Genomic DNA, 72,089 nt, shown 5'->3' with positions numbered 1-72,089 from the left:
ATTGCTTATTGTTCTCACCTGGGCTGCTCCCAATTTAAACACCTGCTCGGTGTGAGATCGGCTGCCTTTTCACACCATTCAAGCCCTGTTTCATGAGCCAAGTGTACTCCTGTTTATAGACCCTGCCTGTTTCTGATCATTGCCTTTGTCTACTCCTTACCATTGAGTGAGTTGAGCTTTTTCTGATCTTCTGTTGCTGAACCTTGCCTAACTGTGACCCTGTTTTAATCCCATCGGATTCTGGAAATTCTTCGCTTGAGAAGCCTGTGCATGACCCTGGACTGTCTATGGACCACAAAAAGTTGGATTGTGGATGTCATTACCTCTGCTTTCAGTGGACCTCTCTAAGACCTCAAGGCCACAATCTCAAAGCACCCTGCCCTGCTGGATCTTCGACCCTGTGAATCCCCAGAGTCTTGGTACTCCCCTTTCGTCTTTGTTTTCTGGCTTTTACCCCAGTCAGGACCCTCTTCTCTGTTTTTGTGTTCCAGAGTAACCTGAATTAAGCTGTATCACTTCGACGCCTACTCATTAGTCCTCAATTTTTTTTTTTAACTCCATCTTTGTCTTGGTTGCATGTTAGGTTACAGCTCCTTACTTAAAACATTACAAATTGTGCTTAACATTTCTTTAAAAGTTTTTTTGGAAATAAATTCAAGATTAAAATGAATAAATCCTCAAAATTACATGAAAGGAGAGCATCGTGCTCTGTTTGTCACTACTTTTGGAAATCAAAAGAAACTGCTTTAGAAAAAATCCTGATATTTTATCTTTTTTTTTTTGCAAATAAGCTATTCCATTTTTTGCTTTTAACTCATGTTTGTAGTTTTGACCAAGGGATCTGGTTACAGGCAGAATGGGAACTTGGTCAGCCATGTTGCACACACGTTACACGTTAATATTCTCACCTAAAACATGTTTGTGAAAGACTCAATATTACAAGGCAAGGCAAATTTATTTTTATAGCACAATTCAGCACAGAGACAATGCAAAGTGCTTTACATGATTAAAATATAGGAAAATAAAACAGAATAAAAGCAAGTAGGAATAAAATGTAGAAACAAAATAGAATATTAAAAACAGTTGGACTAAAAAAGTTGAACTAAAGATGTTTCAGTAAAACTGTTTAACTAGAGCAGTCGAAGGTAATCCTAAACAAATGTGTTTTTAATCTTGATTTAAAAGAAACTCAGGCTTTCCGCTCAGGCTTGTCGTCTCATTGCAGAGCCAGAAAACATAAAAATCGCACAAAGATAGGCAAGTTTATTTGTAAAACACATCTCGCTGACAAGACGATTCAAAATGCTGTACATGAACAGAAGATGAAAGAAAACACACAGAGAGCACATTACAATGGAATAATAGTGAGATGAAGACAAGCTGGACTGCAAAATTAATCTTTTCAGTGTTTTGGGAGTTTTTTTTTTCCAAGTGCATAAGAACTAAATGCAGCTTTCCCGTGTTTGGTTCTAGGTATACAAAATAGATTTGAGCCAGAAGACCTGACTAATAAACTAACAGTAGTATTGTAAAGTGTGTTCTCACCTTCAGTGAGGATGCGAGCAGCAGCGTTGTGGATCAGCTGCAGCTGTCTGATCAACGTTTTAGGCAGACCTGTGAAAACTAAAAAACTAAAAATAAACGCACAGCTTTTTTTTTTCCAGATCCTGCTGAGACATTAGTCCTTTAGTCCTGTAAATGTTCTTCAGGTGATAGAATGCCGACTTTTTAACTGTGTTTAGTGAAATGTTATGACCGTAGGCTATTTGTTTTGGTTGCACTGCTGCTTGTGTCTCGGCTGAATTATTGAGTCAAAAGCTTGATTCATTACATTTAGATACCTTTGAAGGTTTGGGTCTGACTCCATCACTACACCAACGTTTTGGGCCTGATTAACGGCGCACTAACTTTTTGATCACTCGTCTATTGTTCCCAAAATTGTTACTTCAGTTTTGTTTTTATTCAATTGAAGAAAATATTGGCACACCCTTGCATTGATTTCTTCTAAGCAGTTCTTGAATGGGTTCATAGTCACCTGGTGACATTATGATGTAGAGCTGTGTGTCGTCTGCATAGTTATGGTAACCTATGTGGTTGATAGGATCTGAGCTAATGTAGATAATGAATAGGAGGAGCCCCAAGATGGATCCCTGGGGAACCCCACATGTGATTTTTGTGTTCTCAGATGTAAAAAAGAAAAAAAAGAAAAAGAAAAAGAAAAAAGAAAAGAAAAAGAAGTCCCTGTCCTTCAAGAAGGATTTAAACCAGTCAAGTGCTGTACCAGAAAGGCCAACCCAGTTTTCCAGACGCTCTAACAGAATGGAGTGTTGAATGCTGTTTTATGTATAAAACATAAATAAATTACAACCTGCTTTCCCATTGTTTTTTAAAGGGGATAACTTCAAAAGGCAGAATGAGAATTATTCACTCACAAAGAACCTTCAGTGCGACGGCTCTCTGAAATGGAAAGCTGCTGACATCTATTGATGATGCAGCAGAGGGGGGAATGCCCGTAAATGTGAATGGAAACTGGACTGTTTTCTTAACAAACACAACATTTTTGTCCGGCAGCTTATTGGTGATCTAGAAAAAGATGGATTGAGCAGAAATCCCCAGAAATCCTCTACACAAGGAAAGTGAATAAGATTTTAAAATGATGGTAAATTCCTCCCCACTCACCAAAATGGTTCTTTCTAAATACTTTTTGCCCTGCCTGATTTTATGAAGCTTGACTTGTTAAGAGGGAAAAACTGTAGGTTGTGGTAAGGCCAGGGCAATGGTTACACCACGGAAAGCTGGACAAACTCTTGTGGAGTCAGCAGGATCGACGTGACTACAAATTTCATTTAAGAGCATTAACAATCATGGGTAAAAATAAAACATTTTACAATGGCTTTTACTTTTTATTTTCTGTCAGTAAAAAACTTCCACTGAATGCTAGATAAATCAATTACTGCTATTTCCAAGTTGTCCGAGTTGTTTTTACATTTGAGTCCTGCAGCCAGATTCTCAATAGTTTCAAACATTTGGATGGCAAGAGGCAGCCATCTGCAGAAATGTTTGTGCTAAAGAATTATTTCAGGTTCTCGCACCAGACTGGAATCTGCAAACAGATGTATACTGGATACAACAGATGGCATTCCAGCTAATTAACAGGTACAAAGTATTCACGTGTTTGCAGATGTTCAGAGCTCAACAGCCTTTTTTTTTTTTTACCAAAGTGGGCCGCAGTTTGTCCATTGTAGTAAGTAAAATTATTACTACAACATGATCACTGTGCATTATGCATTTGCAAATGGAATGCAATGATAAAACATGATAGATGTATGTTTTTGTGACTAAAATAGTATGATCAAAGAATCACTGGATAATGTAAGAAATGTAAGAAAGAAAAGGCTAAAAATATAAGACACTGGCCAAGGTTGGGGAAGGTTTACACGTAAGACCTTTGGCAACCTCGGTTGGTTAGTGGTGTCATGTTCTTCTGCTGATCTCAGTTTTACTTAGCACATGAAATCTGAATATGAGGTGAAGCACGGCTGAAATAGTAAATTTCCAATACTTTTGTCTTCCACTGAGTGCACAGGAACCATTAATTAAAATTATTTATAAATATGAATCATAGTTAGTGTTGCTTTCTTGCTAAAAAATGAAAAAAGTCTGTTGATTAAAAAAAACTTTCTCGTCTGACGTGTCCAAAAGAAGTTTGCCCGACACACACCAAGAAAGAATGTGCTTTCTCATTTCTATCTTACTTTCCTCATTTGGCTCCTTATCTTGAAATCAGAATTGTTTTTTCTTTACATTTCCTTTTTGTGCACATCTAGTCCCATGAGGCAGCTCGGTAAGCTTCCCCCTTCTCATTTCTAGCCCTGTCTGTCTGGAAGTGGGTCACAGACTACAGCTGTGTTAAAAGCTTTTCTAAATAAAACACTAAGATCAGCCGTCTTAAGCATTAGTCATCCTAATACATGGAGAAGTTCAAGAGAACTGTGTATATGGTTGCATGGGGCCTGTTTGTTTGTTTGTTTTTTTGTCATTTTTTTTTGCCTTGTATATGCTTCACATGGAGATTAAATCAGGACAATGTGCTGCCAGTTGAAACGGCTTCTGAAAAGGTCTCCTGGGCCAGCGCTGGTCATGGCTTTTTTTTTGCTGAGATGCAAATGTTGTTTTCTTGACATTCTTTGATTTTTTTAGAACAATGTTCTGTGATGTACTGAAGAACACTGAAAATACACGTTTTAAAGGCTTTTAATAACCGTTTTAAATTTACACAAAGAGAAAAAGGTTAAGATCTGGAGCGTTTCCAGGCCACAAATCTAAAAGCTAAATGATTCAGCCTATGAGGCACTCCATTGTTACTTTTGCACGGTGAAGTATTTAACTATTTATATTTATGTCTAATTTATGTAGACTTGGCATCTGAATACTCAAACAGCATCAGTGAATACTTTGTGGCTAATTAGTTTACTTTACCTCTGGCGCCATCTTGAGGTTGACATCAGAATATTTCTGACACTTGTAGCCCCACAAACGTTTCATCAAGTAGCAAGAGCTGCTTTAAAACTCTTCAACCTCAATTTTCAGCTAACCCGAGCTGCGTAGTTGTTTTGTATGAATAGATTACACATGGGGCAAAATGTCCAGTTGAGCTATTTTGCAAAGAAGAACCAGCAAAAATAAAATTGTCTAGATGTGCAAAGCTTGTGGAAGCAAATCCCAAAAGGCGTTCAGCTGTAATTACAACAAAAGGAGATTCTACAAGGTAGTCACGGGGCTAAATAAAAATCCATGGACACATTTTGACAATTATGCACTATGTTGGTCAAGCACATAAAATACCCCAAATAAATGATAAAGGTTGTGCAACAAATTGTAAAAAATGTTCGAGAAGTATGATTACGTTTGAACAAGCCAAAGTAATATGGATGACATCAAAGCAACAACAGCAAAGAAGAAAAGAAAAAACCGAGTGGCACCAGATGTGTGTTTTTCTTAAAGATTGAATTTTGTTTTTTGAATGTTATGTTGGCTCTACTCATAGTGAGGAAATGGTATGATCCGGAAAATCACCAGCCTCTCCTGTGCCACTGGGAGCGGATGGTGATTATCTCTAAAAAGAAATGTGAGGCCAGTTCTGACAGAAGGGGGAAAAAAGCAAATAGGTTCCTTAGAAACTGGTGATCTTACCTCAGAACACTCTGCTGCAGTCATCAATGATACTTCTGCACTACAAAACATTTGGTGGCATTAAAGACAACCAGCGAACTGGTTCAGGGATGCATACGTACTCCAGAGAGGTCGTGAATGGTGAGGAATACTCAGGCTGTCTTGGATAACATCAAGGCTCCTTCAATTACGGCCCCCCCTGGAAATGCCTCTTAGCACTTTACAAGCTTTGCCTGATGCAAATTCTATGCTACCTTATGGGAGATTCAGCGAAGCCTTCATCATGCCGTAATGAATATTAATCAAAACTGAAGCGGCGAGTTAAGTGCTGAATTGTCATTAAATCTTTAGACTGGATGAGGCCAAAAGAAATGCCAAGAGGCTCGCTCTGCAGTTTAATGAAGAATCTTCAAAGGTCACCAATACAGACGACAGCGTTTCTGAAACACTTGGCATCCGGTGCTTTCATCCAGATGGCGCAGACAGAAAATACCTCTTATCTCTTAAGTGATATCTAACGGAGACGCAATGGAACATAATTGTCCATAACGTTTGTTCTGAATCAAAGTTTTTCAATATAACATCATTTGCAAGGCTGCAATTTTGAACAAAGGTGAGTTTTTCAACAAGTTTGTATACGGAGCACAATTTGCAGACAGAAAGCGACTTTAACAATCTATGTCTGATCTGGGCTTAACAGAGACCTTGTCAATCCTATATGTAACATTTCTTCCATTTCCAGAACACTGCAAAAAGGGAACTATAAGTAATTAATGTTTTCTTAAATGAGTGTATTTGTCCTTGATTTGAGCAGGTAAATAAGATTAAGATTTTGACCCCTAAAGATAATTAGATATACTGCACTAGAAATAAGATGATGGAGATGAGTTGTTCCTATTTTAAGTGCATGAATCTTATTCTATTGGCACATCATTTAAACTTGCCTGCTCAAATCCAGGACAAGTAAACTCATTTCAAAAGTTATTTACTTACTTTTAGTTCCCCTTTTGCATTGAACAGTTTTGCAAAGCCTCAGATGTAAAATTGTATTTGAAATAACATCATTTTAAAAAAGTGAATAAAGCTCATATCTCTTAAACTAGTATAGATTTTAAATTCCATACACACAAATGCATTGTAGTCCATGGCAGAAACAGGGAGCAGATTTGATCAAATCTCTTTGATATTTGATATTTAGTTGACTGGCCGCTGTTTCTGTGATCTGCTCCACGTCTGCTTTGTACGACGATGGCCAAAGTTAAAAACCTCCTGCCTGCAGGATTTTAATGATTTCCACTTTGTATGACATGGCTGCTCATATTCAGTCTGTCTGACAGCAAATACCACCTATTGTGGGAGAAAAGTAACCTGAGAAAACTCCTGTCACATTTGCTGGAAACACGTTAAAACACAACAACCCCCTTTTGTTTTTCCAGATTGCAGGTTTTTGACTGCCACTCATGAACAGATATCCAGCCCAGGACGTTCCCCACTTCCCCTCCATTGCTTGTTTGTTTTTTGCCCTTAGAAACAGAATAAATAATCTTGCCTCTCAATATTTTTTGTCAGATTAAGGTCTAGTTTAAGGGATGGGTTGGTTGTTGTAGAACTTACCCAAAATGATCCTGCTCACTGGTGTGTTCAGTGTCATTGACTTGTTGAATCACTGATTTCAGGGCAGTTCTTCTGCATGTGTACTCTTTGTGTATTTTAATGTACTCAAACTGATGCCTTCTATGTGACAAACTGGCCCGAAACCATTTTATGAGAAACATCCCCATAGCATGATGCCTGAGGCACTGTGCTTCACAGGACACTGCAGCTTTAATTTAGTGCTTGGGGACGTCAGATGAAGTGTGTTCAGCTCCAAGAACCAAACTGGCTGTCGTTAATACACCAAATGTGCCCAATTTCTCAATGTGGTCTTTGGCAAACCGTGACCTCTTCAGTCCTATTCCTTAATAATTCTGAAGCTGATTGTTGGCTGACTCTTCGCCATTTTGGGGATCCTTCGATGACATTTAAATTGTAGTTTTTGGTTTCCTCCTTTGTCTTTCGGGTTTAGATTTCCGTTCTAACGCATTTGATATCAATTTAACCTAGCAGCCTATAATTTTCTGCACTTGATGCTAAGCTTTCCCCTCTACAATCACCTTCTTAATCAAAGTACGAGGTTTTAGTGATGAATGTCTGGAACAGCACATTCCAGTAAGGATTGCACTAAAACCAGCTACCTTCTGGTAAATGATATGCCATGCAGAAATATAATTTCTACCCAAAAAGTGATCCATTTTGAGGTGATATTGGACTGCAGTAACTCTGAACACAACAGTATAAAGACAAAAGTTAGAAATAATCTCTGTCATTTCATCTTGCTTCAGAGAAGCCAGTCTTTCTTGAAATCATCCATGGCGCTGCTAATTTTTTTCAGACTTTTTTAAAGTCTTTCATTGGTTTTTGGACTCTGGTTGCACGTTAATTGATTTTACAACCATAGTTTCTCAATCATTTTAAATGTTTTAAGAAGATGAGAAAACTAATCACATGCCAAAGAATGGTTAGGTCTGCAAGACTGTCTCTAGCAGATGACTAGCATCTGGCAGTCGTGTCTTTAACAAGCAGGTAAGACCGATTATACTCCAGGTTATCCATCATCCTTTAGCGGATCATCTACTGTAGGTCAGGCTTTCAACCAATGACTTTTTGTGAAACACCTTGTGCCAAAAGGTCCATATTATATATATTTTCTTTCTTTCTCTGGGATTTTATGTGTATACACTGCACTTTTTCATCTGTTCACTTTAGGGATCACTCTCAGAGTAAGGTGGAGTCACCAAAGAGAGAAACAAAATATTCCTGTGAAAAATGAACAGTATCTTGACCAGACATTCGTTTTAGAAAGCCTAAAAAAGTTTGAACACCTTTGAAAATGACAGAAATGTTTGGCGTCTTAAAGGCTAAATTAAATTAAGGATTTTGCACTTTTCTGCATATTGTTTTTAGGGGGAATTGTTTTTAGTCTTCATCTTTTATCAGCTGTTGAGCCATTCAAACATAGCTGTTACTCATTTGGTGATTGTTTATGTAGATATTTAAAGGTGGACCCACCGCTAGGATGTCATTCATTGGTTATGCCTGTGTGTTGGTGTTGGAAAAACAAGTGGAATCCAATTAGCACAATCATACGGGATCCTATAAAAGAAACCAGAACTGCCTGTAACAGCTTATTGGATTAGAACCCTTCCTGACCTCTTGTAACCTGGGTCATGCTGACGAGACGGTGGCTCTGAGGTGCCGATTATTATGTTACATCTGACCAAGAAAACTCAAGGTTTTAGTAGCACTAAACTTTATGGCTTATTTTTTATAGTCCAGAAGTAATTAAAGCTTTTTCTACATTATCAAAATCTAAGTGCCTAAGTCAAGCATTCACATTTTTTGTGTTGTCTGGCCAACACTCTTAAATACAAAGTTTAAGTTTTTACCTTTTTTCAAACAAGTTTTCCGAGCTTTACAAAAGCATACACAACCCTGGACCCTTTTTACATTTTGTCACATTACAACCCCCGACTTTAAGCTATAGTAATGGATTATTGTGTAATGGACTACACGTTGGAAGTAAACGGATTAAATATTTCCTACAAACAAAAATCTGAAAAGCATTGTGCACATTGGTCTTCAGCTGTTCAGTGAAGGTGTCACAAGTTTGTTAGATAACATTTACCATGCAAAAATGGAAAGGAGATGTGTGACCGGTTAACTTCTGCGTTGTGTGTGATGATTAGAAGATCCGGGAATTCATTGGGAGGTGCTCTCCATTTATTAGAATTGCCAATAAAAGTATGTTTACATAAGCATATTGCATGTGCCACAGCTCTCCAGCCCACAAAACAATATTTACAAGTTAACATATGTCACACATTGTGATTATAACAAAGTTAAGCAATTCGCACCATCCAATAACCAATAAGTCATTATTACACCGTAATAACGCCTCAAGTGCCAATCTCCAAAGGCTTATCATTCATTAACAGAAGGAAAATAAACATTTACAGTAAAAATAAAAGGTATGCAGAGAAATTTAAAACTCACCTCTTCCCAGAGGGACAAATAAAAAAAAGAGAAGGGGAAATGGAATATGGAGATTTAATAGTGGTTCTAGAGAACACTGGACAAAAGAAGAAAGCGTGACATGAGTGGACGACTAAATCCCCAATACAAGAGACAACCGGGAACACAGGAACAGTCAGGTATGAACAACCAACTGCAATTTGTGTAATTATACAAATATCAATAAAGAGACTAGTTACATGTGGAAATACTTCAAACCTACCAACAGCTGTCCACCTAGACCAGGGGTCATCAATTACATTTATCTGAGGGCCACAATTGTTCTCGGCAGACAATTTGAGGGCCAGATGCTTTCACAAAATAAAATAAATTAACAAAATGGGATATATTTCACTTCACTATGCTATTCCTGAATTCTTCTCTAACCCCCAGTTGGTCGAGGCAGATGACCGTTCATACTGAGCCTGGTTCTGCTGGAGGTTTTCCTTCCTGTTAAAGGGGAGTTTTTCTTTCCACTGTTGCTTCATGCTCAGTATGAGGGATTGCTGCAAAGCCATGGACAATGCAGACGACTCTCCCTGTGGCTCTACGCTTCTTTAGGAGTGAATGCTGCTTGTCAAGACTTGATGCAATCTGCTGGGTTTCCTTAGATATGAGATTTTTTAGACCAATCTGTATAATCTGACCCAATCTGTGTAATCTGATTGAATTTGACTTTGGAAAGTGCCTTGAGATGACATGTTTCATGAATTAGTGCTATATCAATAAAATTTAATTTAACTGAATTCAGAAATATTTTGGGGGCCGGTGGATGTGGCCCCCAGGCCACCAGTACGCGTTCACTGACCAACGAGCTGGGCAAAGAGGACATTGATCAGAGAAGCAGACATGATTATTTTTGCAGGCACTGCAAAGATCCACAGCCCACAGCCTTACAGGATGAGTGACAAAAAGAAATAAAATAAAGACACAAGAAGTCCTACTTCCAATTTGCCATGTTATGTAGAAGACGAAGAAAACTATGGGAGAAGGGGCTCTAGTTCCATGAGACCAAAACTAGATTTTTTTTTGTACCACATGCATAACATTAAGTGTGGAGGACAACTGTATACCTGAACACACCCTCCGCCCAGTGAGTCGTAGTGATGGTAGCTGTGCTGCGGAGATGTTTTCCTCCAGCAGGGACAGGGGAGGACAGATAGAGCTAGACAGAGGACAGTTCTAGAGTAAAACCTGTTAGAGGCTGAAAAAGACTCGAGACTGAGGCAGAGGTTCACCCTCCAGCAGAACGCCGACCCTAAACATGCAACAGTGAGGTCAACAGCTGGGTGTTTTTCGTGGTCTGTCAAATGTGAACAGGGAAAACATTTAAGCAGTATTAACAATAGATGAACTGACTTTTACACGTTCATTTCCCCGATAAACAACGAGCTCTGATAGCTGATCCCGTGGCCGGGAACCTGCGTGGCGTGTTCCCACGTAGATGTCTACGTCTTTAAATCAGTGTGGATTAAAGCAGACACGGTACTGGACGGTCACAAAGTCCTGGCTACTCGTTTAAAATGACTCACGCTGCATTAGTCACACCTGATAATACGCGGCAAACTAAAATGGCTGCAAATATTTCAAAATCCCATTTTGTCTGGACAACCACATGTGCACAGAGGAGAATCCTTCGCTATGATTTCTTTCACTGCTGTATTAATAGTAAAGACCACTTCAGCCAATGAAATGTATATATACCTGTAATAAATAGGCCTTTATTTTTTTTTTAAGGGCGTGAGGGTGTGAACCTCAGTCTCCTGGTATTATCCTGTCTTTGTTGAAAATAGCTTCTTTTGGATATTTGCAGTGCAAAGTCTGCAATGGCAGGATGATCTAACAGCATTACATTACTCACTCCTAAGCTGAGCATAGATAACCAGCTTAGCCCACTGTAGGCAACTGGGCTAACTACCTCTGATCCCATTGACGTAGCAGGAACCCGGACTTCTTAGAGGGATAAGAGGAACCTCCTCAGATAGTTATAAATGGATGTGCCACACAGGAACTGAGGGACGTACTGGATCATACCCATCCAAGCCACACCTGAAAGAGGTTGGTCAGTACAGGAAGAATCGGACACCTCCTGCTAAGGCTGCAGCCCGTCCCGAGCCTCTGATCTCAGCTTCGGCTTCAGTATTCTTCCACCCGGCCACCATCTCTCAACATGGATCCTACAGCCCAGGCGGTGGATGCCAGCGCTGCCTTCGACAGAGAAGCTCTGCTCAGGAGAACCATGCGAGCGGCCCCCAGAGGCGCCTCATCTCACTTTGTGGGGACTTCGATCGTGATCCTCTCTTCGTTTGCTGTCTCCACCTTAGCTATGAACTGTGGGAAGAGGATCCAGGAGTCCAGACAAAAGCCTCATGGGGACTAAAAGACTCGAACGGATGAATATGCCTTTGATAGCTACAACATGAGTTAGGTGCTCTAACAAGAACTTTGTTTGCGCTAAACAATGTAAATCGGGCTCTAGTCTGCTAGCTTGTGTTCTTGTAAGCATGATGTCGGGTTGCATGTTTAGTGTGAGACATGAAAAGTCTGGGGAACGAGCAGGAGAGACCTCTAGGGCAGTGGTTCCCAAACTTTTCAACCGGAGACCCCCAAAATAACAGTGCCAGAGGCTGGTGACCCAATTTTGGCAAGTTGGATTTTTATTAAATATTTCTTTGAAAATTATAAGAATAAAATTGTAAAATTACAAGAATAAAGTCATATTTTTGTAAGAACTCTTACAAGAAAGTGCAGCCTTCCTCTTGCGTTAAACTGAGAGATATGGAGCATCTTGTATTGTTATACTTTGATTCCAGTTTCACAAATAAGATAATGCTAAATCTTTTTGGCACATTCGCATCAAATCATCTCGCGACCCCCAACAGGTGTCTTTTGACCCCCTGGGCGGGTCCCGACCCCCACTTTGGGAACCCATGCTCTAGGGCATGAGAAAGGACCAAGAGACTTCTCTGATTTCCAGCCATCAAACAATATGCTTTGTTAATAATGCAGTAATATAGCAGCAAACCTCTTCTAAGTGTTACCTAATAATTGTTGTCATACCATCGAACAGAACGTGTAAAACTGCTGGAAAAGTTGACTTTATTCAGAATGTGTAGCAGCTGAGAACACAACTAAATACCCCATGGTGCGTTTGATATAGATTTGCCTGACACCAACCTCCTGAGGGGAAGTCTAACATTTATTGTTGCTGAGAAACCGTTATGTAGAATCACATGCAACACGATTCTGGCTTTGTATTTGGACTGTCTTGTCCCTAAGAAGAGGGAAAGTATTGGAACTGTGGCCTTTGAGAAGACTTATAAACTGCTGCCTCCAGGCAGATGAATGAATGTTAAAAGATTTTCCTCAAAGTTAATGTTTCACTTTATTATAACTGGACATGGCCTGATTTCTTGTTTCAAGGTTTCAAAATGGCAAATATTTTCTGTAACACCGCATATGGAGAGTCCCGGTGTGGAACTGGATCTTTTTTTTCAAAGATGACATATCATGCTAAATTCACTTTTTGAGCCCTTAAATACATTTTGTTGTGTACTTGGAGTCTTAGGAGTGCAGAAAACTAGAATTTATTCTCTCCAGGAGCTGCACAGGCATCGTTATATTCTGGTAAGGCCATTCAGTTTTCTCTGTTCCGCTTTCAGAACAATTACGTCACAGTATTTCCTGCTGAGCTGACAAACAAGGTCAAACAAGGCTGACCAAATTAGCAAATCCACTATTTTTATGTTTTTCGCTGTTATTTTGTAGCTCAAACTAAAGGATGCTGAAGTGGATACAGCTGGCTTCATTTGTACTCATTTATAAAGAGCAGAACAGATCTACATATCAGGAAACCGTTTCATTGCAATACTATTGCTCACAAATTATTGTTTTTACCTGTACAGTGTCCATGAGTGTTTTGAAAGGCGCTTGAAATAAAAAGTATTATTAAATGCTATTCTAAAAGTGATAATGATAAACCTATATTTTCCAGACACTATCACACAATGTCCCCACCACCATCTATGAGCTTTAGCGTCTCAGTCACATAAGATACATGTCCTGTGTGATCATTAAGGACAGTTCAGTCACCAACTGGCCAAATATACTATTAATATACCAAGTGTGGATGCCCCAGACTTAAATCCCCCCACCAAAAAAAAAAAAAAAAAAAAAAATTAAAAACAATAAATAAAAAATAAATCATGGTAAAATAGTAAATGGCTTGTACTTGTATAGCGCTTCACACTACACTACTAAATGATGGGTCCAATCAGTCCTTTGTGATTGCAGTATTGCAATTATTGAGACATTGTAGTTTTATTCTGTGGAACAAGCATTTGAAAACGACATTTAGCACTTTCTGCTCAGTGCATCATAAACCAAGTAAGAACTTCCTGTTTCATTGCAAGTGTAATAATCTCATCTAATTTTAATTCATCTACCAGACTTCAACTCGTCCTCTATACTTTGATGTGTCCCTGGTCCACCTGGCTCAAATGGCTGAATTACCTCAGTCTGTAGTCAAGCTCTCCAAAATCCTGCTAATGGCTTGATTATTTGATTCAGGTATTTTGAAGAAAATTGCAGGACAATGGCCCTAGAAGAACTAAGGTTGAGGACCCCGATCTACAGTGACGATGCACAATATGCAACTTGACTGTGCAGAAATAATCATATAAATCACATTTAATCCCAGTCATTAATTAGTGCAGTCAACCTCAGTTTATTGTACCAATCAGCAGTTTTCTAAGGAAAAGCAGCCGATTCTATCAAGTTACTGACCTATTTTAGCAGCAGCGGGGAGAATTGTTGCTTTTCTGTTTTAAATAAAACACAGTAGATCGTGTTACACATTACTTTTTTTGTAAAGACTCTGATAGTTACCATATAGTGGTCCATGTAACCTCATAACTCTGCCTCTGTCAAATCAAAGGAGAGGACTGGCTGAAATAAAGGCATGCAAGATAAGGAAAAGTGTGAAGCCTTAAAGACAATGTGAAAAAAAAAAACATTTTTAACATTTTATCGTGTCAATCATCAGAACACGTGTGTTCCTGACCCCTGCTGGTTTATCTACAGCTTTTCAGTTGTCTTACTGACACTAGGGGGCAGTATTGTAATTAAAAGCTGTAACCCTTATCTGCCCATTTAAGCAAGAACTCAGAAGAGACATGTTTACACACTATTTTATTTAATAAAAAAAATAGAAAAAAGATATACAAAGATTGCCATTTGCTTCGATGAGAAATGTGGCACTGATGTTTTATTATACTCTGAAGAGATGTTTGTGCTGCAAAAGAGCATTCTCTAAATAAGTTCCAGGAGATATTTTCACATCCTCCGATGCCTTTTCAGAGGGAATTTAAACTCTTCAGCCTCCTCTCAGAGAAGAAGCGGTGTGCCTGCTGGGTTCTGTCGCCTTCCGCTGAAGCGCTGAAATAAGACAACATGGACCGGTTGTTCTGCCGCTGCGCCGCCTTCTCTCCGTCCTCTTCATCATCATCCCTAAGGACACGGTTTAAGGAGGGTTCTTTATAAAGTGGCTAGAATGTGTCTCCTGAGGTCAACCCTCTGACCTCAGAGGACATGTTTGATCTTAAATCAAAGGGATTGTGGTTTCCACCAACAATCAGTCTACAGAGAACCTTCCTACAATTTTCTATCAGCTCAATTAAGAAAAAATACTTTTCCACATTTTTAGATCTCAGCTTTTGCTTTCATAAATCAAATGATAAAAAAATGCAAAGGTTCCTTACCAGTGTACGGTCACTGCCTTGCTGTCCATGAGCGTCTGTGCGGTGCTCCAGCTGAATCGGACAAACTGAGGATAACCAAATACCGGGTCTAGGTACTTCAGCAGCCACTCCTTAGTTTTGGGGTCTGGTAACAGAAAAGCAAGATCATGGCAGTATCCGTTTGTCTGCTAGGAGTTTTAAAAATCACTTTGGCTTTTCATTTGGCAGTGTTTAATGACTCTAATTCTATCCGACACACTGAAAACATGAGCGTGAAAGGCCTAAGACTTGTTGACGGTGGCTACCGTTGGGGTATCCTGAGCCGTAATCTGTCTCGATCTCGCCCAGATCTTCTGCGAAGTTCCAGCCTTTTACAACACGATCCCTGGCAACCTGAAAACCACGACAGCAGTCTCAGTTGATCGGTGAAAATCCAGCAGGAAAACATATTCTGTACAGGTAGAACTCAAAAACCTCAGGAAAAAGGTAATTTTGAAGAACATATGGACTGTTTCTGAAACGAGCCACAAAAAAAACATTGAGCTTCTTGAAGATATTGTAATACTTTGAGGTGTACTTGTATGTGAACACCTGAAGCTCCCGTAGGGTCTAGCAAAGCTAATGCACAACATGTTGAGTCAGGGAAATTCATTCAAATTTGCACTTCGCCGTCTCGTATGGCTGCATGTGTGGAATGGATAACAGAAATCAGCCTGCTGTCGTTTCATCGCTTTTTTTCCTCAATTTAAGTAAACAAGGAGAACATTGTTGGTGTGGGACATGAAGTATCTTCATCCACAGTCAAATGAGCTAAAAACAAAAAAAACAGAAGAATAGCAGCAGCACCTGGAAACCAAAATCTACCCAGACATATAGTGGCTGTCGGAGAAGAAAACATTGAAAGCTGCACCTGCAATAGAAAGGCAATGTGAGGACACATGGGGCAATTATCAGCATTTATTGCTATGGTGAGAAACACATTATCATAATAAGAGCTCTGATTCATTGTGACAGTGATTCACTAAGTCAATGTGCTATCAAACCCCAAAACTGGCAGCTTAATTGAAGTTACTTTTGTTGTTTGAACTATCGTTAAAGTCTCTTGCCCAGACATGTATCTAAATCGAACTCAACACAGCCACTCTACCCACTGAGCAGATGCCCCCAACGTGGCTCAGTAGCAACTGCAGCATTATGTGGGTGGATTATACAGCTCTTGCATTATTATTTTTTAGCAAGGCTTAAAAGTATTTTTTTTAATTATAGGGTCCAACACCGATGCAGGCGAAGGCCGCAGGCGCAGGAAGCTTTGTATGGCGGAGCAACAGCACACAACAACCAACCTCGGAGAGACAGAGAAAGTCTGAAGGAAATGTGTCTATATTATCTTTGGAAATGCTGTGGACAGAAAATAGCCTAAAACAAACTCTAGTAATAGGAAGGAACATGAAAAAAAAATGCCAACAATCCTTAATGGCGGACCAACCTTTGCACAGATACTGGCCGCGCTAACGACAGGGAAGAGCGAGTCGGCTTTAGGCCTCACGGTCACCTCGACACCGGGGAAGCGCTGCGAGAGCTTCGCCTCGTACTTCTCTGCCGGGCCGACCGTGTCCACGTACACCTGCGGAGCATCGGAGACGTTGAGCAGGGCGGAGAGGAGGCGACAAGGGGAAAGACGGGGAGGGGAACGTGGCGGGTTACAACTGAACACAGAATCTGTGGCCCATTTCAGACACGATACGCAACCAAAGGCCCAGAGATTTATGAATTCCTCCTTCGTATGATGAAACGTCACGTTGCAGGTGAAATTACATTGAAAGGGTCGAATGTTAAAGCCACAGGAGGCTCAATGCGCATTAATAGCCGGGCTGAAGCAAATCAAACTGTTTAGTGACCTGTCCTCATACCTCTTTGAGTTGTACTCCACTGTCCAAGGCGTACTGTATCAGACCGATGGCCGTATCGTGTGAAAGGGCATTCAGGTTGTATTTCGTCCTTGAAGCAAAATTAAAGACGACGTTAGTATGTGTGTGTGTGTGTGTGTTTTAATTACAATCCTCAATGTGCCCTACCTCTGCAACATGCTGGTGGAGATCATGTTGGGGGAAAGAATCTGCAGGGCCCAGCCGACGTAGCCATTGGCTTCGTCCAGTTTTTGGAACAGATTCTCTCTTTCGGCCTCAGTCAGGGTCTTGGAATCTAACGAAGGGCCGACACACATTTTAATTACCAAGGCTGAAAAGATCAAGTGACTGATCACGTCTGTTTATCCAAAGAAGGCTGCGCATGTTTGAGTAAAAATACAGCAGATACGGTGAGTTTGAGCAAAGGCAACAACCTTATCTTCTGATGGGGGGGGGGGGGGAATAGGGAGTTACCTGCTACTTTCAGGTCCTTCAGCTCCTCCTTCTTTGAAACGGGACAGAAGCATATCCCATACACCATGGGCCCTGAATCAGAAACAGAGCCTGGTAAGGGTGCTGCAAAGCAACTGTTTGTTACTCCAATAATAGCCAATTAGCTAGAATGCTAATTTTCATGATTTAAAGAAGCAATAAGCGGTATTTCACCACTAGGCGGGGCTCAAGAACTGCCTGTAGACCAAAACAAGATGTGTGACAAGCCACGCCTCTCTCTACCTCCCCACCTGTCGCCTCGCTTACGCATATTTTCAAAGGATAAGTACACAGCAAAACGGCATCTCCTTTCAGAGGAACATGTCTAGTGAAGTAGTAACTTTATAACGCCGTTAGCAAGAGAACGATTCAGTTCGCTGGACATGCTCTCCGCCATGTTGCTCCTATGCTACGCTGCTCTGACGCTGTCATTTTATGGGTTAGGGTTACGTACATGTGCACACACAGCCCGGCTTTGTGAACTAGAGAGTGGAGAACAGCATGGAGACGGCGACTGACGTCATACCATATCCCAACTAAAAAAATACCTTTAGTCCTTCACATCACTATTTTTTTTACTAATTTCAGTGTAAAATAATGAAATTTCACTTATTGCTCCTTTAACTGAAGAGATAAAATCATCACTTGATCCGGATGATCCCGATTTAATATTGGCATCTGGAACTTTACAACCATGATATTCGCATAATATGACACAGGGATTTTTCCAAGATATATGTAGTGGTTTTATTAATTTATTGTAGGCAGTGAACGCTGCCTTGGTATGAGAGGAGAGAAATCACGTGTTTGTTATCTAGTCTTAGTTCAGGTTACCAGATGCATGCAGACAATACACTTCTACATGTAGTTACTAAGGATAACTGCATCTGTTTCAACACCACTGCCTCCCTTTGGAGTCTATTCCAGCATGGTTTGCAAAAATCTCCCCTTCGCAACTTAAATCTGCGTAACAACATCGTAAAGGACTGGTATGAGTTTAATTTTTGCTCATCGTTTGGCTGCCTGCGCAACTGTCAGCCTGCTGCACAAAGTCTCAATATTTTTTCTTAGCTGTAAAAAAGCCACAAGGGTTGGACTAGTTATTGAATTTGCAATATAATCACAATTTTAAAAAACACAATTTCAAAATTTTAAGTTATGTAACAATTAATGGATAAGACACCTTTAGGTGTGGGTAACATGTTTAAAGTGGGTTTGCCTCCACATGGAAGGGTAGAGAGTTGCAGCAGTGAGATAATCTAATTGTATTACTTGTTTTAGAGTTAATATAATCATAGTTTTCACCACAAACTTTCAGGAATCTCACCATAGCATTAAGTAGCGGTCAAACTGTTTAATTTGTTGGTTGCACTTTATGTTCAACAAGGATTGATGCTCAACTCAATTAAAAGCTGTTTTCTTAAATAAGAATATTCTGATGAATAAAGACAGTCACATTTCTTGTATTAAACAGTCTTTGTTTATAACATATTTATGTACAGGCCATTTTTGTTGCTTGTGGTTAAAGTAGAGAAAACTCAAAATTAAATCACAAACACAATTATGGTTGAAATAAATCACAATTTAGGTTTTTGGTAAAATCGTCCAGCCCTAATAGCCACTGCAATATTTATCAATAATATTTGTCTAAACTCTTGTCACAAGCAGCAACTTCAACAATTAATCCAGGTATTTAGGATATTAGTATATTGGATGGGAAGCCCATCGGCTATGTTCTCTTACATGTGATTAGCTTTGAAATTTGTAATTATAAAATGGTTGAAACTGTTTTTTTATACTAAAACCTTGAAGCTTTCTCAGCCTTGTTTTGTATTAAGTTTCAATTATATTATTTTTTTTTTTCATATTTGTATTTTTTTAAACCTTTTAATGCATCCCATAGCTTCTTTAACCAAAATCGCAACTAGGAACAGTCGCTTTGAATACTTTATCTGCTAATAGTTAACGCTGCTATCGTTAAATGTATAAAAAATAAAAATAAAATAAAATAATCAAAGCAGCAACGTACCGAGCACAGGACCTCTGCCTGCTTCATCCACTCCCAGGCAGCAGTCCTCCGTCCTGCACACATCAGGGATCCCAGAGGCCAGCCTGCAGCTGCCAGAGTTGTCCGCTTCAAACTGCTTCAGGTCCATGGCTGAAACAACCCCCCGTGGTTAAATTAAAGGTTCTGCTGTGAGGTGGAAGAGTTTCCGGCCTAATGTTATTATCTGAGACGGTGTCGTCTCAGATAATAACATGAACAGGGATCATTGGTTCTCATGCTGCACTGCCGCTGCTACTTTCAGCCTCTACGGTTAGCTTAATGCAGCATGCAATACAATTCCGGAAGCACCGAGGAGGGACTATTGGCTCTCTCGTCTCTTTTTGGACACAAATATGTCAACAATAGACTATAAAGTTACTAAACATGCAAGCCTGACCTGTTCAGATGAGTGCCTGCTGTGGTCCTCTCCTTCGCCTCCTCTCGTCTTCTCCATCCGCTGCACGTTTCGCGCGCCTATTTTGAATGTTACGGGAATGTAGCGCCACCACCTGGACTGGAGGTGCGCTCGCACCTTAATTTAAACCCAGTGCACAACTGCCTTCAGAAATAATTGGATGAGCAATTTATTCTCAGCTATTCTGTCCCTGTTATCTGTAGAAATATTAGGATGACTTTGCTTTCATTGGGTACATCAGAGATGGACAATAGGCTGAGTACATGGAGCCATGGTGGACCGCTTCATGGCATGGTTGTCATCTTCTCCTGAATGTGAATAAAACAAGGGAGATGACTGTAGATTTCAGGAGAAACAGATTTAAGGCCACTACCCGTGAAGCCGTCTACAAAAAGAATGTGCTTCCTCAGGAAGCTTAGGTCCTTCAGGGTTTGCAGCAACATGCTGCAGATCTTCCATAAGTCATGGAGAGTGTGATCTCCTCTGGCATCATCTGTTGGGGTAGCAGCATCAGAGCCAGTAACATCAACAGGCTGATAACGAAGGCCGGCTCTGTTCTGGGGACCCTTCTGGAACCTCTAGACATGACTTTTCAAAGAAGGATTCTTCACAACACAAATAACATTATGGATAACCCTGAGCATCATCTTCATCATCAGACTGTTATACAACAACAGAGTGTCTTCAGTCAGAGGCTTCTCCAGATCAGCTTCAGGACAGACAGCTACAGGAGATCCTTTCTGCCCACAGCCCTCAGCATCTACAGCAATTCATTGAAAAAACTAATTTAACTGGAGCTATAACCACATTTTTGTTCACATTTCTGTTCCCTTTTGGATTCGTGAAGTATTTTTGGATTTTATTTTTTTTATTGAAATGAAGGCCTCAGAGGATTATTAGAGTTCAAGAGTGAACAAAAAGCATTTTTAAGACCAAGGAACACTGCAGACAGGTCAGGGATAAAGTTGGGGTGAGGTTTGATGAAGGGTTATGAAACATCTTAAGCTCTGAACATACTTTTCAATCTATGGATCTAAGTGTGTAGCCCTGTTAAAAGCTATGAAGGAATCTCCATTCATCTAAACTGACAGGCTGCACAAGGTGAGCATAAAAAGGTAGAAGAGGCTAGGAAGGGTTATTGTAACTCTGGATGAATTGCAGAAAGCCACAGCTCAGGCTGGGACCTGTGAACCAGTCGACCATTAATAATGTATACCGTTATTTTGAAGACTGGCGAGAAGAAAGTCAGACAGTTTGATGCCAGCCATGCAAGGAAAGCAGCAAACATGGTGATGATGATGATGATGATGATGATGATGATGATGATGATGATGATGATGATGATGATGATGATGATGAAGGATGGAAGAAATAGGAGAAGTAAACAGGGAAAAAAACTAATAAATCCATACAGGGCAGTCCTGGAAGAAAATCTGTTCGTTTTCAAAAGATGAGACTGTGTCAAAGGCTCACCTTTCTTGCACAGCAACGATTCTAAGCATACAGCCACCGCTACAATGGAATAGTTTATGAAGCATATTCATGTGGCAGAATGGCCCAGTCAAAGTCCAGACTTAAATACAATTGGGAATCTATGCATGAGTCTGAAACAGATGCGTTCCATCCAAAGTGAGTGAGCTTGGACTATTTTGTAAATATGAATGGGCGGACATGTTAGTCTAATCATGCAACGCTAACGCATAGCCACATTCCCCAAAAGAGCTGTAGCTGTAGCAGCGAAAAGAGGTTCTACAAAATGTCGTCTCAGGGGAGCTGAAAACAACTGCACGCCACACTTTTCAGATTTTATCTGAAAACAACGTTTCGCTATCCTTCCACTACTATGCACCACTGTGTGTTGAGCTAAATAAAAAAAAAATAGCCCCACAAGACTGAGACGTGTGGCTGTAATGTTCCAAGATGTGGAAAAGTTCAAGTGCTAAGAATAATTTTGGACCATAAATCTGTACCGTATTTCCAAAGTTCTTCAGCCTTCAGGTAAAGTAATGGGCCTAAATTAGCCCAGAAAACAGTCCCAGCACTGAACTTGACATTTGCATTTTGGATGCCCTCCTAATGAGTTTAAACTGCAGCTGAACGTGGAAGCAGGGAGGGAGCCTCAGGTGGAGAGGACAGGGCAGGGTGAGAGGAAAAGCCCTGCACAAAAGTCCAAGTGTGCGCCGGTTCCTGAGCTGAAATTGGCTTTGCCTCTGGCTCCTTGCAACCCTCCCTCCTCTCTCTCCCTCTCTCTCTCCTCTATCTCTCTCTCTCTCTCTCTCTGCATCTCTCTTGGCGACTGAAAGGCTCCCTTTGTGCCCCTCAGTAACACGCAGTCCCCAGCCGATTAAACGTGGGGAATTAGTAGTCAATTTTAGCCTCACACCACACACACAAACACAGTAAACAGCTTAGGTTGGTGGGGCTCTGATTGTGTTGTTGTTACAGTTAACACGTCAGCACCGTGTTATTTATTTACTTTTTCACCCTTCGCATGCTCGTTGCACTGAATAAGGCTCACACGCAGCTTTTTTTTTTTTTTTTTATAAATAAATTGATTTAATAGATGACAATAATATTTCAACATCGCTTTTTTTTTTGTAAGGAAGCAAAAAAAAAAAAAAATACTCGAGTGAGTGTATACCAAACACTTTACAAAACTAACCAGAATTATACAAAATGGAAGAAGCAAAGATGTGACACACAATGCATTATTACTTACATAAAAGAACAACAACTACATGCTAAAAGGGTCAGTATAAAACGTCTGAGTCAAGTAATAAAGGCAAACTTGTGGTAACGACCGTTATTGGGGTTGGTAAAGCGGGAGAGGACTGCAGAGGCGTAAACTGAAGGTGAAGGCACGGTTTTGGCCTACATGTAGAGCCTTGTACACGTGATTCTAATCCTAAAATAATACCCAGCGTTGGCCAATTACCCCCAATAAGATTTGGTTAAGACTTTCGAGATCTTAACATTGGTGTTGGATAAATCATCAAAGTGTTTGTCGTTTAGAATTTAACAATTGCTTCACTTTTCTCGTCCGGGAATCCAGGTGATCGCCACAAAGCAAACAGAACTGAGGTAAATCTCCAAGGAGTCACACATTAAAATACTACATCTTTAAGAGCTCGCTTTCCCTGTGTTTTTCCTATATTTCCCCATTATACATGCTTATTAAGTTCAGCGAAATAGATCCAAAGGAAGAAGTACAGGCTGAGCTATCTATAAACAACAACAGAAAAAAAAAAAAAAACTTTCAGCTGTCCATTTTTGGCCATGAAAAAAAAAAAAAAAAAAACTCACGGAACATCTGAAATCCAACAAAACATGCTTCTTCTTTTTTTTTTTTCTCCTTCTCCATTGCAGTGGTGCAGATCAGCCAAAGACGGTCACACCAGTGGATGAAAATAAACGTACTATTTGCATGAACACAAAAACACCCAATAATCGTTTAGTTTGGTTAATGAAATCAGTCTAATCAGTCTAAAAGCCCATCACCTCCGGGTGTAATCAGAGTCGATCTTTAATCCAACGCCAGTCCGATCCCATGTCTCGCTCTACGACTTCTTGTAACGTATTTACAAGTGCTGTACACGACGAAATAAAAAATAAAAATAAAAAAGGATGGCACACGCTTGTTAGGGTTGACGTGTTGTTGTTGTTTTTTGATTGGCTGCTGGTCCATGAGTCACGTTTTATTCTGCGAGAGTTTGCATCTGTCTCGTGTTAGGTCTCGTGGACGCTTTTCATCTTGTTGGCTAAAACAAACCCCCCCCCCCCCAAAACCCCCCAAAAACAACTGGTAAAAACCGCTAATATGGCACATGTACGCAACATACAATCCCACGTTTGCACACAGATACAAGAGATTCACTCACACACTTCCCATATTTCCCACCGCTCAGCTGCTCTGCCTCAAGGTCTTGTGAGCGTGGTGTAAACAGGCTGCTCCCAGTGCGTGGGGCTGTGAGAGGGCGCCACGCTGGAGGGGTCTCCTATGGTAGTGTACAGAGGCCTCTGTGTGGGGCCCATGTAGGAGAATGCTGAATACAGCCCAGGGGCCTGGCTGGAGTGGGCGTAGTATGCCCCGGGGGCCTGGTGGTCTCCGTACTCAAACTGAGCCCTGGAGGCCAGCGAGGGGAAAGCGGAGCCGTAGTGGGGGAGGCTGAGCGGGGTGTAGGTGACATGGGTACCTGAGGAGGGGGAGGATGACGCCTCGGCATAGTGGCTAGCGGTGACGGACTCACTCTTGATGGGGGCCTTCGATGGATCGGAGGACGAAGGGGAGGCCTGAGGCTGCTGCTGCTGCTGCTGTTTAGAGAGCCACGCCGAGTGGCCGCTAGCCGCAGCCAGGGCGTAGGCGTAGGACGAGGCGGAGGAGCTGGCCGAGGGGACCCCGGCGCCGCTGTGGGGGTGCCCGTTAGGAGGGAGGTACTGGTCAAACTCGTTGACGTCAAACGGCTCGATGTTGGACATCACCTCGTGGCTGATTTCGCCAATGTCCATGGTGCCGAAGTCAATGTGGGGTTTGGTGCTCGAGGACGAAGGACCACCGGATGCCCCGTCAGCTCCCACTCCAAGGGCGTTCCTGGAGCCCCCAGATCCTCCGCCCGCTCCCGACCCGCCCTCCCTTTTGGCATCTGACAATTTCCCAGACTGAAGCTCTGTCTTTGGGGTGGTGGGGGGAGTGGGTGGGCTGTGACCCTGACCTAGACAACAGAGGAGACAGATCATTATTGTCAGGTGAACTCTGGCCTGCCTGCTTGTTTGTTGTTGTTGTTGTTTTTTTCCGTATTTTTGCAACGCATTTGTTCTAAATTACAGCTCAAATAGATGCGAGAAACTGGAAAAGAGATGCGATGAGTTCATTTTATGTATACAACTTCAATCGCAATGATGTGAGAATTTGTCCGAAAAACTAAGTGTGAAGAGACATCTCTACATAAGATGTCAACTGAGGTCCGCAAGCGGTTGAAAGGTAAATCAGATTGGCTGAACAAGCCTCATTTCATGTCAGGGTTAGGGTTTAGAGTCAGAGTTTACGTTTAGACCAAATTTGGACAGAATATATAGACTAAAAAGACACATTTGCAATGTATTATACTAGGCTCTACATACCCTATCAAAGAGCTGGCCATCAATGTTCATAATGTGGATGGATCAGTTTTACCATATGTCTCTTGAAATAAAATAAAAATGTAGATGACACGGCATGGCTAAGCATATCAGGGTTCTACACACCTGCCGGATGATGATGGTGGTGGTGGTGGTGGTGGTGCAGGTCACCCAGGGGGGACCCAGCCCCACCATTGTGATCCAGGTGTAGTGTCTTGTAGTGGGACTGGGAGTGGCTGGCCTCCCCTTCCCCCTGGCTGTCAGACTCGCTAGCAGGGGTCAGTTTGCCATTTTTGCGTCTCCGGGGCTGGTACTTGTAGTCTGGGTAGTCCTTCTTGTGCTGTTTCCTCAGCCTCTCTGCCTCCTCGATGAATGGCCTCTTGTCGTTCTCGTTCAGGAGCCTGGGGGGTGGGGATTGGAGAGGGGGGGGGGGGGCAAGGATAGATTAAATCCTAAGGGTTTGTTGAGAAGATATGAAGTATTTCTAAAATGATAAGTAGTACGTTCACAACTGTAAATGTAATCATTGAAAAATGTGAATGCCATTTATTATTATTACTATTATTATAGGTGACCTAAAATTAAAACGCCTGCTCTTGGTGCGTTCAGTTTCTCGAATTTGAGCGCACGGTCCTTTTACTTTCTGTTAGAATCTGAATGATGGCAGGGCTTCCCTGCTCCAACCAACCTCCAGAGCTTGCCCAGGGTCTTGCTGAGCTCCGCGTTGTGCAGGTGGGGGTACTGGTCGGCCAGCTTCCTCCTGGCGGCTTGCGCCCACACCATGAAGGCGTTCATGGGCCTCTTCACGTGGGGCTTGGTCTTGTTCCCGTTGTTCACGCGCACCGGCATCGGCACGAGCGTCCAGTCGTATCCGTCCAGCACCTGGCTGACCGCCTCTCTGATGCCGATCGGGAAGCGATCGTCCTCCTCCTCCGACTTGGCCCTCGCTCTGCCTCCGTCCTCGCCGCCCGCATCCGCCACGCAGAGCGCGGTGAGCTGCTGCGGCGGGCCGCTCAGGGGGGAGTCCGGGCCGGGCGGCGCTCTGGGCTGACTCGGTGACAGCGAGTGGCCGTCGTCTGACCCCACGGGACTCAGCTCTGACTCTGACAGGCTGTGCTCCTCTCCCGACATCGTTTCTGTGATATTATTATTAGTCTGTTTATTATACAGACAAAAACACCTTTGGATACAACAGCAAGTTTTAAATAGAGATCAATCTATTTGTATTCATTTTTTAACTCGTTAAAAAGTCTATGGTTCACAATTGAGGATTAATTCTGACTCTTCTTGGGGAAAGTCATAATTATGAGCCCAAATATCCTTTTTTTTTTTTTTTTTTTAACCGCTGGGTACTTTTTTTAATATAGAAATATCAGCTAAAATGAAAAAAAAAAAGAGAAAAATAGGTTTCACTCTAATACAAATCTGAAAAACAAATGTTATAATAGCGTCCCTTTTGTAAACCACAAACTCGCTGTGTTTTACTTTCGACAATAATAACAGGTGAAATTTAAGAGCGGCACAAAAACTACATAGCAAATTATCATCCAAAAATTGCCGAGACGGTTTCAGCCTATATAAAATTCAATTTCAAGCCAAGTATATCTCAGTGTAAGTGAATATTATACGATACATATCGATATTATTTATGTCCGAAATGTTGCATTATAAAATTACATAACCTACCAATTTAGATGTCCAGTGGTGGTGTGTGTGGCTGACTGCAGAGCCGATGAATGGCTGCTCTGTGTGGCAACAGCGGAGCTTAAAGAGCGCCTTGTGAGAAGGACTGGGAGGGAAAAAAAGTGATTGAAAGTGGAAAACATTCCCAAAGAGACAGCATTCCAGTACACTGTTAAGCCCCGCCCCTCGGGGCACTGCGCTGCGCTCTGATTGGTTATTTAATTACGGGGCCGCTGGCTGAGTGGACCGGAGCCCGTATCAGAGCTCGGTGCCCATCAGTGCTGAATTTGCAGCAGAGGAGAGGTGAGATTTTTACCTTGGAGTGGCTCGGATGAGTGTACAGTGCGGCCATTTAGAGGCAGGAGAAGGCCGGCTTTGTTGGACGTGTTAACACGGTTCAAACAAATAAACAATCGCGGGGAGAGTTATTGCTCAGTGTGGTTCAGTTCCAGAGAAGAAAAATCAATCTGGAATTGCAAAATTTAGAAGGCACACCAAATATGAGAAACTTTTATATATATATATATATATATATATATATATATATATATATATATATATATATATATATATATATATATATATAGGGAATGTGGCTCCCAAATCTGCCCCATGGAAAAGTCGAAAGAGTCCGCATGGTTTTCAAAATCTCCAGCCCCCTTCAGTTCAATTTCAAATTCAGTAAAAACACATTTTTGATAGAGTGAAATTAGGTCCCAGCTTTCCTGCGTTTTTTTGGAAAACCTTAGGGATGCATTGGGTTTCCTTTGTTTTGAAGAAATAAAAATTTAACAAGGTCTGGCGTGCATTTGTCTCGAACCCCTTTTTGTGATACCCGTAAATAAAACACAACTTGACACTGTGAATGTAGCCCCCATACGTGACACATTGATCTGGAAAACCTAAAAGAGAACAAGGCAACACGCTTTTCAGTGTTCTCTTGCAAAGAACAACGTGAAAAGTTTGGCATGCATATAAACACTTCATTGTATGCAGATAAAATCAAGTGAAACACATTTTAGTACAGTGCGACCTCTTTTTATTTATTCTTTTTATTTTTTTGCTAATTAAAATTTAGCAAAGATGGCATTATTCATTTATTTATTTATTTTTACTCAACCTCCTTTATACATAAAATCTGATGTCTTGTGTTTTGAAACAGATGATGGAATAACAAATTTGTCAAATCAGTCTGGAAAAGTCACACTTTATAACTGAAGTCCATTGTAACTTTCTCACAAGCCATTACCAGGGTTTAAAATTCTCAGTTCTGTTATTTTCCTGTGCGTCTAAGACTGTCTTTCAAAGAGTTGTTTAAATGAAAGTTAAAACCCATTCCAGGTGTGTCTGACTACATTCTTTATGCAATCTCATTGTATAAAGTGCAAGTTGCACCTCATGATAAAAAACACAGTACATGTTAATATTAATATAGATAGAATTTCTCTTCCAGTTTGTACATCGGGATCATGAAGTGATTTTTTTCTGTAGATTTCTGAGTCGTATGTAAGACACTGCCATCAGATTTGACCTCACAGAACATGTGATTGAATCAAAAGCTAAATTTTTACAGTATTATTTCTTCCACGTTTTCACATAAAAAAACACACACTTTGCAATGTGAAGTGACTGGAAAATGATATTTGGTTTGCCATTTTCTTTACAAACACAGTTTACTTATACTTGAATGGTTAAGTTTCCATAATGATCTAGAAAACTTGGATATCAGGTAAACTTTAACCCAGTGAACAGCTCATTATTGAATTTCCTTTTAAACAAAAGATTGTTCAAGAGGTTAATTACCTCATGAACTTTTCCACATTTTGGAACGTCACAGCCACAAACAACTTATTGGGATGTGATGATGAACGAACACAAAGTGATGCACAATCTTAAAATAAAGGTATTTTATAGATAATCTTTTATTGTCCAACGGTGGGGATATTCAGGTATATCAGCAGCAAGCCAAGGGAAAAAGTCCACAGCAGAAGATAATAGAATTGCCTGTATTGGGTTTTTTAAGCAAAACATAATCCCGGAAACTGTGACATGGATTTGTATTCAGGTCCCTCTTTACTCTGATACCCCTAAATAAAAATCCATCTGAAGACATGTTGAAGCAGTGAATAGCTCCCATGCAAATTCAACCTTGTTCGCCATGGTCTCTGTTTGAAGTCCATTACAGCTCTTTTGTTATTCGATTAAAAAAAAGCACACACCTGCAAGCTAAATAACACCATTTGAAAGAAAAACGTTTCTATTTTTCCTTGAATACATTTATATTTACCAATCCCACCCTTGGGTGAATATAGAGGGACAGCTACAGGTGGTTTTAAGGGAACAGTGAGCAGTTTGTGCATCTGTTTATTGTTTAAGTCTGTTTATTGACCCCAAATATGCAGTTTTTGCCTGAATTGTTTTATTTTGAAAACTCTCTGTAAATTCGGCATTTGCACCATTTTCTTGGGGGGGCCGCGAGTGCGCGCGCGATGGCCCATCCGCACGCTCTCGCAGGCCGTGATATAAACCGTTCAAGCGTGGCCTGATGGGAAGCAGCATCTGATGAGCGTATAAAAGACACACACACAGTCGCCAAACGACAGCAACAATGACCCCTGTGTGTCCGTTTGCTTCTTATGTGGAGCCCGGCTCTCAGTTTTCTCCCTCTCTCTCCCCGCTCCTTCTCTTTGCTTTCTTTGTCTCCATCTCAGGTGAATTGTAGCCATGTGATCAAACGCCCAAGCCTCTATCCATTAACCCTCGTAAATGAAAAAAATGGGGGGAACAAAAAGCAGTTTTGTGCTGCAAACATGGAAAAAAAAAATGATAACAGAGAGCGATGTGTGCGTCTTTCTCCCCTTATGTCCAAGACACAAGTGGCGCACACAGAGAAAATAGTCGGCGGCAGACGGGGACGCATGGACCTCTCCGTTTCTCCCGCTGCGACACTTTCCCCGCTCCTAATGTGCACCCATCTGGATTTGGGGCCCCGGAGGTGCTGACGGTGGCTCTTGGGCTTGATGAAGACTCTTGTTGGATGGGTGGTGTGGGAGTGTGTGTGGGGGGAAAACACCTTGCTTGCTGCGCCCAGCCGGCTAAAAATCAGCGGCGCAGGGATTCTGCGTGAGGCCTCTGAGGCTTGTGGAGTGAGTTGTGCTTTTTAGTTGTTGTTTCTTTTTGTTCGGGTTGTTTTTGCAGGAAAGTGTTTGAAATATTCGCGTTTTTTGTTGTTGTTGTTGTTTGTGTTTGCGTGAGCAAATTGTTGTTGAGGGCTGCGGTTTCACGGAGTCTGTTTGGCTCATGCTGCCGGATGCGCCATTCGCCTCCAGGGATTCTGTCAGTCTGAACCTGTTTCATCTGAGAAAATGTCTTGCATGGATAATCCCTTTACCAAATATCATAATTTGGTATTAGCAAATTAGTTTTTTATGTATTTAAAATAGCTTCAGCAACCAATAATACATTTCTAATTTTAACATGGCTGTTTAGTTGATCAGTGGGGTAAGAATTTATTTTAGAAGGCGTTTTATCACGAAATCTATTTTAAAGCATTTTCTGATGGGCATTTTCCTGTTTTTTTTCTCGTGTAACGTGACCTTAGTAATGACGCTGATTTCATTCTCTTGAAAATAAATACAGACAAGCTCTTAAAATGTCCGAATTTTACTGTATGACATCGAAACGCTTAATGGACAATGACAAAATAAATCCGTTAAAATCTTGACTTTAAATGCCGATTTCAGATTGAATTCGTTTATCTCAATGCTTTTAATGCTTTTTTTTTTTTTTTTTTTTAAACAAACTGTTTTAGCTGTCAAATATTTTCGGCTCTCTAGAACAACAGCATATATACGCTGGCCACCTTATCATGTTTGCGATTGTCTGCATAATTATTCCAATTAACGCAGAGCAAGTGGAGAGCGCGCGGCCTTAGAAACGTCTGCCCCCGCGTGACGCACGATTTGTAATCAGCTCATTTTCACCTGTTAAAAATCGGAATGCATTTTGTTCGTTAGATGTGTTAATGAAAAGAAGGATTCAAGTGAGAAACGTGTTTCCTGATTACATTTTAAACTTAATCTCGTGTTTTTCCTATTTTAGCAAGTAAACTGGCAAGACTGCCCTAAAATAAACAGGCTATTTCTATGATTTTCCAACTATTTCCAATCCTAGCTTTTACTTCTTTTTTTTTCTTTTTCTTTTTTCCCCCCGAATGCGCCTTTGTACATTTGTAGGTGCAAATTGCTGCTTATCACGCAGACGCATTTAGAGTTCAAGGCCATCCTCTGACAGAGCTGTAAAAACAGGGATTTTATGCAGAAAGACGCGATCCTTTTATCTCAGAAGTCGAAATTCGGATCTGAAAATGACGTCACATAAGAGTTGAACACGTTCTAATTTACTTTATAAAACCCAGTGGGATATGCTCATTTTCTTTGACGCTTATAGCCTAATAAGCATTAATGTTTATTTATTTATTTATTTATTTATTTCAGCTTTTCTGGGTTTAAACAGATAAGGAACATGTTCATAAATGTAGACTGTGCAGCACCACATGTGCCACTGGTTTGCAGCCAGAAGAACTGTTTTTACCTGCAGCCTCTGCAAGTCACACAAGTAGATTTGCTAATTGTGTTGCTGACCACCATTCAAGATAATGATGATGCATTTCTCCACGTTCCTGCCTTCAGACACAGACACATATACTTACAGATACATGTTGTACAGACTGTGTTTAGCTTATTGACATACAAACGCTTATGCGTGGAACCTTTGCGAAATCTTTTTAAAGACAGCTATATAGACAGTGATTCTATATACACAGTCATGTCCAGTAAATTAGTATGTTATTGAAAAGTTAATTTCAGTAATTCAGTTCACTAAGTGAAACAGAGTAAAGTCATGCTTTTAGCTGAAAGCACGACAGTTAAGATTAGAATAACACTTCAGACCAATAAAATACATTTTAAACAATATTACTGCAAAGGTTGTTTTAATCCTACAAATGAGCCTCGTCTGGACACATATTCTAAATTCTGGAATATGACTGTAAAACACTGAGCCTGGGGCTGCTCGGAGACCTCTAACTTTCCAAGTCAGAATTCTGACTTCAGGGAGCATTCTAGTTGTATTCCCAAACAGGATCTTGGAAAATCTAATTTCCAAGGACAAACCGAATGGACCACTTGCATTTCAGGAAAATTTGCCATTTTCTGTGTTGCATTTCTCTCAATTTTATGGGTTCAAACACAAGTGTTTACAATTTGATGTACAGGTTCATGCCTGCCGCTAGTTTAATGTGATGTAAACTGTCAGAGCAACGTGGAAAAGGTTGATGCTCATGTCACTATGTGCTGTAGCCGTGTTCGATATTGAGCTTAGGGCTATTTGGAGTTCTCTGACTTTCCAAGTCTAGATTCCAGCTTCAGGACATTTTCTTCTTGTGCTTCAGAGCAGTAATTAGGAAAATCAGACTTCCAGAGTAGACATAAAATCCATCATTACCCACAATGTTCTGCTGTGCTTGTTAGGGTCGGGAAATGTCTTAAAAGTAAGGCGCCTGGCATCTCTGGTGTCGTAAACTTGAGATTACTGTTTTTTTCAGCGTAATCAACTCAATTTCTAGCCTTTACCTGCCACTGACATCTTGTACAGATCGCTACTCTGCTTGTGGAGAGACAACATTTTCCTGTCTCGAGTGAAACTGTCATGAACCTCGGGGCAGCAGTTGCTTGTTAGAAAATAGAGCTCACATGGTTGCATCAGTAACTGTGCTAACCTGCCATGTGACTGCACTAATGGGCCTCGCCATGGCTCCGTGTCACAAGAGCCTGCTTCCTGGCTCCTGGGGGAGAGTGGGGAGACGATGGGAGGACAGGGTCTCATGATCAGGAGGAGAGGTCAGAGATCCCAGCGGGTCCAAGAGTCAGCCTCAGGTGCACACACCCTGTCATGAGGTATAACCGCTGGTTTGTGCAGAGTTATTCTATGACGGATCCACGTAACTCAGCAGAACGTTTTGATGGGAGCGTTCTCCTCTGAGCAGGTGTCTGATGTAACGAGGCAAATGGAAAAGTGAGAAGAACCTTTAACGTGGGCTTCAGCTCCCTGGGGGAAAGTCCTGAAATCTGATGAGAGACGGAAAAACAGGCAGATAGAAAGAGAGGGAGAGAGAGAGAGAGAGAGAGAGAGAGAGAGAGAGAGAGAGAGAGAGAGAGAGATGCAGATAAGGGAAGCATGCACAGCGGTCAAATATTCACATGCTGGGTCACATTCTGCATTAAACTGATGCATAATCGCTGGAAAGTATTCACTCCCATGTCAATAGGCGCTTTTGGCCTCATCTGAATGGCACCAATTGTTCTCAGGAGATGACGAACTTGTCAGAAAAACTTTGAATTTGTAAGTCAGAACTGACACAGATTGGTCTACTTGCTGCTGCAGCTGCCTTTAAAAGAAAGAAAGAAAGGAAAAAAAAGCATTAATCAGTAAACACCGCAGCGTTTCTCGTGCTCCGGGTCGGCTGTGTGTCTTCTTGGCTTGTGGAAAACACTGTAATTCAAAAATGTCATTTCCTCTGAGGGTCTGGGCGAAGAAAACACTTGAGGTCAGTGCTTCTGGCGTGGGGAATTCCAGCTCCCGAGCTACGCTGTCAACAAAAAATGCATCTCATGTGATTCTTCTGCCATTTTCTGGGACCTGTGTGGTGAGCTCTGGAGACATCCTTTCTCCCGCACCAAGAGTTTTGACACGTTATCACATTCTACCACAGACTTTTATTGGGATCTTATATGATAGACCAACACAAGGTAGTGTATAATTCTGAGGTGGAAAGAAGAAGATACATAGTTTTGAATCTGAAAATCCTGTATGTGGAAATGTATTTCTAATCATCCCCTGTTCCTTACTTCAGCATTGAACTTCTTGGTCTACACAGGCAATCTTGAACATACCACTACCTACTTGAAACTTGAGGATTAGAGGTGATGGGCAGATGGATGGAGCTAAATACAGAACAGTCCTGGCAACAAACTATTAATTGAGAGTGACAGAAAACTGATTTTCAGACTTTTAAAATTTTCAAAATCCACATATAATTTTTCTTCCATGTCACATTTATCCACATCATTATTTTAGTCTATCACAGTAATATAGTATGTATTTTTTTACTATTACTTATTTTTTAATTAGAACAAAAAACTTTTTTATTTCTATTTTTAACAACTCTAAAATAAAGCAGACACTCAATATTTCAGTAAAACAAGCATTCTTCCTGTAGAAAAGGGGTCTGTAAATCATTGACCATTCACAACATAAAAAGTGTCTGTTTGCTGAATTTAATGAATGGGCGTGCACAAGTCTGCGTTTCGGTGTAAGCCACTGGATGTCTGTGGTGCTGTTTTCTATCAGATAAAAAATGTTCAGAGGAAAAAGCACGTCTGATAAAAGTGCTCTGCCTCACAGTTTAAGAAGATTCAAATTTGTCTGCGTCGTTCTTGAAAGGCCATCCACTGTTGAAAATATTGCCCCGGCATTCTTTTAGAAGATCCGGATGTGCATCAACTACCTGAGCCGGCAAACCAAGTTCACGCTGTTCTCGAGCCGTCGGCGAGGCCCGTACAGAATCCCTGCGACTGCCTCGCGTTGGACACCCCCGGCCTATCACATGATTCCCAAGGAAGTACACGGAAGTCTGTGGTTGTAATGTGATAACTATATCGATATAGATGGAGGCTTAAAATCTGGGGACGTGGGGGTTGGGGCCGGGGAGGAGGTTTCATTGGGTGCAGGTGCTTCGTCGGGCTTATCTGTTGATTTATGCAACATGTAGACTTTTTTGGTTGTAACGATGCAGTGACACGCCATCCATGGGGATGAATTAAGAAAAAGATTCTGCTATCTGACCTCTGTCACTCCCGCTTTTGCCCATTTTCACCAAGTGAATTACTGCAGCTGCACCACACTTAAATGGGTGCCCCTCTTTTTTTCCTCCGAGAGTGTATGTGACCAAGCATGAATCCTCCCTTTGTGCTCCATCTGCAGAGTTCCCCCAACCACCCCCCCCACCCACCCACCCACCAGCCCCCGTCTATAGTTTCTTGCCTTCTTCATCTTTTCTGTTCGGGGAAAGAAGGGGGCTTTCGGTTGCGATGGCGGCAGCACTTGGTGAGGTGGTGGCGGTGGTAGCGATGGTGGTGGCGGGGAAGAGAGAGAGGGGGGGGGTAACTTGTTGGACCGCATTCTTGTGCAGCTGTGGAGGCTGGTGCAGGGCGAGGAGGTGGAGGGCAGAGCAGGATCATCATTGCATTGCAGGGCACCATGAATGGTCTATTGTTCGGCCCTTTGCTGTGTCCACGTCTCTTTGCCACAACTTCAGCTACGCTGGAAGCCATGGAGGAAAAGCATGTGGAAAAACAGAGAGGATAATGAGAGAAATCTACAACCTGCGTGTGAACGCGAGGGATGCGGGTGTCTCAGGTGCAGAAGGAAGTCAAATCTCAGTGTCATGATGATGACGATGATGATGATGGGGATGATGGGGATGATGGGGATGATGGGTTTGGAGACAATGATGCCATTCAGGCTTCAACTTTATGACTGCCTTGCCCTTCAGTCATACATGCCAGCATTCTGTTTAGTCATGCATTTATGTTGACTCTTGTCCACCCTGAAATTCCTCCCTGGAGTGCAGCGTAGACACAATCAGCCTAAGTTCTCTTATTTGATTAGAACAGAAAACGTTGTTTAGTGCGCTCGTTGCATTTTTGAGGGATTGTATGAAACTCAGTCATTTATTTAAGTTTTTTATATAAATATGTCTCCCAAGACCTGTCTTCCTCACTGCTTTCTTACTCTTGTTAGGTTTAGGGCAGGGGTCTGCAACCTACAGCATCAGAGCCTCCAGTGGCTCTTTTGACCTTCAACAAGGTTAATAATTCTGGCTAAAATGATAAAGAGCAAACTAATGCCTGTAAATATAAATACAGTAACATATGCATTTGGTTTGTCATAGAATAGTGGCATTAAATTTCACCAATAAAATGACAATTAATGTCCTAGTAATATAATTTAAATTGCTTCTTAAAACTTATTTTTATTCTTTGGCATTTAATTAAAGTAGTGTTTGATACTTTGTTTTATTCATTTCTGTTGTTGTCACTCTTGTACAGCACTTTGGTGCAGTTCTATGCCTGTTTTAAAGTGCTATATAAATAAATTTGACATTGACATTGACATTATAAATCTGTTTCTTTCCAGTAGGTTAGAAAAATGCTTTATTACATAATTTTCCACAAATATTAACGTCCCATAGAAGAAAATATATCATCCTCTTTTTCCAAAGCCCGTTTTTTTTTTTTTTTTCATTTTAAAACCCAAAACTGCAGGAAAATTGTGGTTATTTAAAGATGACAACAAAAAGATGTTTGTCAAAACTTTTAAGTTTTAAGTTTTCAAAATGTCAGGTATAAGTTGCTGTTCTAAACAAGTTTTGTTTAGCTGGACTGAGGGCAAAAATGGCTTTTTGGATTGTAAAGCTAACAGCAGACCCCTGTTTTAGGGTTTTATGTCTTCAACCAGAAGAATAAGTGAGTCAAGTGTGTTCATTTAAACTGGGAAGGTCAGCATCAGGTAGACCCAGGTGAACTGTCAGCCCAGATTTAATCTTTCTCTTCAATCAGAACTGAGAACTCATTGTCCTGTTTATAAGAGCTTGTAGACAACTTCCTTCAAAGCTCAACAGACAAACATGCACCTTTTTGTGTCTTTTGGCAACTACTTTTTTCTTTCTAGGATTTTCTGTTTGGCTTTGTTAAAACTGAGATTGTAGATGCCTTTTTATGGAGCATCACGCTTTATGTAATTTAACCAAGAATGGTCTAAATATTGAAAAAAATGCCGTTTGGAGTCCTGATCAGCATGAGCAGCATAACTAATTTTATACATGAATACATAGACTTCCAAATGAACTATGACCCAAAAGTATACAGCAAAAACTGGCTAAAAATTGGCTTAAAGATAATGGCGTGGTGATCTCAAAGTCCTGATCTCGGTCCTATTGAAAATTTATGGGCAGACCTAAAAAGGCGTGCGCTGGCAAGGCGACCTACAAATTTGGCTCCGTTCCACTGGTTCTGCCAGGAGGAATGGCCAAAGTTCCTGCCAACTTTTGTGAGAAACTTGTTGAAGGATATCCAGAACGTTTGACCCAAGTCATACAGTTTAAAGGCAAGAGAACCAAATATTACCAAAAAATATATGTAAACTTCTGACCTTCAAAAAAAGTGATAACACAATATCTAAAATTGATCACTGTCATTATTCAGGCATTTAGAAAATATAAATAATTTTGGTAAACCAAACGGACCTAAGACAGGAAAGATTTATTCAGATTTCTTGCCTGACACTGAGGGGAAAAAGCTTATGTGTCTTTTTATCTAGTGTATGTAAACTGCTGGTTTCAACTGTATATCTGCCAGGAGTATGAACAATTTGGAGCTTAACTAACACGGGGCATGAAATAAAAAATAAAAAATCAGTCAACGATCAATGACAATACACTCTTAGCAACAGCAATAAAAACGTGTTCCCTTACTTGAGGTGCAAGAGCAAGAACAAGGTTCTCTCTCGGATTTTTCAAACTTCACAAGAACTCGTGTAAAACTCTTGATGAGTCCTCATAGGCCACTCCTTGTGTAGCATTTCTCAGTGAACTAGACAAGCCCACTTTAATCACAGTAGTTATCGGGGCCGCAAGCAGGAACAAAGTTCTGCCCAGATGATATTTCAAGTACAAGCTGCAAGAAGCCCTAAACCAGTTGTTCTTGCAGCCCCTAGAGAGAGAACAGATTGAATAATAGTTCCCTGACCTGTACTGTTCATATGGCAGTGAGTCTATTCAAGATTATAGAAATGCCCAGAGGGGACGAAGCTAATTTTGTCTGGATAGACCGCTGAAATGTCCACACTTTCATAAGAGCCTATTGAGTTTGCTGCAGCTGAAGAGTGTCAGGGTAGATGTGCTGAGTTTAACTTGGTGGAAGCAGCCTCATCAGCTGATCAGCCCGATCAGCTGGCCATGAATCTGCCATGATATTTTCCAGAGACACCTGGAGTAGCACAGTAATGTACCATCCTCGATACTGTTGACAGAAAAACAGAAGGATGAGAAATCCCGAGGTTTCCTCAAATCTTGGCGGATTGGCAGTTAAAATGTGGTCTTCCTTTCCACTGTCACCACATGCATGTCCGGTGTGATGGATTGCTGCAGTAAATGATTCAGTGCGATCAGTAGTCCGCTGTAAGTGACTCGACGCAACTGGTGGAGTTTCCATAAACAGAAAACATTTTATCAGTGGGCATTATAAACTAAACTTGACCGCAGTGTTTTAGGACTATGACCGAACTGGAATTGACTTTGATCCTCTCTTTGTGCCTTGAAACAGTGTTTGTATTGAATTGGTGCTGCAAAAAGAAACCAAGGCGGACTTAAATTGAATCAGCAAAGGTCGATTGGCTCTGAAAACAGTGACAACTTAACTATCTCTAGTGAAAATGCAGACACAATCAGAATCAGATGAACATTGATGTTCACTGACATAGCCTTGTGTCCCCCGCATATAAATATTTTAGATATCAGTTATTTTAAATAGCTAAAATCAACAATACCTCTCTGTGACGATTTCTTTACTTTTTTACAGACTCCCGATGATATGACGTTTGTCCACCCCAAGAAAGGGAACTATTATGGATAGTTCTCGACTAGGGCTTCTCGATTTAAGGACAAAAATTGTGACGACAACATAGATTCAGATGAATACGTTTTTCATTTCCTGGATTTTCCTCAATTATAATTTAGCCACCATTTTCTGTGTTCTTTACACATGGTGAGCATCAAGTTTAGTTGGTGACCAACCTACTGGCCAGATTTACTACTGAGCTGCCATGCACAGTGTACATTACAGTTTTTTCATGAATGTTTATACAAATTCTCTAAAAATATATCTCATATTCTCAGAACTCTACACACAATTTAAAAATAACACACAATCTTTGAATGACAGGGGGTTCCTCGTGAAAACAGGACATTTTCTTCACAAGTGTGTGAGAATTGTGTGTAGTGTTGTGACAAAAGTGTTTTTTGTACTACATCTGGAGAGCAGGAATTGTGTTTGTGGTTACGCAGAACTGGTTTAAGGGGTTGGTGCATGAGTTACATGTTGTGGTCATGTGTCTCAAGTACCAATTGTTGTGATGACAACTGAGAAAAACTAATTGCATAGTGCTTGAATTATGACATCCAACCAACTATTGCATTCAAGCCACTCTTTTGCGATTCAGCTTACTCTCTATTTACTATTGTAAGTCGTGCTTCTGAGGACCTCTTAGCTTTATTGGCCAAGATTGTACACACTAACAAGATATTTAACTTTGTTTTCAAGCTCTCACTAGGTACAGATGTTAAGTATAAATGTATAAACTTTAGAGGGAATAAAAATAAGGATAAAAGAAGCAGGATGTACGTGTGTGTGTGGACAGCCATTCTTTTCATTTTTATGTCTAGAAAAGATAAAGGGAAGGTTGTAATTGTGCAAACATGGTTATTTTGTTTCACTGCAGCGTAGCTAACCCCTCGGGCTGAAAGGTGTTCATTGTGTTCCTGCACATCGGTGTCGCCTGGACTCATCCAACTTCTGGCACCTGTGAACAGATGTTCCAGCTCAGTATTATTGGACTACATTCCACAGTTCCTCTGAACGCCTTGTTTTTGCTTCAGAACCAGTATGTTTGATGTCACGCCATCAAGTTCTCTAATGGATTACGGTCCAGGGTTAGGGCTGGACGCTATGTGACGTTGAGCTTGATTGCCCTGAAAAACGACGGGGCTCGCTTACTGGAGCATTTAGGGTTGTCTTGTTGGGACATCCATTTCTAGGACGTTTCCTCTTCAGCATGAGGAGACGTTACCTGTTCAGGTGAATGGATAGATTCAAACTGATCGATGAACCCCTGCTGTGTGATAGACAGACGCCACACTATAAGAAGCATCCCCACATCATAAAGCCTGAGCCGCAACGCTTCACATACTGAGGTTTGAATTTAGTTATCTGATAAACTGTCTGGAGCTCGTGGACCTCAGAAGAACAATCATTCATCAGTCCATGAAAGGTTTCTACATTTTTCTTTTGGCCAGTCAACGTTTTCTTTAGATGGTTGTAATCTCTTTGGCACATATCACGTTTTTTTCCAGCAGCGGGACTTTACAGGAGCTTCTTGCCAATAACTTCACACCGTGGTCTTCTAATAGATGCATTATTCCAGTTTTCATCAAAATAATCAAGACAAAAGAGTCTTTGGCATGTTTGCCTGTTCTTTAATCAATTTAAATTATGGTTTTCTTCAGCTTCCACCGTTTTGATTTGATTGTACAGAATTTAGGATTGTTATAGATGAGCAGCCTCTCTTCATCTGCACTTTTTTAAAAGTTTTCCCTATCATAAGTTTTCCTTTTGTCAAAGTAGGCTGATCATCTGAACAATCTCTGGAATAACCCACATTACTCCTATTTTCAGAGAGGAATGCTCTATAACACCATTTACAAAACCCTCTGGCTTTATTGTTAAGTAAGTGACACCTGTTGTTTCACCGATAGGATGACCTCCATAACTGAGTTCAGGACTTTCAGGTAATGACTAAATTACACAGAATCTGCATGTACTCATGTTTGGGTTTGTTTGTTTACTGTAACTTCACTGTACCTACAATTCAATTATTTGTATTTTAGAAATATAAGTTCTCCTAAGAAACACTGAATTATCTATTTAGCGGTACCTCATTTTTGAACATAACTGTATTTTAACTTTTTACAATTCATTACAAAGATTACATGGAAAGTGTCTATTCCTACATGTGCAGATGATTCTAATAGATAAATAATTGTAACAACAGCATAGAAAGGTAGCGTGACAGCGTCTTGACCTTTCCCAAGCTTATTAATATAAAGAAAGTGAAAATGTTGCTGTAAAATTTCACACATCTGCAGGAATGCACATAAGTTTAATAGATTGTTAAAATACAAAAACATGGACTTTATCGCTTCATAGATGTCTACTTTTATTGTTTGTGGCATTTATAAATTAAAAATCCTGTCTCTTTACACGATCTCCTTCATTATAAAACAACATTGTACTTTTTGTGTTTTGTTTCTCATTGCTTGTGAAAAAGTATGATGAAATTGTAAAATGCACATCACTGTTATTGTTCCTGATTTTGCCTCCTCCTCCGAGGTCACATCTTTTGAAGACCCGGAGATGGAGCTTGATGGATCGAAATGTGAACGGATTTGAAGCTGCGACAATTAAAGTGACAACTTTTGGAAAACAAGCGTGACCTGTGTCTCTCTTTTTCCAATTCAACACCTTCCAAATGCTGCCTGGCATCTGAAGCACAGATTTATTTTTGAGAAAAAAGTAGCAGAAAAAAAACAGAAAGCGGATTTGACTTTCCCCATCATGAGTTCTTCTCAGAACATTTAATTAGTCCGTGTGAACGAAGCAGAAAGAGGGCGAGGGCCCGAGGCTCTGAGGAAAAGATGGCTACATGAAAGAGGCTGTTGTTGTCGGTGCAGACGGAGAGATAAAAGGGCAACGAGACAGAAAGATGGATGGGATATTTTGTAGAGGAGAGTGAGAAATATGGTGATTTATTGTTGACTCCTCATGCCAGTCATATTCTTTTCTGCTTTTTATGGGCTGTGCTAAATGTGAGCTAGCCTAATGTCAATAAATTTTAATAGTTTCACTGGGCATTAAAGTGTTTTGTGGAAGTTGCTAAAAGCAAAAGATATCAATGTTTTCAAAATGAAATGACACATTAAGAAATTAATAAAGTGCAGAAGGACGTTATACAATTGATTGGCTAAAGAAATAAATAAAAATCTCTGGGGAATTTAGCTATCTTAAGTATCAAATAACCTAGTTTTGAACCACCACCACAAAAAAAAGAAGGAAAAAATCAAATAGAACTGGGGGAGATTAGCTGTAGTAAAGTAATGATATTCTTAGTAGTTTAATCATTTAAAAACGCTCTGCACTTTAAAGACCAAATATAAATGGAATGGGGCAACACAATTTCTCGCTGAAAGATGTTGAAAATAGAAGAATTAATTTCGACCGCATCTATTCACTTTGGGATAAATCTTAAGAAATATTTAAATATTATTATTAGTTATTATTTATTTATCCTTAAAAAAAATTAACTAACACATGCTGGTGTGAAGACACTAATTAGTAATCCTTGACTTTTTGTTTCCCTGGAGTACAGATATGACGCGGCTGGTGACTAAAGGCTGGGGGAGGACACGTATTCTCTTTGCCACTGTGCACAATGAATCACTGTTAGAGAACTGCAGAGATCAGTGCCAAGACAGCCATTAGGCCTTATCTATATGCCAAGCCGCTGTTTTGGGAGCGATGCTGGGGGTGGGGCACCTACCACCATAAACATAAACAAATGAAGTTACCTTAAGTCTGCTGGGACTTTAATAATAATAATAATAATACATTTTATTTCAAGTGCCTTTCAAAACACTCAAGGACACATGAGTCCCACTTTTAGGTGAAAACATGCACGTTGAGATGGAGTTTGACGTGAAATGGACAACTGTGTAGGTGCACTGCAGGATCCGTGATGCTGTGGGCCTTCCAAAGGTGCTGGGAATCTAATTAAAAAGTGTGGCGTCTCTGACTCCAGGAGATTTTGAAAACTTCAACAGAAAATAATGAAAATGGAGGATAATGGAGTATTTCAGCAGGGTCATGAGCCAAACATATAGCCGAACCAACACGGAAGTAGTTCATCAGAAACTAGATCCCTTTGAAAACTTCTAACGCAAAGACTTGCTTTAACATGAGCACTTCATTTATAGACTTTATACTGATAGTTACTAACACTATTGTCCAGTTATATCTTTTGTAAGAGACTCGTTCAAGCAGTTATGTGTAATTTTAAGCCCAGTGAGACTATTGTGTGTATCAGTTAAAATAAGCGATATTGGGAAAATAAATCACATTTTGACCCTGGAATTAGAGTACTACTGCACCACTTCATCTGATAAGTAATTTCTAACAAGGCCATTTCCCCTTATAATTCAGCTCATGTTTATTTTTTTATGTTGCAGACATTTGGCTGATTACAGGGACATAAATTACAGAATCATTGACTTATTCATGTTTGTTCATAAAAAAGTGTTCAGAAGCTTAGGATGACTAATGGAAACAGCCAGGTTGTAAAACAACCAGTTTAACAGCAGTTTTATGAAATACCAGTCACACGAGAGAGACCAAATAAAACTAGAGTTTGGATTCCTTGGAGAACGGATACACTCGACGCAAGAAAATATATGACGGACAGGCGGGACAAATAGGAGACAGAGAGAGGAGCATCCAGAGGATGTTTGCCCCGTGGTGTTTTCCAGCATGGCTCAGCAGGCCTCCTCTGTTGAGCTGAGCAACACCGAGTTGCACACAATGCTCCTCTGTCCACCCGACGAGGCGCTCCGCAGCTCCACCGCAGACAACAGCTTATTATGAAATCAAAGATCCCCCAGCCTCAGCTCTCGGTGCCTAAATACTGTCCCCTGCTGTGCACGCACGCCCTGTCACCGGCCCGGGGGCGCAAACAGCCAGTGAGGCCGGAGAGCACAGGCAGACATCCAGGGGTGTCACACACATGAAAGCACACAAACCCACTCACACACTTAACCTACGCCAGAACGAACGCACAGCAGCTTATTAGGCAGGATCCCGGTCAACCATTAGCAGCCTTTACGAAAGGTCGCGGAGGTCACCCAGCTGGTCCCCTCGCGGACGCTGATGACAGAGGGATGCGACGGCACGGATAATTAAGCGGCTTCTGAAAACAGACGCAGAGCAGGATGGGAAGACAGCAGGGAGAGAGGGGAAGCATCTTCTTAGAGAGGACAAAGGACAACGTTCCACATCTCTTTTTTCTCTCGTGACACATTTTAAAGAGACGGAAATACGGGGGAAAATGTAATCAGGGAAAGAATAAAGAACTGATGATCAGCTTTACTAAACAGAAGGAGTGGGTCTGCAGTGGGCTGCCTCCTTATCGCGACAAAATCCACAGGGCCTAAACTACAAGTCGAATTCTTCCCGCATGAACGTTTGTGACCTTTCCAGCGACCGCTCAGAAACCACGATGCTTTCATGAAAAAATCCAGGCGTGTTCTAAAAAGAAAGAAAGAAAAGAAAAGAAAGAAAGAAAAAAAAACTAGCAACATGTTTGGTTGAACGTCTGCTTTCAAAAGGAAGGGTGTTTTTTTTGGTTAACTTTTTAAACATCATTGATGCAGGACAGTTATTTTTGAAACAGCTTTATCCATTTCAGTAAACCATCGCCAAGCTTCTAATTGAACGTTCTGTTTGTAACTTTGCCTCTAACTGTGAAATTTAGCTTTGGCTATCAGTTTAACTTAATCAACCTGTTTTAGTTTTTACTTTAATTCGGTCATGGAGGGCTTTAGGGCGTGTTTTCTCTCTCTTTTATTTTAGATTAAATATGAATTCACTGACTTTGATACAATGGAATTTATTAATAATCTAATTTTAATGATTTGGGCTGATTTCATTTATGGACCAACACAAAGCAGTGAAAGGAAAAAAGACACATAGGTTTAGTTTTCTTCTCCCCCTATGATTAGTGTGACATATTCAGCCCCCCTGAGTCTAAACTTTGTAGACCCCCCTCTTTGGTGCAATGCAACCCGCTAAAGGGTTTCCCTTCACTATTGGTCCATATTTAAGTCCATTCATTTTCCCATTGGCTCCAATCAGCTTCCCTGTCCATGCTGATAAGATTCCCTACAACATGACGCTGCCACTGGAGATGGTGTGTGCAGGTTGATGCGACATGTTAGTTTTGTGTTTTGCATTTTGCATTTTGGTTCAAGGTTTAAACAGGACCTCTTCTAACTTGTTCATCAATGTCTTTCTTCCCGGCGCTCTTTCAAAAAGATCAGATTTGCTGTGTGCATTGCTAACAGTTGTCCGGTCAGCAGATGCTCCCATCGGCATTAATCTGCGGGCTGTTTTCTAAAATTAAGGGTTTGTCATTTAAATAAATATGAACGTTAACATTTATGAGATTAAAAGGTTGTAGAAATTAATAAAGTGCAGAAGGACGTTATACAATTGATTGGCTAAAGAAAGAAATAAAAATCTCTGGGGAATTTAGCTGTCTTAAGTATCAAATAACCTAGTGTTGAACCACCACCACAAAAAAAAAGAAGGAAAAAATCAAATATAACTGGGGGAGATTAGCTGTAGTAAAGTAGATTATCTGGAATGTTATTTCATTTCTGTAAAAATATAGTTTATATGACTATTTGAATGCTGCACAAGATGTCATATCTGCAGAGAAATCTAAGAGAAACATTCTACTTGTTTCTAGGTCATTGGGAGTTATTCATGGTTCATTTATAATGTCGGGTGACAGGGACTCTCATTGTGGTGTCATTATTTAACCACATGGTGGAGCCTGTGTCTCAGGCATGGAACACCATGCCTTTATGCTACAGCTAAACAGACTCCAGTAAGACAAGTTTGGACATTTTTGTTTTGGATTTGTTTTGTTTTTATGATCAGCTCTTTAAGATTTTCATTTTAGTTTCTCCAAAGTATGTGTCCAGCTGTATTATCTCCTCTTTAATTCAGACAACATTTGACTGGGAACAAAGCCGAAAGGTATGACGTGAATGAGAGTGTAGAGAGCGGATCTGGTGAACATGTTTTTCAGAACATGAAGTTTGTTGTTGTAAATTTATTGTACCTCACGGAAGACTTTTTCTTGTTCTTTTAGAATGCAGAAAAGTTTGCCCATGATTGATTGTTCTGGCTTTATTGTCAGTGTAACTTCACACAGTACCATAGCACTCTGTCAGACTGGATTAATGAATAATGATTGGATTTCAACACACACACACACACACACACACACACACACACACACATACACACACACAAACGCGTATTCACATCTTAATCTGCTTCCCCAGGCGTGAGGTTGTTGTGTGATCAGATTTAGCTGAGAGAAAACTGACATCAGAGTCCGAGTCTCAATCTCTTACTGGCATAAACACACAGTTGCGTTGCATAAACCCTTTTTCCAGCACACTGTGACATTAAATCCCATGAACAGAGTTAAATGTTTCCACAGGACCCTAACCCTTTGAGCATCCTGCTGATCAATAGCAATAGTTAAAGTAGAGACTGTTTATGATTTGATATTGTTGGACCATTTGAAGGATATTAAAAAGATTCTTCAAAGATTTAAATGTTTTAGTGTTAGTAAAAAAAAAAAAAAACGTCCCTTTGCATGTTTTTAAAAATAGGTACAGGTGAATGTTGAAGCAGTAAGGTGTGGGCCAAACAACTTGCGTGGTTTTAATTAATGTTAGTGGCTTACAGCTTTTTGTAAGTCTAATTTGCCTACTTGAAAATATGTCCCAGTGAAGCAAGACAGTGAGAAGACATGCGACAGAAAAATCATATTTTTCCATGGCCAATCAAAAATGTCTATAACTATTCACTTCCATTTTCTCCTGTACAAAGATCATATAACTGTTTCTTTAAAGTTTTCAGTTGGGTAACAATTATGGAGACCATCAAACAATTATCATTTTCAAATATCTGAAGAAGCAGAATAACAAGTGAAACGTCAACGGATGGTGAAAATATGTATCATAATATCATGATACCGAGTCAGCAAAAAGGTCTAGATTTTTAGCAAATGCAAATGTTATGTACTGTCTCATTCTTTGAATCAGAGTATGATTTCTAATGAAGCTCCTTTGTTAGAATAAAAGTACTTTTTGAAAATAACTGCTACAATCCTTGGGCATTGGAGTTTTTGGGTTTCTTTTATGATTATTTTCCTCATTTTCCACTGTATATATTTTCTAGATGTTACCATTTTTGTCCATTCTTATGTGGATTACGTTCAGAGTTCATTCTTGTGTTCTTTGTAAATTTTGCATTGTATCAGTTAGATTATTGCCAGTGTGTCCATGTATTTCTCTTCAGTTGTTCAATACTCTCCTTCCCTCAGCACCCTCTGCCTTGATCAACTTCAGCTGTTCACATCTTCACATCTTGTTTACACCTTTTTTTCCTTGCCTTTCTCCACACTTCCCTCTGCATATAGCTTATCTGGTTGTCTTTACTCAGTATGAGGGATTGCTGCAAAGCCATCAACAATGCAGACGACTGTCCACTGTGGCTCTACGCTCTTTCAGGAGGAGTGAATGCTGCTTTTCAAGACTTGATATAATCTACTGGGTTTCCTTAGATAGTAAACGTTTTGACCAATCTGTCTGAATGATTTGATTGAATTTGACTTTGTAAAGTGCCTTGAGATGATGTGTGTTGTGAATTAGCCGTATATGAATAAAACAGAATTGAACTGAATATTTCAATTGGTCTGTTCCTCCATCAGTGTGCTGAGTGCCCATGCTTTATGTCCTGTACTCCTCTGCCATCCCACCTGTAGGTTTTCTGTTGTATTTATTAAACAGCTTTGCAAGAATATCTGTGCTTAGATCTTTATTTTACCAACAAGCATGACAAAAACAACCATTAAGTAAACATAATTTTCAATAAACCCACACTTCCGGATTAAGAATTGTTTTTAAGTGGTCTGATGTAAGTTTGCTAATCTAGAAGGTGATACTTGGTACTGTCAACAGAGCATCATTTTAATCAACAGAAAAAAGACCTGAAAACACCAGTCTGCGTTAATGTTCTAGTTTATTGAATATGACTATATACTTTTGGCACTGCTTAAATCTAAGTAACGTATAAAGTCAAGTTGGATGAAAAATGCTGTTAGACATTATGGTCTAAACTTCCACCTTTCCATCTTTGAATTAAGGCAGAGCCCTAACATAACCCTATATCTAAAATAGAAGAAATGGAAACATATTTATTGTGTACTAACTGTAATTGCACTGTATTAATTGGTTCACCCTCTCGTCATGTCTTTTTTTTAAGAGTGCTACATAAATAAACTTGTATGTTATGGTAACAAGTCCCAAAGTGAAGCACAGCCTAAAAATAGGGTTCCCATGAAGAATAATGGAGCAAAAACCGTTTGTCTTTGCTCCATTATTCTTAATTCTTAAATTTCCTGGCTGGGCAAGAATGCTAACCTTTACAATGATAATACAATCTAAAAAATGTGCGCACAGAGCTAAAAACAGTAAATGGTGGTTGCAATATTATATCAGTTAACTTCCTGTCTGACGCTTCAAAACACTTGCAGAATATAGAGAAACAGAATCTGCTACCGGAGCAATGTTGTTTTTTGTTGTTGTAAAGCACTTTAAACTGCCTTGCTGCTGAAATGTACTATACAAAAAAACTAAGCCTTTTGTAACATTCCCTGAGTCAGTAAGGTTATGGGAAATACAACTAGATATAGAAATGTATTTCTTTTGCTTGTTTGCTGTGTTTAATCTCAGTAAAAAAAAATGTGTATTTTTGTTAGCTGATGTTGAAATTGCTAAATCTTTAATCAACGCTGAATTAAACAATTCATCAATCAGACCCTCATGTTTCTTGGTTGTTGTTTAACTTTTTTTCGTATATCTTTTTAACCATTTTTAACCTTCCCTTCAAACAATCAAGCTCTGGGCAAAGCGACTTCAAATCCACCCACCAGCCCCCCGTAACACCAGCTAACCAGATGGGCTCAACCTCAAACCTACCACCATCAGCCTGGAGCAGCAGCAGGCTGGGCAAGCACTGCCCTGGCTCCAACATCACCACAACCCTCCGGTCTTAAATAGCAAGGTAGCAAAGTCCATTACCCCCCACACACCACTAAGTGTTGTAAAATTTTATTGGAGAGCAGAGCAGTTTGATCCAGTTGTTTTTTTTTCTTTCAAGCAGACATTCTCTCCACAGCAAAACAAAAAAACGGAAATCAAGTTTTTGATATAAATTATATTTAATCTGCAAGGCTCTAGCTGTTGCCATATCCATATTTGTGGATTCTTAAGCTCCTGTGTCTCACATGTTTTAGAAATGTTCCTGCTCCTCAGTATGCTATCAAGTTACAGAAGATTTTGTTAATGGCGAGTTCCTTTAATTCAGGTCTAACGACCAGAAAAATATTTAAAACTTGCAGGGCTCCAGCCCTTGAGAAGTGCCCTCAGACACAACTACTTTTACAGGCCTCAAAAAATTGTCTTACATTTCCATCCATCCATTCATCCATTTTCTAACCCGCTTAGTCCCTCATGGGGTCGCGGGGGTTGCTGGTGCCTATCTCCAGCATTTTGTCTTACATTTCTTTAGCTTAAAATGTGTTTAAAATTAAATTGTGGGAGACATGTTCAGTTCTGTAAAAAAAAACAACACCACCAATTATATTGTTGTTCAAACAGTAATTTGGACAACAGACATTATAATGTCTACATTTTAAGAAGTGCAATATTAAGTGGCTGCACATTACTCCTTACTACATCATTTATCTCCGATTTTCAAATCACTTCCATTGCTCAAAATATATAACATTCAGCACGTAAGTCTGCAGACCACTTGTACAAACATGAGTATAAGAGTGGGCTGGTCTCAGGAGCTTTGTCAATTCCAGTGTGGTACTGTGAAAGAGAACACACTGTGCAATAAGTAAGATCATGAAATGTCCTCACTACTAAATATTCCACAGATATTTTGAATAATTTTGTTCTCCCAACTTTGTGAGGACGGTTTTATGATGGCCTCTGCTAACATGACTGCACACCAGTATACAAAGCCAGGTTAAAGTACGGCTGAGTCTGAGTCTGTGTCTATAAAGATACAGATAATCAAGAATCTTTATTGCCACCATGTGTTAGAATAGAGAGATGATTTTGGAGACAGACACCAGCTCAGGATGCACACAGATTACATTAAACCCACAGACACAACATATAATGTTTGCTTTTTTTATGCAATCAGTTGAAGAAAACATGGTCGCAAACCAGTGACTACTATGGGACCATTATATGTATGGGATGAATTGGAGAGGAGACTGTAAGCCAGGCCCTGTCGTCCAACATCAGTGTCTGACCACACAAATGCACTTCTGGAAGAATGGTCAGAAGACTCCAGTAAACACTCCCCTAAACCTTGTGGAAAACACTCCCTTCAAGAGTCGAAGCTGATATAGTTGCGAAAAGCAACGTCATGTTAAACCCTATTAGTTAAGAATTGAATGTCACTTCTTGTTTCTATGTGTGCGAAGGCAGGAGAGCAAAATATTTTCGACCGAGCAGTTTAGTTGGTCGTAAACACCGAGTTAATGAAGTCATCTTGGTACCAAAAATTGTAGATCAACTTAGACGAAGGGTCATCTCAGAAAGGCATGTGTACAAAGCACAGACAATTTAAGTCTTAACAGTATAAACTGCTGTTTAATAGATGTTTTGATCATACAAAAACAACAGACAGTTGTGAAGTGTTTGTTTCCGTTGATATAAGTTTAAAGTGCTTGTTCTTCATTTAAACAGGTTTTACTTTTAACTCCTTTAGTTATGCTTCTGGACTATGAACTTATTTGTGCTTGGTCATTTAGGAACATAGTGTGGTGGACTTCAAGAAACAAAATAGTTTAAATAGCAATTAGTAGGCAGGAAGACACAGTTTAAAAATACAGGTTATCAAGAAAAGGATTTGTGCTTTCTCGCTTTCACGTTCAATAATAAATAAACACTCTGTCCTAAGATCTGAAAAGATCCCAAGCAAAGTAAATAAAAGTCTATATTTACACACAAATAAAAAGACTGGAAATTGGAAATAAAAAGCTTCAGTTAGCCAGAGATCAAACACAAAGTAAATCAGGAAAGCATTTGCATTAGTTAAATAAAAGTATAACTTGGTCACCACATTTCAAAGTAGAAGAGCTCTTTTTGTACACATGCTGTTTTTTGACTAAAAGTGTATGTTACAGAAAACCAAAGTTTATTCCAGGTCTACAAAACAACCCTCTCTCACTCCACATGCACAGTTTACACAGCATCTTTAATCCTCTACATTGTATCAGTTCAGTTCGCTGCTGAATCAGCCAACAAACAAAATGGCAGGAATTATCATATCAAACTCCCGATTCTCTGCTGATGTATAAAGGTAGGGTTGGCTGTAATCTATCAAGGCTGATCTGATTCTCTGTGTCCAGGACACACAGCATCTCCACTGTTTGCTCTTTCACGAATGCCCCTTTGAAATCCAAATGAATGTCATCTCTTATTTTGATCTCCCTTTTACTTCCTGTTTTGGGACCGTCCATCGCCTTATCTGCCTCCTCATCATCTGCGTCGTCTCCGCAGCACAAAGCTACTTCGTTCTCATAGCAGAACGCACTGGGGGAGTGGGATCCCTGCAAACGTCTTGCTGCTCTCGGAGCAAACAGCGATGGAGACCGGGAGAAACTGGAACTGGAGGAGGACAATTGCCCACTGTGACCCTTTCTCTGGCTCAGTTCCCTGGCACTGCAGTGAGGCGTAGATGGCACTTCGTAAGTCTTGTGGAAGCGGGAATAGTCCACGTGGTAGCGGTCACCCTTCTCAAACACCACTGGCTCAAAACGGTGACCCCAAAGGATCTCCCTGGCCAAGTAGGAGCTACGGGCCTGTGTCGTCATGGCTGTCGCCTCCACCATCCCCTCCAAGATGACCACGATCTCAAAGTCCTCCTTCTGTAGGTCACTGCGGCTCAGGTTATACAGAGGACTGTTTTTATTGATCTCGTGGACGACCACCAGCGGCGACACCAGGAACAGCCGATCCAGTCCGTCGTCATAGCCGACGTCAATGTCTGTCTGCTCCAAGGGGAGGTACTCACCCTCGGCCGTCACGTGTGGTTTGATGAGCTGAGCACGCACATGGGCCTCAACAATGTGGCTCTTGCGCATGTTCCCCAGGCGCCACATGAGGCATAGCTTACCATCGCGCAGGGAGATGACGGCATTATGCGAGAACAGCAATGTCTGCGCCCTCTTTTTGGGGCGAACCATCTTTGCCATGATGGTGCCTATCATGAAAGAGTCAATTATACACCCCACGATGGACTGCACTACCACCGTCAAAACGGCAATCGGACATTCCTCGGTGACACACCGGAAGCCATATCCAATAGTGGTCTGGGTCTCTATTGAGAAGAGGAAGGCCCCGATAAAACCCTGGATGTGGAGAATGCATGGGCGCCTTTTATCTTTTGCTTCCTCTGGGACGCTTCTTGCATCTTCATCCGACGCAGGGAGGTGCAGGTCAAAGTCTCCATGAGCAAGGGCAACTCCCCAGAAGATAAAACCAAACAGCAGCCATGATAGAAGGAAGGTGGCGGTAAAGATGAGAAACAAGTAACGCCAGCGTATGTCTACACAGGTGGTGAAAATATCAGCCAGGTATCGTCGGGGCTTATCCTCCATGTTGTTGAAAACCACGTTGCACTGGCCGTTCTTCTTTACAAAGCGGGTGCGCAGCCGTCCGGTGCTAAAATCCAGATCCAGACGACACAAAGGCGAGGAACGACAGCTGTTGTGGATGATTGGCTCGTTCGTCATCCTCAAAGGCAAAGCCCCCCGAACTTCATCGCCTCCTGGATACTCTCCTCCTCCACTTCCTTCCTCACCCTGCATACACGCCCCTGATAGTGTCTGCTGAGTCAGAGGACTGTGGCCATTGTGGAGGCCCAAATTGGAGATTTTCAAGACATCTTCATCCATGGAAACGATGCTGTATCTAAAGGAGAAAAGAGGAGTAAAAGTGGAAAACAATGACTAAACTGACCAAGTGATGGCTTCCTGTTTTCACTTTCAAAAATACTTCTTAAATTAGTATCAAGTTACTGATGGCAATAGCTTCCGTGTAGTCTAAAAAAAATTCCAACAAGCAGCTGACAGTAACGAAAGTGTAACTGTGCAAACTTTGTGCACAACGTAAGAGTATGGACAACATCCGATTTTCCTTAAAAATATATGATCTTTAAATTTCAAAGCTAATATTGCTGCATGAAAAATGTATGTTTCCTGCTGTAGCTAGTGAGTTACCTACTAAAGCAAATATAACTGACTTCTTTGTTTGGGCACGAAATGGCACAGTCTGCCACACAATATTTTAATCGACCATGCATTAGTTTTCACAACAGGTGACAATAATCATGCGTCAATTTTTGACCCATGATCAGTGTGACAGGGAATGTTGCATATGTGCTTTGAAAAAAATACAATTTTGTGTAATTGTCTATACTGCACTTGTAGTCTACGGCAAGGTAATTTATTTATTTTTTTATTTATATAGCATCATTCAAACTCAAAGTGCTTTACACAGAAACAAAATAAAACATGTAAAGAAACAAAAACCTTTCTGCTTCAAAGAGCATTGCATAGAAATGCTAAAATGCTATATTTCTCTTATTAATATAATATTACATTTTATTTCATACATTTTGTTCCCAAAGAACAAAAAGTACAAAAATACTGTTAAAATCTAAATAAGGGAGAACGTAAAGTCATTCATCTTTTGTTCCAGCAATATACATTCCAACACGGTTTGAATGAAAAGGAGCAGAGAGAAGAATAATTCTGATTATGTGACTGCAATTGATAATATCTACCAGCCGGAAGCCAGTTGGAATTGTTATGGTTTGATGAGGGGTGATAATATTTCATACTTAATGAGAATCAACTGGCAAAACAGTGATCAGGATCTAAAATTAGTGGAAAAGTGTAATAGATATTTACAACTGAATAAATATTTTTATGGCCATTTTTAGTTGCTGTGTTTCATATGGGCAATATGACTTTCTGGGCAGCACAGTTGAGGGGATGCACAATGTAAAAAAAAAAAAAAAAACATGAAACGTATTTAAAAATATAGAAAACTGAAAATATATAAAGATTTTCTGTCACCTCTAATGACTAACATTGCCTATTTGCAAGTTCAGACAATGGGAGAGGGTGTCTGAGTTATAGCTAATGATTAGGTGCTAAATTAAAGTGCCATTTTTGTTTTTGAATGCAGTTGTCCATCTTTAGTTTGAAGTCCTACATATTTAGACTGGTCAAACCTTACAGTTTGTTTACTGGGGCACAAGGGCAGTGCTGCTTAGGTGCAAGATGGAAGAACAAATTGGTGCTTGTTCACAAGGAGACGATGAAATCTCATTCATGGACAAATTGCGCACACTCACTCACTCACTCACACACACAACTGATGCTCAATTCTACATGGGACTCACATGTGACACCTAATGCCTCCAATGTAACCCTCTGCTGGAATGTTGTCTCGTCATATGTGCTTTTCTTGTGCTGAGTTTTTTTGTTACATATCTCAAACTGTACCCTTTAAGGATAAAGTGTGAAATATGCCTTTTCCCCCTCTCCCTCCCCAAATGTGGCTCCTATCTTTCCACAGAGTTAAAGACAGCGCCCTAAGGGAACCGCGTCACGGCGGGGTCCTTGGCAGTCAAAGGAATGTGCCCAACGGCTGCGTTCTTTAGCAAAGCAAGTCAACCGTTCCCCCCAAATGTATAGGATGTATGTGATGGACGGTTGTACTGAAACTGTAAATTCAATAACAATGCAAATTGTAGTTGACAATAAAGATTGACTTGATTAATTCATTCATTCATTCATTCATTATCAACTAAAATTGCAAAATATTATACATATAGACTTTTATAAAACTTATTCCTATGAAGATTATAATGAATTGACTCTGTCCATTTCATTACTAAGAGATCAGTTCCTAGTCCGGAGTGTAAAGCCAATAGAATCCTGGTGAAGTTTCAGTGGCTTCCTAAATTCGAAGATCTTCTGACATTATCGAAAAACTGACAGTACAAGAAAGATCAGTCAGACCAGTGGCAGCTTGTTAATAGAGGCTGCTAGGGAGCCGCTCTGATAAAAACTGCAGGAAAAACTTTAAACACTGTATAAATTACATAATAAAAAGTTATAATCACATTTGTGTACATACATATGCAAGGGCGCCAGACAAATGAGTATGTATTTACGTTCTTTAACTTTTGGCTTCCATATAACTTCATACTGGTATTGCTTCCTTAAAGCTTCTTCTCTGGATGCATCTCTCTGCACCATGGCCAATCAGCATTTTTTCTGTCAGACCTCATCCAGTCAGATTAACTGCTGACACCTGTCAGACAAATTCACGCCCCTGGTACAGTAGTCTTGATCTGGAGGTGTGAATGTCATTTCAACACACAAATGCAACTGTAAGAATCGGACAACAACGATGACAAGACAAACGAGAATGCTGCAGTGAAAGAAAATTTAGTCAGGTACAAAATAATCTCAGAAAAGTAGAAAGAGGAATTTGAACCGGACCGACCAGACTTAAAAATACAGTAGTGGGCAAGTGACTGTGGAGGGATTCCACATGTTCAAGCAAAGTTTATTGCTGTGATTATAATCCCCAAAGTCTAGTCAGCTGCAGTGAGTGGGGAAGAAAGCAGCCCACCTTTACTAAACCCCTGTCGTGCCAAGCGAGGGAGCCGACTTATGACGTATGGTTTGTGAAACCAGCCAGCCGCAGCATATAAAAGTGTAAACAGGACCTAGAAATCAGATTTGATGAAGAGTGCTGACGTCAATATCTCACCACACCTCCCATCCCCCCATGCCAGCTTTCGTTTTGAAAAGGCACAGCTGGGGGGGGGGGGGGGGGTATTGCTGTATGCACTAGTAATTCATGAACAGCCAGAGAGACCTCAAAGGTGGCTCGTCGTTACGTGTTCATGACATCAGTGTTTTGTGAAATAGGCTATAGGTTGGGAAGAATAGCTAACTCAACTCTACCTCTACTCCACAACCAGAAAAACCACACACTCATTCACACTTTCACATCCGCCCCCATTACCCTAAACACAGAAAGGTGGGCATGTTTCTGGTTTGAGGTAAACAAGACTTTTCTTTAATTCTATGTAAGTGTACATTGGGTGAAAATAAAATTGGCTTGCTTCTAAACTGTGCTTATTGACACGGTTTTAATGTCCATTGAACATACCTGTTGACCCTCACCGCTCCCATGGCACCGATGATCATCAGGCTGTGTCTGCGAGGGCAGTAATGAAGGTTGGGGCGGGCAGTTCCAACCATTAACGTAATGTTGCTGGACAAGGAGGATGGATGAGCTCAGGTCTGTCATTCATTTGTGATCAGGCTTCCTTTCCCATGATACAATTCCTGTAGATAGACAGGACACAGAGGGTTTTTCATTATTTCAGTAAATAATCAGAAATATGACCTTTAATAACTCCAAACATGAATCAAAGCAAACCAAATGATCATAAACTAAAGGCTATTTGTTTTATATCTGTTTTTTCTTTGTTGACATCGATTAATTCCCTGGTAGCTGAATGTGAGACATTTCTCTGTGTGGGTCAGATATTTGGTGGCAGGTGACAAAGTCAGGTATGAGATAACCAAAGCTGCAAACAATAAGATTGTGATGGGTTGGTTCAATCCTGTCGTAAAAACATTGCATAAGAACGTCACACTGTTACACAAACGGCTTTTATTATGTGTATTTATTGCTTGAGCATCCAGCTTGAAACTGATAAAAACACAGAAGCCTGACGTTTTACTAGGAAAAATGTTAAAAAGGCTTGCAGTGTGTGTAACACTGATGTAGTGACAGATTATAGTTTAGGCTCAGTTACAGGTGGGAAGGTGCTTCTGCATAGGACCAGGTTATAGTGTATATGACAATCTTTAGTACAACTGCAAAAAACTGAAGATGTATGACAGACTCGCCACCACTTTAGAGTCGTCTGACTTGTTAAAGCGCTATACAAGTACCATTTACTTTACTTTTTCACATAAGGCCAGGTTAGTTTAGACAACCGTTTTACATTTTACGATAAAAGAAATCTGTCTGGGGACAAATACTTTTTTTATAGAATTGTGTCAAAAATAATATCGCGGCAATAGCCAAAAATACTTATATATGATTAATATGGGGTTTTAGTTCAGAATGATTATACAACATAAAAACATTGCGGAATCTCTACAAAGCATGAACCTTAGGGCAAAAATATATTTGTAGATTCTCAGTCATCCAGAACATGCCAATTTCAATTGCTTAAATGGTAAATGGACTGAACTTATATAGTGCTTTTCCAGTCATGCTGACCACCCAAAGCGCTGTACACTGTAGCCACATTCAGCCAGTCGCTCTCACTAACACGCACACATTTATACACAGAGACGCAGCTCAGTAGGCAAGTTGGGGTTAAGTCCCTTGCCCAGGGGCACATCAACATGTGGCAAGGGGAAACTGGAATCAAACCCACAACTTTCTGGTTGCCAGACAACTACTCAACCCATCAAGCCGCAGTTGCCCGGGGTATGGGGTACTCCACAGGTGACCCTAGAGTTTAAAGAATATTTATTATTAACATGAACAAACTGGAATCTGTCAGACAGATAAGATTTATACCAGCCTAATGATTTCCCTAACTTCCTACTGTATGTTCAAGTCATTCTAGAAGAATACTGGGATCAACTTAATCAAATGCAGCACTGTAAATCTAACAGGACATGCACAGAAACAAGTCCATTATCTGAGGCCATGAAAATATCATTAGTGACCTTCACCAGAGCTGTTTTAGTGCTATGATGAGCTCTGACGCTCTTTACTATGATGAGCTCTGAAGCTAAAGCGCATCTTTAATGTCCTTGATGCACAAAGTAGAGACACACCATCTTCCAACTTCCCCAGGGATCCAGCGTGTATCCGGCTGCATGTGTCCCCTCAGGACAGCCTGACTCCCCTTGCGCCTGGTCTTGTCGTTGAGAAATTTTTATCAATTGCGTTAAGCAACCAGCTGACCAAATCTATGGTTTTCGATTCACATGATTTGCAGAAAAAGGCTCTGAGAGAGTTAAGCGGCAAGAGAGCACAAGAGAGCACAAGCAGGAGAGGTGCGGAGAAGCGTCCGCCTTCACTGAGAGTCGGAAGAATTTGTATAGGGGAAGAAATAAGATTGCTGCCATCTACTGGGTATTTCTATGATACTGAGGAAATTAAAAGGGGGACAGAGTCTGCATTATTTCTAGATTTTTCTTTAAAACCACACTAATCATCAGGTCTTGGAGCTGATTGAGTAATACTGGAAAGAGCATACAACCTTAGCTATACACAGACTTTGCTAGAGCAACGTAGCTCACGGCTGTGCTATGGAGCACAGCCGTGAGCTACGTCATTTACATAGTTTGACTGTACTTCAAACTGTGCTGAAGTCTGTGATAAAAGTATGCAGCAAAATAATTCACATGTTGCCCCACTACAATGACAAACTGCAATGTATTTGGATTTCATGTGACGGACCAGACATCAAGAAAGTCATAACTGGGATGTGGAAGAAAAATAAGACATGGTTTTCAAATAAGCAAAAATGTTAAAAGTGTAATGTACTTTTTTTTCGAGTCTCGCTGAATCAATACTTTGTAAAACCAGATTTGTAAGGCATTCTTACCTACAAGTCTTTCAGGGTATGTTCCTACCAGCCTTGTATATCTAGAGATAGAAATGTTTGCCATTCTTCTCTGTAAAATGTCTAAGCTTAGTCAGACTGGATGAAGAACATATATGATCAGCAATTTTTACATCTTTTGCAGCGTCTAGCATGTTTTATTCCAGGATTGCTCTGTATTTAGCTCCATCCATCTTTGCAGCAATGCTGTCCATTGTCCCTGTCTTCGTTAAAGATAACCACCCCCTGAGCACGAGTATGAGCAGCTTAAGCAATAGGGATGGTGTGCTCAGGCTGATGAGAGGTTTTAGTTTTTAATCAAATTTACTGTTTAGAATGTTAATCAAAACTCAAAATTTTTATTTCTTCTAACCAGAGCACCTTCTGCTACACATTTGCTGTGTTTCCTGCCATGGGTTGTGGCAAACTAGAAATAGGACTTGTTATGGCTTTCTCTTAACAGTAGCTTGACGATTTACTAATTAGGTGGCTTGCAACAGTAATTGGTTGCACTTGATTTTATTCAAAGCAAATGAGGCTGTTTATGAGTGCATGGAAGACTTTTTAAGATTTTAATTTGTAAAGAATGTTAAATACTATGTATCTTCGTCCTTTCACATCACAATTATGATCTAGTTTTGTTGGTTGTCATAATGGAAAATTGCACAAAATATGCAAAAATGTATCTATCCATCATTTGAAAAAGTTTAAAGGCTACGGATACTTGTGGGGCACTCTGTATACGCTTGAAAATAAGCAGGACAATAACTTCACTTCTGAGTTATGATCGGAAAACACATGGCAAACCTGGTCTTTTGACAAATCTGAACCAAAAATGTATTTTAGATCCAGTCTAATAGATGAACAGCATCAGACAAGGTGATACTAAGATGTACATTGGGAAAAGTACCAATGAAAAAGATTTACTTATGTTAATGATTTTCCTTCTGATGGTGTGAAAACAACACGTGGAGACACGCTTGTGCTGCGTTCCTCCCAGTCTAGTTTTTTTGTACGTTGCTTGTATTCCCTATTTTGGTAGGTGATGCTATCGGTTGTGAAATTGTTTTTCCAACTATGTGTGAAGGTGGCCGCAAAGCGCGTGAAAGTGTGAAACAGGCCAGTTGCGTGAGTTTCATGGTCAATGTGCAAGAGTTGTCAGCCCTGCCTAATGCGTTGAGCAGACGAGACAGATCTGTGTAATGAAAGCCTATTGATTGCATTCTTACCCAGTGATTAGCCCTAGGCCCCTTCAGAGCAACCACGGGTGGAAAACCAGACAGGCAGGGGAAGGGACAAAGGTTTAAAAAAGAGATGAATCAGTGGTAATCCACTGTTGGAGGAACAATTGATCTGCTCTTTGGCCCGATTTCAAGGTTATGTCAGCAAGAGGAACCAAAAAGCATTGGGTTGCATAAGCACCAGAAGCCCAATTGTATGGGGTGCGAAAGGTCATCAGTAGTTTTGGTTCCTTGTGACTACATGATTTTTGTTGTAAAATAACTAACCGACCTGCATTAATCAAAAATGACTATGGGTGGTCTTTGGAAAATTTCCCGAGAGCTGCAGCTTAAAAGCCTCGGTATGATACCATTGATGTTTCAGTAGCACACGAAAACGTCTACACACATCTACACACATGATTATGCAAAACTTGATGGGATTTTCATTCTTCATGTTTGCTGTGTGCAAATGCTTTTGTAAGATGCGTCCAAACTCGTGTAAGGGCTGACGTTACAAACTGGCAGCTGATTGGCCAGGTGGAAGGATGATCTATGGCTACATAATCCCAAATATGGCAGATGATCACATCTGCTTGAATACTCAGAGAGCAGGAGGACATTGTCAGTAACCTCCTGCTTAAAGTTGTTATTTTGTGATGATGTTATTTACTTTTATTCATTTTTTGTATTTTATTCTCTAAAATACCAGAACTTGTGCCCAACTTTACAGTTTTATCCGCAAGATTACATCGTCTTCACAAACTACATTAGATGTCATGATCAAACTGTTACTCGGGAGATGAGCACCCTTTTTACTTATTTACTCTCACTAGACAGACACCTAAGAATTTTTATTCAGATATTTCTAATACTGATTATTTAAAAAAGCTTTGTCTGGCACTCCAAACATACAGTTTAGCCAAAAGATATGTATAACCCCTTGCATATTTACCATCATATTTACCAGCTTTCTATCCCATTCTCAAAGTGTTTGGGTTTAGGTTTTCTTCTCTGTTTATGTTTTCTGCAGTTCCTTATTACATTTATTTACAAAAAGGCCTATGAGTATTCAGAGCATTTGTTTGTGTTCAGTGTAGTTAGAAAGATGTTGCCATTTAAGTTCCTGTTACATTAGTTCATGCGTTTGTTTTCAGTCTGCTCTTGACTTATATCCTTTTGTGCTATTGGATTTATTTCTCCTAAATCTTTTCCTTTTGGTTTGTTATTCTGTGTGGCTTAGTTCAGCTTCCGCTGTGTTAATTAGTCTGTCTCCCTCAGCCTCTCCTGCTTTCATCCTGCCACAGCTGCTCCACATGTGAAACAACTGTTTTGTTGTTTTTGATGTAAAAACAAAACAAGCCCAAAAAAATAATCCCACTTCAATCAAACTACACAAGAATTGAGAATTAAACTATTATTAGTCAATTCTGATTCAATTATAGTTAAATTCAGTGATGTGAACTCAGATTTAGCCTAAGCCTATGTTTTCCAAATGCATAAAAAAAATTTATTCTGTTACAATCAGGAAAATATGAAACTATCTTGACATCGACATTGTTCGAAAACATATTTAAAATTAATGGCTTGTCAATCAATCTACTAGTCATCAAAATTGACTAATTTTACCTTGTCCTGCTCTGACAAGTGATTGAAAGATCAAGTAACGAAAATAATTAAAATTATTAGGATCAAAGATAAAAATCACTCTTTCAGTCTGTAAATGTATTAAGAAACAGGAATTTCTATGAATGTAGTAAAATTAAATAAAAGTTGGGGACAAATACTAAATTCTTAAACAGAAATAATCTGTCATATTTTCAGTTTCTGTTTTTTCTAAGATCATTACATCTATCAAGGAATCTGCTGCAGATTATTTTTCCTCTATGGTTAAATGTTTAACACATTTAAGTGATGAATTTGAGGTTTGGACCAGTGAGGTTGGTGTAATCCTTGTAATCCAAATCAAAACCTTGAAAGACAACTTTGAACCCAATATTCTCTCTCTCTCTCTCTCTCTCTCTCTCTCTCTCTCTCTCTCTCTCTCTCTCTCTCTCTCTCTCTCTCTCGCTATATATATATATATATATATATATATATATATATATATATATATATATATATATATATATATATATATATATATATCAATCAATCTATCTATCTATCTTTCCATTTATTCCTGTTGTAAGATTTAAATAGAAATGATGAGCTGTAGGGAAAATTTAATTATCAGAATAGCGGATGCCAACAGCTTAGAACACTCAGGGTCAATTCACGTTCGCCACGATTGAATGTTTCAACCGAACTGTGTTATGACCTTGGGCCTTGCTGTCACAACAAAAGGGCCATGGGTAGGCCTGACAAAAAAATACTAACTGAGGAGCGAGAAGATGTTTCAGTGCAAATGTATTTTACAGTAAATGGGTACAGTACTGTCACTGTTATGATTAGCATGTTGACCAAAGGTATAAATATATTTCAACCCATTTTTTTTCTCGATACAAAAGATATTTCTCAGCTTTGGAGTGGGTTTGACAAACATACTATGGTACTAATGGTTTCTGTACAATCACAGATCTGCCATGAAGGTTTTAATTTATACAGAGACAACTCTCTCTTCAAGCTGTCTAAATATGGACATTTTCCAACCTATAACCTTGAGACTGATTCAGACTTTTTGTCTATTTTTTTCTGCCCATCAGTTAAGTAAAGTAACTAAAGAAAAAATAGCATGCCATAGGATTTGGCTTTCTTTCTGTTGTTTTTGGTAGCAAATTACCACAATGCTCTCATAACCTTAATGAATTTATTCCACTTTTTTTTCAGAAACCAGACAGTAAAATCCCATGTTGACAGAAGTCCTTGGAGAGGGTTGCAGTAATATTAACAATCTTAATTACCGTATAAGGCAGTCTCCATGGAAACATGTCTCTTCTATCTGCAGGGCTGGCTTGTTGTGTTCATTGTGAATAACTGATATTGTTATATTGTGTGTAGGAGCTGATGTCCCCTAACCACAACTCATAAAATCTGGCAAAACTCCATGATAGTGTTTTAAAATAGACAACAAAGCTCTTAGAAGGTAAAGTTGGGGTGTTTAATGTATTTGCTTATGTGACAGAAAGATTTTAAAGCTCTTGTTATAGTTATCCATTTATTTAACACGTGGATTATAAACTTTGAACCCATCCAGCCGTCCACCATTAATACCTGCTAGTCCTACTGGAGATAGCTATCTCACAATAAAAAGGAGGCAGGTTAAACCTTGCATAGGTTGCCAGACCCTTTAAATTGATTATATATAAAATATCAAAATTGTTATTTTATTATTTGTTTGTTTATCATTTTATAGTCCTCTTCATGAAAGGCCAACATTACCACAGTCCAGTAAATTAATATGACATCAATTACATATTTGGAAATGTGATAATTATAGCATAAGTAGAAACATATACTCTAAACAATATATTTATCCAAAAATATCAAATAAGATTTATAAAGACACAATTTGAAAATTAAATGTAAAAACATATATATGCATACATATAAAATATCAATGTGGCTCGCCAAATAGGCAATAATATCTGATTTGCCTAATTGCACAGCAAATGCAGGCCAATTATTTATATCATACTATTTGGCAGTGCTAGTCCCACCCACTAACTTTAATGTGTAAAGCTGAACTATAAGATAGATTCACAGAGAACTAATAACAATAATAAATGATATTATAATAGAAGTAAATCAAATTTCAATGATGGATTTCTATATAGTTATTAAAACAGGTATTCAATATATGCTTGAGAGGTTGAATTAATAATAAATATGTTCCCTCCATCCATTTCCTATACCCACTTTTCCATGCAGTACCCCAGTGGGAGTGGGTGGTAAACACCCTGGTCAGGTTGCCAAACAATATTATTTAAGTAATATTGAACAAGCTATGTGTTTAACATAGATTGTTTACATTTGTTAACATTTTTGTTAAATTCTTACAGTTCATACATACATATTTAATGTGTTCTGAATTTGGGTGGTTGTAGGACTTTAGGCCCTCGTAATTTGAGCTGACTTAAGCCTATTGGTTTAATGAGATGGAGCTGAAGAAAGAAAGAAAGACAGAAAGAAAGAAAGAAAGAAAGAAAGAAAGAAAGAAAGAAAGAAAGAAAGAAAGAAAGAAAGAAAGAAAGAAAGAAAGAAAGAAAGAAAGAAAGAAAGAAAGAAAGAAAGAAATTAACAAACAAACATGTAACAAAAATACACAAAGCTAAGCCTCTTCCTTGATAAAAAAAAAGTGTGTTTTTAAATGAGGAAGGTATTTGTTAAAATATTTAACTGCTGGTACAACATGTTCCTTAAATGACAGCGGAATGCGTGTTGCTAAAGAGTGTTATTCTGGCCTCCTGCTGGGCCCTATCCCTGAAGAAAACTAAAACTAGAGCTCTCACCAGGGCTGTGCTCATTTTGAATAGGAGGACACACAGAACCAAATACACTCCTTCATCAATAGCAGAGTGAGAATTGAGTTTTAAAGAAAAACCTAAGCAAACTCTGTGGTTCCAAGTGTTTTTTAAACTTAATCCGTCTTTGTCTTTTTGTTACAAACAAATCTATCCACAGGTACAAATAAATTCACCTTGAAACACACATACACACACACATGCATAGATACTGTACATATATATGTATGTACGTATGTATGTATATATACATGTACATACATATATATATATGTATGTACATGCATACATGTACTGCTTATTTCTGTTATATGTGGAGCATATAACATAGCAAAATAATTACTATATATATATATATATATATATATATATATATATATATATATATATATATATATATATATATATATATATACATATATATATATATATATATATATATATATATATATATATATATATATATATATGTGTGTGTGTGTGTGTGTGTGTGTGTGTGTGTGTGTGTGTGTGTGTGTGTGTGTGTGTGTGTGTGTATGTAGTGATTATTTCCTTTGGCCTATTTTTAAAACTGTTTAAATCTGTTGCTGTGTTCCACCATTAGGAAATTCATTTCTAAATTAGGAATTTGCACATCTTATGCACATGTCTAAGTTTTAATACATCACAATGTGATTTAGTTATAAATCTAAAATAATTAAATACATTCAAAAGAGTTAGATAACTGAAAGTAAATCATACCCGTACTAAAACCTAATTTGCCGTTTGAGTGTTGCAGTTAATTTATAATAAAACTTTTAAAAAGTTACTTCACACCCATGCAGAGGAAATTGCTAAATCCAGGTCGATGAGTTCGCAGAGTGCAGTCTAAAGTTATGACGAGGCTGCTTGCAAACTGAGCCACAGATGTGACGTGTTTAGCTTCATTGAGGCTAGCGGAGCTGTCCAGTGCTGAAAATCAATTTCCAACCCTGCAGGAATAATCGACAGCAGGGAGGATGGCAGAGGAGCTAGAGCTAAGCGATGCCCTCAACAACAAGGGATGCGGACTTTTGCAATGATTCCTTTTACCTATTTGTACACCTTATATTTTGTTTAAAGCAAACTGGTCCAGAAGCATTAATTTAAACCTTTTAAAAAAAAAATAAATCAAACATCTATCACAGTAGAAAGCAATGTGCCAATTTCAGGCAGTATAAACTTTCGGTGTAGGTACACAAAAGTAAAGCATGTTCAAACAGTGGAAGAAATAATCCACTCTACATCATCAGCTTTTGGCTTCACATAAAAAAGCAGTAAACACTCACCTTTTTGAATCGCTGAAATAAAAATCACATGAACACCAACTGTGGCTTCCTCCCCGTGAAAAGACATCTAAGAAGGTTTTCTGTTGCCTCTACCCTCCTGCTTCTCCTCTTTGTTTTCTTTAATAGTCAAACATCTTTTTCAGGAATGTTCACCCAGATGGCTCGAGCATAAACTTAGAGATGTCTTCATCCAGAGCTTTGTCCTGTTGCTCCATTGTTTTCAGACCGAGCTGCTCTTTCCCTCCTGCCTGATGGTTGTGTATCTCTCCCGAAGCCTGACAGTGTGTGTGTGTGTGTGTGTGTGTGTGTGTGTGTGTGTGTGTGTGTGTGTGTGTGTGTGTGTGTGTGTGTGTGTGTGTGTGTGTGTGTGTGGGAGAGAAAAAGAGAGAGCTCTGATTATGTGCCTATTTATAAGTGCTATTGTTTTCCCCAGGGAGTGGAGATGTGGAGCATATATTTAAGACTTTAACCAACTCAGGCAGATGGTTAAAACACACAGTGGAGGTTTATGAGTGACACTTACAAACCAAGTTTGAGAGAAGTTAGGAAGGTCTTTAAATGTAACAAATTTAAATGTGTCTCTAATATTTTGAACTCTGTTCAACAGACATGCGTTCAGAGCAAATTGTCTTTACTGACAAGCACTATTGTGCTTCAGAGCTAATGCTAACTGATACAGAAAACTAGTCCCTGGAACATACAGAATAAACTAAAAAAAAAAAGTTTGCAAGAGAAATGTGTTTGCATTTTTCCCTGACAACAGGATTTCCACTGCTTATTTCTGACCTTCCATTAAGTGGCTGAATATCCCTCTGCTATAAAGGTATAGTTGCTGCTGGAGGACATCAGGGTCTATTTTTCTCACTTTGCTGAGTTATCCTACTGTTCTCCAGTTTGCATTGTTTGTTGTTTAAACTTTTGACTGTTTTATCTCTGTCATTTTTCTCTTCATAGTAGGTTCACCTGGTCTGGTGTTCTTTTAGCTGTGACATTATCCAGGGAAGACAAATCTGCTATTACTATCTAATGTAGAACAGATTACTGGATCAATGTGTGCTTCTGTGCATTTTGTGTCTCTGCTCTGTCTTCTCTAACCCCCAGTCAGTCGAGGCAGATGACCATTCACAATAAGCCTGGTTCTGCTTGAGGTTTTCCTTCCTGTTAAAGGGGAGTTTTCCTCTCCACTGTCGCTTCATGCATGCTCAGTATGAGGGATTGCTGCAAAGCCGTTGACAATGCAGACAACTGAGCTCTACACTCTTTCAGGAGGAGTGAAGACTGATTGTCAAGACTGATTGCAATGTACTAGGTTTCCTTAGATAGCAGACTTTTTGACCAATCTGTATAATTTGATTTGATTGAATTTGACTTTGCAAAGTGCCTTGAGATGACGTGTTGTAAATTGGTGCTATACAAATAAAATGTAATTAAATTAATCAAATTTTGTAGTCTAGCGCTGCTACTATCATTCAAACAGGACACTGAATTTGCATTACAACCAACTGTTGCTTTTTTGTTATCTTGTTTTTAAATAAAGTCATTGCTAAACTAATTTGATGCACAGTCCCAATGAATTCTATTCCATTATTTGCAATATGAATATAGTTTATTATTATATGATTACTGAATCATATTAGTGATTGTATGTATGGTGTGATTGTATAGTGAATACATGATTATTATTCATCATCTCAAATGTACATTTAATTCAGTGTTTCATGCTTGAAAGATAGGGGCAGGATTTCCAATTTAACAGTTTTTATGAGTCTAAATGTTACAAGTTACTAATTAAAGTTAACATTACTCATCTGCATGACATTACTGCTACAAAAATTACAAATAACTTTGAAGGATATTGTCACATATTGTCTTTTCTTATAATTCATGGTAGAATATATCAAGCTCTCTTAGGTCTTGAAATCATTTCAGAAACAAGCTGCTTCATATCTGCAGGTCTTCCACCACAAAATTACAGGACAACATCAGACCAGAACTCTCCCCTTTCAGGGGAATAAAAATGCCTTCCCTATGGCCTGGAACTTGTTGTTCCAACTCTCAGTGAACGTCACTTGGTCTCTCAACCTTCGGTTCTCAATGTTCAGCCTAAATCCACTCTGGCAGTATGTGGCTGCCAAGGATGTTTGATAGTGTTTCATTTTGGATTACTCTGAAGCACAAACATGAACTCCCTTAAAGAAAGCGGCTGTTTGGTTCTAGGCCCGTAGGTGTAGGTGAAAAAATACTCAGAACTCAGCAGAATAAAATGAAGCAAAAATACCAAAAATGATACGGATAATAAAAACAAATAGTTTTCAAAACCAAATCAGATCGGGATTGATCTTCCTTTGAGTTCTGTTTTTCTTGATCCTAGTTAGCATTTACAGTTTTGTTCAGAGAGCACGTCTATCGCAATTGAGCCCTCATCAGGCACTTATCACAAATCAGAAAAGGCTTTTGGAAACTATGAGCCATGTGTTCTCATAGATCCATTTAAAAAATATATTCTACAGTTTGACCATTCAGGAGTGACCAAATAAATCTGTACGATTTGATTGAATTTGACTTTGTAAAGTGCCTTGAGATGACGTGTGGTTAATTGACGTTATATAAATAAAACTGAATTGAACTGAATTCTACAGAATCAGTAGCATGCATGTCAATGCTGTTGGGCATGTTGGTTTTTCTATTACTCTGTTATCACTTCTAAAAAAATTAGCTGCCATATAATTATATTATTTTCACTCATACCAGTGGCTTATCTGGTTAGTGATATTGGTCAACTAACACTGAAAACAAACTGCATATATGTGAATACTTTAAATATTTGTATGTGTTGATTGAACATTTCAGCTCTGGGTTTCATCATGGCTATGTGAGACTGGTTTCCTTGTTTTATTTGTTCCAAGATCTCTTTGAAGCATCTTTACCAATTAGACACAACTCTTTAGTTTCCATGGAAACCCTTTTCCCCTCTCTTACACAAATAAATCTGCTCTCTCTCTCTCTCTCTCTTGGAGGTTTATTTTTAAAATCTTTCCATCTCATTCCTTGAGACAACAGGTGGGCGTTGCATTGCGTCGGTGGGTTGCTGGGCGGCAGCAATATTGGACTAAGAAGTGTGGGCACAGGTCAGAGGTCAGAGGACTAATGAAGTGGGCGCACAGCCTGAATAAAGAAGGCTGGCCAAACATAATTTGCCTATTTGTGAAGTCTGGGGAAAACAAAAGTTGTTTCTTCTGTTTGTGCTAAAGTGGCCATTTGATGATTAATGTGAACAAAGTTTTACAATCAAACACAAGGTGGTTCTTACACTTGAGAAACTAATTTCCATTGTTTTGGGAAAAAAAAAAAGGTTAATACATAAAGTGCTGTGGTAAAACAAAAAAAACATAAGCAGGTGCTTCAAACATCTCATTCTGCAACCTGGTAGAAAATCCTTAAATCAGCAGCATCAACACAGGAGGCTAAGTGGGGTGAGGAGAAGCTCATCCTTCTTGCCAGCATAACCATCTCTGTATGGAAATAGCTCGGATCAAGGTGGCAGTGAAGCAGTTTTAGTAGCATATTTTGCTATTCATTGAACTTCTCTTTTGATCCAAACACACACTGTCTCATTCCACTCAGTGAAGCACACTCACATTTTACCACAGAAAACTTCGCAGAGTGGGTCAATGATGGAAAATCAGCACCAGAAGCCCTGACCAGTGTTATAATAACTCATCCCTTTAGTCCTCTTTAAATTTGATGTGCTGCTGATGGGAGCTATTTTTGTGGTATTGGCCTTCCAAGTGGGTCCGCTTGATGACTCCCTTCAAATGCCAAGAGAGCCAATTTCCTTGGAAGTGGTGGCTGGCTCATTCTTCACTTTCAGAGCTCATCCAGGTCAACACGTTTTTAGAGAAAACAGGCCAACGGAGGTTGGAGGGGGCAAAACAACAGAGGCGTCTCTCAGTGGATTGCAGTGCAGTTTCTGTTTCTCATTCTGGCGTGTTGTCATCTAAAACTCCTCATAGATGCTGTAAAAAAACAACAATGTATGTTATTAGGAGATGGGATAACACAATGACAGTCTATTCAAAAACTTCAGGAGTTTTAAGTTGTTTCATCTGTTACTATCTGTTGTGCCTATTAAATCAAACTTCAGTGCTTCAGATCATTAGAGAAAATTTAAATATCAGACTAAGAAAACCTGAGTAAATGCATCCTTAAAATGAAAGTGCATTTTATTAAGGGGAAGATAACTATCCATTCTTTTTTTAAAATAGCATTTCTTGCTGTGTGTTCATTCTAATGCTGTGTAAAAATGTAATGGCCTCTCTGGAATATCTCACACAGCAGCAATATGTTGTAAGCATCTTCCGCCTGTACCTTTTCAGTCATTTTCCTTTTCATGCTGTTTGTCTTGTTGTCTGTAGGGCTGAGAAATTCTTTGATGATTGATTAATTGATTGATTGATTGATTGATTGATTGATTGATTGATTGATTGATTGATTGATTGATTGATTGATTGATTGATTGATTGATTGATTGATTGATTGATTGATTGATTGATTGAATAAATAAAACAATAAAACAATAAAAAAATCATGCTGACAGTCAAACTAGCGGTGGTAATGTGGTGATCTGGGGCTGCTTTGCTTCTTCAGGAGTCTACAACCAGCGCATAAACTTGAGATCAAGTGCTCTTGGATTCTGATGCAGGATAGTGACCCAAAACTCACCTCTGAAAAAGGAAGGTTGTGGAGCAGCATAGTCAAAGTCCAGGGTTAAATTTGACATTAATACTGTAGCGGGACCTTAAATAGTTAAAAAAAAAGAACATTAACTTCCAATGTAGCTAAATTAAAACAGTTCTGCAATGAAACAGGAGAAGCAAGACACAGAAGTGCGCTGTTATCGGAAGTAATGGGAGATGTAATTGTTTGTAGAAGTGTTGAATAAAGCTTTGTTAAAAAGAACTAAAAGAAACTAAAAATGCAGACAGTCTCTCCTTGTTATTAAAAAGTTGTTGAGCAACAGGATCCGACAATATTAAGGCCACATAATAGCAAGATAAAGAAAGGTAATAAGAAAGCAACCAAGCTATTAACTATGGTATTTTATGGAACTGATTCACCAACCACATCAGCTCAGTGGACAGCAACATAAGGTTTACCAGAGAGGATGCCAAGAACAACGAGTTGTCTTTTCTGGACTGTGCGGTACACATTGAGGAAAACAGGAGTCTTGAGGTTTACTGGAAGCTCACACACACAGATCGATATCTGCAACAGTGGCACAGGAGTTAGCAAGTTTGTCCAACAGTTTGAGGGTTGTAGGTTCAATACCCGCTTCCACAATTGCACGATGAACTCCATAACTCCTGTGCCACTGTCACCCTAAAGGGTTATATCTTTTCTGCAGGACTAAGAGTTGGCAGACATAGTTGTATTCAATGGAGATCGGATCTAGAGGTCTCCCAGCTCAGTCAGCTTGGAAGACGTTGACAGCAGTGGGGTTGATAGGAAGTGAAAAAAACGAGCAGGATGGATTTGACGGCTTTGGCCAGGACAGGTACACAGAGAAGGCTCACCTAAACAACTATAACTGGAAAAGTACCAGAAGTAAGATACTCCTGTGGTAAAGCCTGCTAGAACTTGAGGAGATTTAAAATACATCAGGCCAAGATCAGGTTTGGGAAGGGGAAGACACAGGGGTGGCTCACAGACAGTGTCTGGAGAGACATTGGAAAACTCCTGCCAGGAAGCATGGGTCGCTCTCAGGAGCTCAGACAGCTCCAGTGTGGTTTTGTGATAGGATGCCACACTGCCAACTGTCACAGGTTTGATACATATTGTATTAACCTTGACTGCAAGCTGAATTCTCATGGTATTCGTGCATTCATAAACACATGATAATCCGTCTTGTACCACTCCCGCTTCAACCGTTTGAGACCGAACCAAAAATGGTTTGAGCCAATCACGTTGCAGTATTGTGGTGTCAAGCGGGACATAAGCAATACCTACGGAGCCCACAGCTGAACCGACATAAACATGGCACAGCGCAGGAGGATGCATGGGTAGCTACTGCTATCACATCTGTTTTGTAAGAATTTACGATTCCACCTTTTGAAAGAAGAACAGCAAGAAGTGCCTTATACCAGCTTAACTCGTTGTGCTTTCTCATGACGTCTGCTGATTACCGTAATAGTTTGTTTCAATGATTTATGAATGCTCCTTTAAGAGGAGATTTAGCAAATTCAGAAATTTTGAGTCACTTCACAGTAAGAAGGTAAAGTGGTGTGATTGTGGCTGCAGTGTGTTTGCGTGTTGTATTTGTGGGTCATCTTTGGAAAATGGTTCTTGCTCTGACCTAAAAGCTGCATGAAAGATTAGTGCCTGAAGTGACCCAGCCCCTCTGATACCCTGAAAAGGAATATTAACCATGTACAGCAGGGATGGGCAACTGGCGGCCCGGGGGCCGCACACGGCCCTCATCATCACTCAGTGCGGCCCGTGAATAGATCAATAATAATTTTAATAATGATAAAAAAAACAAAACAAAAAAAACTTGTAATTATACTTTTGACCGATAGGGGGCCGTACCCAAACAATAGCGGGCATGGGCCGCTTTGCAACAGCGAGGAAGAAAGTCAAGAGCCCTGGCCACTAGCAGTGGAATAAAGGGAAAACTTGACGAGAAAGTCACATTTTTCAGACAAAATGGGAAGACGTATGGACATGGGGAATTTATTTTTTTTGGTCTCTTGTCATTCACACACAACACAAACTGCGAGAGCCGACGTGAGTTTTGAAACTGCAAAGCTTTGTCTTAAGCAGAAGATCAAACGTGCAGCACTGCGTTCACAGACCAGTGTGATGCAT

At 39.8% G+C, this 72,089-nt stretch overlaps 3 protein-coding genes and 2 long non-coding RNA genes across 5 annotated transcripts; 1 reads left to right on the top strand and 4 right to left on the bottom strand.

Moving 5' to 3' along the window:
- Positions 1-14,454: 14,454 nt before the first annotated feature.
- rnaseh2a (ribonuclease H2, subunit A) lies at positions 14,455-19,971 on the bottom strand. Its single transcript, XM_021309499.2, has 9 exons — positions 19,864-19,971; positions 19,449-19,577; positions 17,402-17,473; positions 17,096-17,222; positions 16,931-17,018; positions 16,507-16,644; positions 15,326-15,413; positions 15,042-15,165; positions 14,455-14,790 (listed from the first exon to the last, which is right to left on the bottom strand). Exons 2-9 carry the CDS (start codon positions 19,573-19,575, stop codon positions 14,637-14,639), a joined length of 918 nt encoding a protein of 305 aa, XP_021165174.2. The 5' UTR covers positions 19,576-19,577; positions 19,864-19,971; the 3' UTR covers positions 14,455-14,636.
- A 3,571-nt stretch (positions 19,972-23,542) lies between these two features.
- Positions 23,543-26,797, bottom strand: LOC105916146 (transcription factor Sox-10). The gene is made up of 4 exons (XM_012850497.3): positions 26,683-26,797; positions 25,685-26,132; positions 25,123-25,397; positions 23,543-24,590 (listed from the first exon to the last, which is right to left on the bottom strand). Exons 2-4 carry the CDS (start codon positions 26,125-26,127, stop codon positions 23,797-23,799), a joined length of 1,512 nt encoding a protein of 503 aa, XP_012705951.2. The 5' UTR covers positions 26,128-26,132; positions 26,683-26,797; the 3' UTR covers positions 23,543-23,796.
- A 2,752-nt stretch (positions 26,798-29,549) lies between these two features.
- LOC118563104 lies at positions 29,550-40,834 on the top strand. Its single transcript, XR_004931016.1, has 2 exons — positions 29,550-29,825; positions 39,298-40,834. It is a non-coding gene; the product is annotated as an uncharacterized LOC118563104 (long non-coding RNA).
- Positions 40,835-44,025: 3,191 nt separating this feature from the next.
- LOC118563031 lies at positions 44,026-44,440 on the bottom strand. Its single transcript, XR_004930974.1, has 2 exons — positions 44,199-44,440; positions 44,026-44,154 (listed from the first exon to the last, which is right to left on the bottom strand). It is a non-coding gene; the product is annotated as an uncharacterized LOC118563031 (long non-coding RNA).
- A 5,719-nt stretch (positions 44,441-50,159) lies between these two features.
- LOC105916148 (ATP-sensitive inward rectifier potassium channel 12) lies at positions 50,160-65,477 on the bottom strand. The gene is made up of 3 exons (XM_021309507.2): positions 65,226-65,477; positions 55,766-55,944; positions 50,160-52,480 (listed from the first exon to the last, which is right to left on the bottom strand). The coding sequence occupies exons 2-3, from the start codon at positions 55,855-55,857 to the stop codon at positions 50,836-50,838; spliced, it is 1,737 nt and encodes a 578-aa protein (XP_021165182.2). The 5' UTR covers positions 55,858-55,944; positions 65,226-65,477; the 3' UTR covers positions 50,160-50,835.
- Between the last annotated feature and the right edge of the window lie 6,612 nt (positions 65,478-72,089).

This window comes from Fundulus heteroclitus, chromosome 5, assembly GCF_011125445.2.
Source record: "Fundulus heteroclitus isolate FHET01 chromosome 5, MU-UCD_Fhet_4.1, whole genome shotgun sequence".
Taxonomy (NCBI): Eukaryota; Metazoa; Chordata; class Actinopteri; order Cyprinodontiformes; family Fundulidae; genus Fundulus; species Fundulus heteroclitus.
This window is presented reverse-complemented; position numbering and strand designations above follow the sequence as displayed.

Coding starts and splice junctions, on each gene's coding strand:
- rnaseh2a (XM_021309499.2), bottom strand. CDS start 19,575: ATGGACCTGAAGCAGTTTGAAGCGGACAACTCTGGCAGCTGCAGGCTG. Junction 17,474..19,448: donor AGGCAGAGGTCCTGTGCTCG/GTACGTTGCTGC, acceptor TTTCTGATTCAG/GGCCCATGGTGTATGGGATA. Junction 15,166..15,325: donor CGGCTCAGGATACCCCAACG/GTAGCCACCGTC, acceptor TTCTGTTACCAG/ACCCCAAAACTAAGGAGTGG.
- LOC105916146 (XM_012850497.3), bottom strand. CDS start 26,127: ATGTCGGGAGAGGAGCACAGCCTGTCAGAGTCAGAGCTGAGTCCCGTG. Junction 25,398..25,684: donor ACCCTGGGCAAGCTCTGGAG/GTTGGTTGGAGC, acceptor CCCACCCCCCAG/GCTCCTGAACGAGAACGACA. Junction 24,591..25,122: donor CCACCATCATCATCCGGCAG/GTGTGTAGAACC, acceptor TCTGTTGTCTAG/GTCAGGGTCACAGCCCACCC.
- LOC105916148 (XM_021309507.2), bottom strand. CDS start 55,857: ATGGTTGGAACTGCCCGCCCCAACCTTCATTACTGCCCTCGCAGACAC. Junction 52,481..55,765: donor GGAGCGGTGAGGGTCAACAG/GTATGTTCAATG, acceptor TTTCTCCTTTAG/ATACAGCATCGTTTCCATGG.